Raw genomic sequence first — 72,089 nt, 5'->3', positions numbered from 1 at the left:
GTGTTTTACTTTTGACCGACCGATTCCATCGGTAACATTGGGCTAAATTTATAGGTTAGATAATACTTGGCCATGTTTTATGAAAATTTAAAAGCCGAGGCGTAGTCGAGGGTTTAAAAACACGACCAAGTATTGTAGATTAATTAAGTCTATTTCTTTGACAGTAAATCCTCCTGGTTAAAACAACTATATAGAAATATGAAGATGTGGTATGAGTGCCAATGAGACAACTCTATATCCAAGTTACAATGGTTTTTTAATCTTTTGTCCAAATATTTATGATAACATCATATAATAGTAATTTGGTTTTTTTCACACATGTTATATTTAATATTTGTTATTATTGCAATATACACTTCTCTGTAACTATTTGGTTTATAAAAAAGATCATTCATTCATTCAGCTCATTTTTGAAAATGTAATGAAGTTAACGGGGAGGGTTGAGATATAAAAAAACACGTTAAACCCTGTCGCATTTTTGCGCCTGCCCAAAGTCAGGGGGATCTATATCCTTTGTTAGGCTTGTATGATATTTGATTTTAGTTCATTGATATGTTTTGGAGATTAGTTTGACGTCCATTATCCTCGTACTAATACTTTTTGTTTAAGCGCAAGCTGTAGCACGACTCTGGGTGCGGGAATTTTTTTACCTGTTTTGAAGACCTCTTGGTGGCCTTCGGCTATTTTCTGCACTTTGGTCGGGTTGTTGTCTCTTTAACACATTTCCTATCTCCATTTTCATTTTCATAACTATAAAATAAGTCAAGAACAGCCTTTAGAATTATTTTTTTGATATGTCTTTTAACTTAAGATCATATATGCATTCATATGGTTATTATACATTTGATACGGTGCATGTAAAGTGATATTTCTTTAGAATGCATTAATGAAAATATATAGAGCATATAATTTTAAGTGGTTTTTCTTCTATCAATTTTATATAAAAATATGTGTAAATTCAAATAGTTTTTCACTTCAAACGATAACGTAAAGTTTCTTCGGAACTTATAAAGGATGTATAGTTCAGTGCCAGCAAAAAAAGAAGCCACGGTAAATGATTTTCTCTTCTACACCAATAATTATTCAATTGAATCTTCCGGAAATTGAAGGATCATCTGAAAACAGTTTTCAATAAGGCTCTCTTAATACAATACTAATAACATTAAAAAATAAACAATACAAATTTAATACTATAAATGATAAATGAAGATGCACTACAATTCAAATACAATAATACAACACAATACAATACAATACAATATCTTTATTTTCCAAATTAAAGGGCCCATTAAGAGCATAACATTAATTACAACATGACATAAACATTACAGAGTGATTAAAGAAACATAAAATAATAATTCAAATAAACAATCATTATATGACTTTACAGTACAACTATCATGGTAAATTCAAAAGCACATAGATTTGTAGTAATGTTTAAATTATAATACTGTGCTTAATTTTCTAATTGTAATAGGGAGAGCATTCCATACTCTTGGTCCATTGTATTTCGATAAGCTAACAGCATTCTTGCGTCATTCTGTTTTCGTGTCTTCATGATCCTATTAACAAATATGAAACCTCTCCATCAGAGCCTATGGAATTTTAAAACTACATACATAGATAAAAGTGAAAAATAAATGACATTTTCAGTGATAATTGGGGATCATTCTTATAAATGGTTATCTCAAAGATTTGATAAGAAGAGACAAAGAAGATAACACATTTATATGTAAACCAAATGTTTATCTAAGTTGTGTGTGATCTTCACATTATTATAAACAATAAAATTGAAAAAATGGATAAGACTAAACAGGAAGAGGTAGGCTAAGAAATGTAATTAAAAGATCGCAAACATTAGATATACCCGTATGTTTCTTATATAGTCATCTCATATCTATCATAACCTCATATAATTTTTGGTGTGACAAAATCTGTTTTAATATGTACCTGATTACTGTCTCTCTCTAATAATAAAATGTGCTCCAGCGAAGTTGTCTTTCATGTTTAGGGTTACGATTTATATGCACTTCAAATGTATATACTAACATTACCAATGTTTTTTTTTTATCAGACTTGTATTCTAGGGTCAATCCAAAATATTTTGATACAAATATCTCTGTACGCATTAATAGAGATGACAGAAATAACCCCAATATTTCGTATAACATTGGCAATAAATCGTGCATTATAAAGTTAAGATCCGAGGATGGTAGGTTTCCCGATTGGTTTATCACTAAACAAAACAGCGAAGGTCAGAATGGTGTCATTATATTTTGTTTACATTTACTGTTCAAAAATTGTAATAAATAACAGTAATAATTCTGACTATAAAAACAGTTCATTTAATTGTGTATCTGTAATATAAATTTATCAGACATCTTTTGCTTTTATGGGGTAATAATACGGTTGCCACTTTATTTATGTCTTATCGATAGGACGATTCTTGGATTTAATAAAAAAAATAAAAATATCTCAATTGGTTTTCAGTCACATGACTATTTTCATCCAATGTAATAAAATGTATAAAAAAATATGTTAACTTTGCGATTTAGATCTTGGAACATGATGTGGGGTATGAAGTTATACTTTCTATATATATATAAATGGTTGAGGTCAACTATATGTAATAGTATTTATTGAACCTACTTATATTGAACTTGTTCATAATGTTGAAATTAACACATAGATAAGAAACTTGTTGTACATACTGACTAACTGTTATAGGTACTTCTGCCTGTGTCATCGATAATGGTCGCCGATCAAAATGAAGACCGCCGCTATGGATGTGGGCCAATGAAATCTGGGTAATTGTATAATTTTAGATATAGGCAATAGTTGTATACCGCTGTTCAATAGTCAATCCGTCTAAGCAAAAACAAGTACGGATAAAAAACTAAAATTCAAGGAAACACATTTACTATCAGAGGAAAACATCGGAACAACAGAAATATAAACTACACTACAAAAGGCAAACGCTAACAAACATAGAAAAAGACTGTCGTATAACAACTGCCATATTCCTGACTTTGTACAGGACATTTTAAGGAAAAAAATGGTTGGTTGAATTTGACTTTATGGCTAGATTATGAGTAAGGCTAAAACTGATCAAATACTTGTATCCAAATAGTAACTTAGAGCGTAAACCATTTTTAGCATTTAGCAGGTTAGCACATTATCTATATTTTCTAAATAATAGACTTTTAAAGACCCCTTAAATGGCAAATTATATGTCAAGCGAAGAACAAAGGTCCTATTTATTATATAACAATAAAACGAAAACCAAATATGAAAAACTACTGATTTATAGGTTCGATCCTGTTTTGAGATCAAGACTCTATGTTCATTCACATTGTAATTATAATTATTCTGTCCAACGATGGGTGCTAGGCACTTTATAGTGTCTTGTATCTGATCGTTTACTTACAAAATGTTTATCTAAACCTCATTTTATAATTTTTGCTTATCTTACAGTTATCAATTATTTATATTTTGTTGAACACACTTGCAATCTGTTTACGCTTCCGGAACACCTGCCTGAGATCATCCTCGTTTTTGGTTGGTGTTTTCTATGTAGTGTTTAGTAGACTGTTGTATGTTTCGTTTAGGCCACGCTGTTGTCTGTTTTATTGTTTTTATCATTTTTTTTTATTGCAATTAGGGAATCTACTGCATTTTTTACTGTTTTCTTTTTTTCTGATTCAGTTGTATACAGAGACTGAATTCAATCCGATGGCACGTTTTCTGGCAATGCATTTTCAACTTTTTCGAGGGATTCATTGTAAATGGAGCCGTGAATGTCATAATACCAGTTCTAGAAAAACGGTATGAACTGTCTAGTTCCAAATCCGCCATTATTGCCAGTAGCAATGATTTTGGAGCTTTCGTACTATTACTCTTTATCGGATACTTTGGAGAAAGACGTCATAAACCTAAGCTGATGGGGGCTGGAATCTTATCAATGGCGTTTGGTTGTCTAGTATTTTCTCTTCCGCAGTTTATAGGAGAAAAATATGCTTACACAATATCAGGTATGAATAATTATCACGCTTCACTACATCTTATTTCTTAATTGTTTATACACAGAGCTTATATTAAACAGACCTCGAGACTTTTTGTAAACGCATCTTCCCGTATAGAAACGATAGGAACTTGAATGAATTTAGATAATATGACAGGGATCAAATGGTAATAAATCGCTAAAACATTTTTTTTTTTAAATCGTCTAGTTTTATTAAAGATCAATGAAGCAAATATATCGGAAAGTTCACTGAAAAGAGAAGTTAACAATCGACTAATTAAACAGCTGTTAAAGACCATGTTAATATGTAATTACGTGACCAAAGAAAATTTAAGATATGTTTCATTTCCACGACTTCGCCATGATAAGGTAATTAATATTGAAATGAGGGAGTTGCGATATTTAATTTTACATATTTCACTAGATTCGTCTAAGAATGGGAGTGAAAACCTTTGCAGCACAAGAAATACAACGTCTTCATGTTCCTCGGACGTTGATGACATCAAAGAATACTTCAAAGCTTATTATGCCTTGTTTATTGTTGGACAGATGTTGTTAGGAATAGGTGCTGTTCCAATGTTTACAATTGGGCTTAGTTATATAGACGAGAACTGTAAACAGAAATTAACATCATTTTATATCGGTAAGATAAATATTATTGTTTGATGAATAAATATATTTACGATCTGAAAAAATAATGAATATTAATGTGATGAATTTCCTTATCTTCGTTTTAAATCATAAAACAGATTGCTTACAAAGTGCGATTCATAAAAGTGCGAGGTTTGGCATGCCACAAAACCAGGTTCAACCCACCATTTTTTCCTTTAAAAATGCCCTGTACCAAGTCAGGAATATGGTCATTGTTATATTATAGTTCGTTTCTGTGTGTATTACATTATAACGTTGTGTCGTTTGTTTTCTCTTATTTTTGAGTGTAAATTCACATTGCGATAAGACGTGTCACGGTACTTGTCTATCCCAAATTCATGTATTTGGTTTTGATGTTATATATATATGTTATATTTGTTATTCTCGTGGGATTTTGTCTATATGTGTTACATTTTAGTGTTATGTCGTTGTTCTCCTCTTATATTTAATGCGTTTCCCTCGGTTTTAGTTTGTTATCCCGATTTTGTTTTTTGTCCATGGATTTATGAGTTTTGAACAGCGGTATACTACTGTTGCCTTTATTTACACAATTTACTTTTATGACTGAAATGGCTTTCTTGTTAAGTTATGTCAAATTGTACTTTAAAAAAGGTGTTAAGAAATAATTTTTAAAATTACCTTATCCGGAACACAAAGCTTTCTGTAACACATACCTTTTAATTAGATAGCGAGATACAATGGGAGATTCATAAAAATGACAATATTCTGTCCGTTTTTATTGCAGGTTTAACGTTTTGCTCAGCTGCAGTTGGAGTTGCCATAGGTTACATCGTAGGAGGTAATGTTCTGAACGTCTTTGTTGACGTAGACAAAATTGACATAGCAAAGTAAGTACATTTGCTATGCACAAAAGCGACTTCAGTAGACTAGTAGAACATGTTTGACTGACTGGTCAATTATTCAGTCGACAGAAAAATAATAAGAAGAAAAAACACAGAACCAATTTTTTACTGAGAGCTAGATATAGTCATATTTCAACCGATGAAGAAACCATTTCCCCTTTATATTTAACCTACGCTTCTGCAGTCTTTGTTTTATGAATGTTCTTCCAATTTATCTTCATAAGTTTTTATTCATGTTCCCAGTTAGTTTCTTCTGATTTTTAGTTTTTATTATTGTCAATAGTAACTTAGAAAAAAATTTATTTTTTCTTTAAGTATTTTCAAACTTATTTTGATACATGTTCCTGTTAGGTACCTTAAAATAGATATACGAAGATGTGGTATGAGTGCAAATGAGACAACTCCCAACATCGAAGTCACAATTTATAAATGTAAACCATTATAGACACCGAACAGTAAGCTCTAAAGGGCCCCCAAAAATTACAAGTGAAATATCATTAAAAAAAAACCGGTCTAATCTTAAAAAAAACCGAGAAACGAGAAACACTAATGTACCAAAACTTCTAAACGTTTTTCACATTATGTTCTATCTATCTTCTTCAACTTGTTTTGCACTCGTTCGTACAGGATATGTTTAAAATAGTTTGATTCGTAGGCAGGATCTTTGAAATATTTTGATTCACGTGCCTTCTCAGGATTTTTGAAATATTTGATTCACGTGGCTTCTCTATGACACAGTTTGACCTATGTGCCTTTGCATGTGTTTTAATCCCTCTACTTTCTGTTTAGCCTGGGTATCTTTAACCAATTTTTTAACCAAGTAAGCCATAAATTAAAACAGAGTAAAACTAATGTTCTATTGCTTTAGCTTACCACTGACATCATCAGATCCGCAATGGGTAGGAGCATGGTGGATTGGAATCATAATAGCTGTTCCAGCATTTATTCTAGTTGCTTTTCCAATACTTGGGTATCCTCGACGTCTTTCAGGTACATTGCTTTATTTTAGATTTATTGAGAGTATCTATAAACGTTATACATTACTCTAAAACATACCTACATACATTTAATACACCATCATACGTAACAAGTCATTTGTTAATTATATGATTTTGATACATTTGATACATTTCAATTTCAAAGAATAATGAAATTTTTCTCAAACTAAGGTTCCAATTCCATCAGTAAAAATTTACTCTACACAGCTTTGTTTAATATTTTTAGTAAAATTTTGCTTTATTCTCTTAATCTATTATTCTGGTTTTTCAAACTTTATTTCACAAGCGTAAATACTGCAAATGATTTCATATGCGTTGTTGTTATTTTTATTTGCACAAGTTAGTTAGACAAAACGTACCAAAGAATGAGCAAATTTGATAGGAAATACCAACCACACAAAAAAAATATCAAAAAATCAAAAGACTAGGTCAAACTTCACGGGCTTTTATAAATCAAATAAAAACAGATCGAAGAAGTTGAGGAAGACGATCAATCCGGAGCTTTCTTACCTAGAAGGAATACTGATATACAGTAGGAGATGAATTAGAAAAAAAAACATGGTATCACATGTCTTTCTGAATATTGAAGCATAAGCTCTAAACAAATGTTTTGTACATTTGCATTGGCTAGTGCAACTACGAAGAAGCCGATTAAGATAATCGTATAACAAAATATTGTAATGAATCACAATTTGTTTCTTCAATGACTGATATTGGGATTTTGAAATGCGATATGGCTACTGAAAAACAGCACATTGTGTTTATAAAAGGATGTTCAAAATCTCAAAATTGTCAGGTTTTGTTTTTAATATTGACAAGGTTATGAAGAGCTCCAAAAGCAAAGACAGTCTGAAGCGTACGATAATGATGCGGAAGAAATCACTGCACAAGCATCATTTGGTAAAAACTGGAAAGATTTTCCACGATCATTCCTGCTTTTAGTAAGATTTGAATTCATAATATTATTAAATAATTTTGGGGATATCAATGAAGAGTGAGGGGTACACTAGGAGGGTATTTTTTTTATATGCCAACATAATACTTAATGCCGTCCATGAATTTGTTTTTGAAATCTTAATGTGAAATAGTTTTTTACTTTGTCCTGCTACATATTGGGATAACGCGTGATTTTAACAAATAATAATATCAAACATAATGAAATTTTTGTTCACGTAAATGTCTTTCAAGTGGTTACAGTTGTTATTTTGGACCGGAGATATTTTAGCTATATAAGATGTGGCAACCAATCTGATATTTAAATCAATAATTAAAAAACCCCACCCCACATATACATCGAAATTGACTTTTATAGTTCCGCTGTTTGACTGTGTAATTTGTGTTGATTTGGTTTTTGTTTGTCAAACCATAAACTATAAAGTCTGTGTTAGCTACTATAACACTTACGAACCTGTGGAATGATTTGATAGTATTGTAATGCGTATTGTTACTCTACCATTTGGAAAGAGATTAATGATAAGTTGTAATAACTTGTTTCCGAATCCACTATAAATAAATATGTTTAAACTAAACTCTACCTATTAAAATATTTTTTTATGATCCTACAACCAAACAAGCTTAATTTATTTTCATTGTAAAAATTCAATTATATATTTTGAAATTCAAACATTTTATTGTTATCTGATTATTTATATTAATAAACATTATCTAGATATTATCAACGAATTCATTCAATAAAATGTTTCGTGAACGTTATTCTTTAGTGTTATATGTTGTGTCATGTGTACTATTGTTTGTCTGTTTGTCTGTTTGTCTTTATCATTTTTAGCAATGGCTTTGTCAGTTTATTTTCGATTTATGAGTTTGACTGTCCCTCTGGTCATTAGGGTTTTCCGACAATACATGATTTGAAGCATTTTTCCTTTTAACTAAAAAATAGAATTCAAATGAATTTTGAACAATTTTATATGAGCTTTTGATTTTGCCATTTGATAAGTGACTTTCCGTCTTGAGTTTTCCTTGGAGAACGGTTTTTTCTTCGATTACTTTAAATATAAAAATAAAATTATGATGACGCTTATTATAGTGTAATTGATAATTTCTCAACATGTACGATTTGTTTTACTAATTAGATATAGAAAGATGTGGTATGAGTACCAATGAGACAACTCTCCATCCAAGTCAAAATTTATAAAAATAAACCATTATAGGTCAAGGTACGGTCTTCAACACGCAACATGTTTTTCCTTCAAGAATCCCAATAAAAATATGATATTGGTTTAACCGAGGACCATTCTCTATTAAACACATTGACATATATCAGCAATTATATTCTTACTATGACCTAAAGATATGTTTTATTTTTCAATGATATTGTAACTGTCTTTCAGATCAAGAACCCAACATATGTTTTCATATGTTTGGGCAGTGTGTGCGAAACTTTGCTTATTGGTGGCACTGCAACTTTCGGAGCAAAAATAATAAAAGAATTTTTCAATGTTGACCTAGCTACTGCAGGAACTATTATGGGTAATTCCGAAATGAGAAAACACATAATGGAAAATAAATGTATACTTTTGAATGATCGAGTAAGCGCCTGTAAATAAACTGCAGGTATAAAGATAATAAAAGATATATCATAGTTTGTTCGGAGGGCAATTCCTTATTTATTTGAATATTGGTTAATTCTGTGTCTTACACAATGAAGTATTTAGTCAACAGAAAACGACCTTAAATTTCGATTTTGCATTACGATTGCTTAACATATACAGCTGAAAATATATGACTGCTAATTGCAAGATCTGAAAATTCCATCTTACAAAAGGTTCAACTAATTATCGCAAATTAATTGAGATACTTTAATGCAACACAGGTTTATTGTAAAATTAGTATTAGCAGACTGCTTGTGTTGCCCTACATATTGTTTTTATGTTAATGTATAAAAAACCGGACACACAGTAAATACGTTAATGAAACAAAAACCGAACAGCATAAACAAAATTAAAAAAATGTTGAGATTAACATAACGTCTCAAACAAAAACATTTTTTTTTTTTATTAATTCATTATTTGATTAAAGGTGCTATAACAATACCTGGATCTGGCGGTGGAATGATATTTGGTGGATATATGGTTAAAAGGCTAAATTTGAAGCTTCGTGGAATTATATACTTTTGTTGCATTAGTATTGGCCTCGCAGCTTTACTTGGACCATCATTCTTAGCAAGTTGTCCGAGTCAACCACTTGCTGGAGTGACAGAGGCCTACAAAGTGTGAGTAAGGGACTTTTGGTCCTCTATGCTCTTCAAGTTCGTACTTTATTTGACCTTTTTGATTTTTTTAATTCGAGCGATACTGATGAGTCTTTTGTAGGCGAAACGCACATCAGGTGCAACAAAATTTCAACCTGGTATCAATGATGAGATTATATTCATTATTTCCGACTTGTCATATAAATACTACTACTTTGAAAATATCTATGGAGATTATTAAATGGAAAAATGTGTAACGTTGACAAGTAATCGAGATATAAATTAATTAATTTAATAAGACGTAATTTCTCGGAAGTAAAGTTATAAATATTATCTTTCATACGAAGTCCAGAAACTTAAAGACAATATTATTTTCAGGCAAAGTGGCACTTCTTTGATTGCTGGCTGTAATAATGACTGTGGTTGCACAACAGCAGGGTTTGAACCAATTTGTGATCAAAACAAAACCGTTTACTTTTCACCGTGTCATGCAGGTTGTACAGAAGCTATTATCACAAATGGAACGAAAGTAGGATATTTTCATTTTCTTTAACAATAACTTTACGACCCAGAAATTACCTCTTGAGTTCTGTAAACAACATAATTTTTGCAAGCGATTAAACCAGAAGAAAAATAAACGTGAATATTCAACTTTTTCACACGTTAATAGTTGTAAAAAATTTAATATAATTTTCAATATAACTGATCGCTCAATGACACACACACACACACACACACACACACACACACACACACACACACACACACACACACACACACACACACACACACAGTTTGTAGATGACAGGTATCATCTGTGTTATCTAAAACAGATACAATATCATTTTTAGTCGAAAAAGCGAGACTAAGGGAATATTTTTATTGATTTGTTCCCTCATTTTTGTTGAGCATGCAATTTACAGCAAAAGTAGGCGAGGCACTTGGTTCCGCGGAACCCTTACGAATTTTTATAATAAGTTATAACTAATACAGGAATAAAACAAGAATGTTGAGGTTTAGCAAAGACCCAAATGTTGCAAAACACTAACTTCATGACTAATATGTTGTTGTCTCCGCAGAGAAAACCTCAAAACATCATCATTTTTGTATGTACATCGCATTGCAGAAACTGCTTAATAAATGAGGAAGGTATTGGCAATTCACTTGAAAACTCAAATACCAACCACGACATCTTTCGTTCCTCTTTTACTGAAGAGGATATCCTGCATAATTATAGGTTTGTTCAATGTTCCTTTGGAATTTCAACCAAAGATAAAGAACTGGATCTTTCATCACTGAATTGGATACATAAACTTCACCAGTATCATCACAAACAACGGTACACTGCTGGGTCTTCAAAGTGCTCCACGAAACCTCTTTCTAAATTATTAACATCAATTTTATCAAAAATCAAAGCTGTGCTTCAAAGTTATTGTGAACTACTTATTCTAAAGGTGGTGTGCATAAGATGTGGATACTAAAAAAATCAAAACATCTTTAAGAGTACAAACAGTGTAAGTCTCTTTCGCCTTTCTTCTTTCTTCAGTCGTATTAAAGCATATGACTTTTCTACACTTAACACAAATATTCCCCATTCCAAACTAAAAGACAAATGGGAATAGTTGGTTGTTCTTTTTTTCATAAAAAAATGGCCAACGTAAATACAATTTTGTTGTCTTCGGTAAGGAAAATCATACTTTGTAAAAAATCACTCTGATTTTAACAACAAACTTTCTGAAACTGACATTATCAAGATGCTCGATGTTTTTCAACAATTTATAAGCATTCCCAGGGGAACAAATTGTGTCCCTTTTCTTGTCGTCTTTTTCTTTTACTCCTATGTGGATGACTTCATACAGGAACTTTGAAGGAAGAAACCAAAGAAGTCCGCTGTTTACTCTAACTTTACTTCCGCTCTATGAACGATTTTCTCTCATATAACTCAAAATTTGGTTGACTATGTTGAACGCATATATTACATCGAATTTGAGATAAAGGATACATCAGATACAGTAATTGCACCTAATATCTTGACTTTCATCTAGAAATTGACAATGAAAGCAACTTGAAAACAAAATTTTACAACAAAAAAGATAATTTTAGATTCCGATTTTTGAAATTTCCCATTATATGTAGCAAAATTCCAGTGTCGCATGTAAATATGCCACCACAAGGAATTGTGGTTTTATTTAGATGAACTAGTTACTGAACACATGTAAATTTTGGCTGTAAAAAAACACAGCAAATTACAAAAAGACAATCTGGTATAAATCTAATTCAAATGAAATTATGTAACGGTCAGTTTCATATAATTTTTTTTCAATCAAACTAATACATGGATATAAATTCTATTTCAGTTGTATATGAATTGTGATTGTATAAGCTCAGCTCAAAACACCGTGTTGGCAGTGTCTGGTTCCTGTTCTGACAAATGCAACTGGTTTTTTGTGTTTTGTGTATTATTGTTCCTTATAATGTGGTTCACATTTTCAACTATGTCACCTATCGTCACAGCAATATTCAGGTATTATTTATTCTAATCAAACATGTCATTTGTATTTTGTATTTCTATTATCAAAGCAAGTAAGGTAATTTTTGCCGTAAAACATAAAAAACGAATTTAAAATAATTATTTAAAGTTAGGTTACTAAAATACCGAACTCCAAGGAAAATTCTGAACGAAAAGTCCTTTTTGAAATGCCAAAACCATATCACACACATTAAATGAATGGAAAAACAACTTTTACTTTTATATTCCTGACTTTGTAAATGCATTTCCTTATGTACAAAATGGTGGATTAAATTAGTTTTAAAGTTAGCTAAATCTGTCATTTGTATGACAGTCTCAAATAATTGTTTAGCCATGGCGTTGTCAGTTTATCTTTGATCTATGAGTTGGAATGTCACTCTGGTATATTTCGCCCCTTTTTCTGATTAACCATGTTTTAGAAGAAAGGCGTTCTTTGGCATTACCTTAGTTCATCTACTTTTGCTCAGATATTGGTGAATTGTTAGAAAGTAAGAGAAGCAGCTGCAAACTCTTGAATACCGAATAATTTATAAAATGAATATTCCATATTCTACGGAAGTTGCTTTATTGCTACTTAGCTGTGAAAATTGATAATTTCAAAATAAGAAACATCTCGTTTATAATAGATTCTAGTACTGAGATAATTGATTACGTCAAATTCGAGTTATAAGTCTAAACATGAGGCGGGGGAAGCTGTGGCTGTTGTTTCTCAAATATTTGGTTCTGGAGGATATATTAACAGTACCCCCAAAAAGAAGTTTGGATTATTAATGGAAAGAACATCATCAATTTATCTGTATGTGAAATTAAATGAACTAGCTCCTTTCATCATCTTTATTTAACAAGTGTCCGAAGGAACTCTGATTCGTATGAAAATGAAAAAGTGGTCGGCAATGACAGGTGCACTGTTATTTTCCATAGGAATGTCTTCAAATTGTTGAAATTCAACAAATAAGTCATCAATAAGAAACTCAAGCATAATCTTTTATCAAAATATGCCGTATTGTATCCCATTGTAAAAGTATAAGGCATATGCTACCATTTTTACATTGAAAAATATGTTGAATAACATCATTTAGACAATTATTAAATTTCTCATGGAGAAAGAAGGTATTTAGGGTTGAAATATCAAAAGTTTTGATAGAATTAAAACGATCTTAAAAAAAGATCGAGATTTAAAATTATCCAGAAATTGTTTAGGCTTCTTCTAGAATCCACATATGGTTAATACCGCTACGCGTGTAAACATTTTCACAGTATTTCTTTCACTGCGGAGATGATTTGTTTCGATTCAATAAACAATTTGCATGTAGAAGATGCAGATGAGATGGCAATGTACCGTTGTTTGTATGGAATTTTGTGAAGCTTGGGTGTTCAATAACAAAAAAGATCTAAAATATTTTTATATACTTGTTTTTTATCAGAACATTTTCTTCCGAACCTTTAACTAAAAGCTCTTTTGTGGAGATTAGTACTAAACACTTAATAGTTTAGTTTGTTGGTAAAAAAAATTCGTTATCCTAGTTCACATTTAAGTAAAAACAAGACAAATAATAATTGACCAATATCATCAATTTAGCAAACCAACATTAATGAGATTGACACAGAAGTGAAAGGGTAAAAAGTTCTTGTTCGTAAAGTCAAAAATGTGTTATCATGACCCGAAAAACAGAACACGTATGTAATAAGGTACGATACAAACATTTTATTTCTTCGTTCAATTTCTTCCATGTCAACAACATGAACGAAATTATTTGAATCGAATCATACTCCTTCTAAATAATAAGTTTTGTATATATGGATGGTTGTTTTCTTTTATACATTTTAATTTAATTATTCTATTTAATTATTCTTCCATTTTTTAGGTTTTTCCATATGCAATGTATCTACAAATTTCCTACTATTGAATTATATTTTGATTACACTTTAAACCAACACTTTTGTTTCATTTAATAATTTACAGAACATCGTAATATTTGTTTTTTCACAAGTTTTGTAGTTAACGAGAGTTTTAATTGTTGAATATGAGTATTAACGTGTTCTTATTCAACACTAGAATGTTATTCGATTGTGTTTCCATTCGTCAGTTCGTCCGTCTGTGCGTCCGTTCGGGTTAAAGTTTTTGGTCAAGGTAGTTTTCGATGAAGCTGAAGTCCAATCAACTTGAAACTTAGTACACTTGTTGCTTATGATATGATCTTTTTAATTTTAAAGCCAAATTAGATGTTTGACTCCAATATCACGGTCCACTAAACATCGAAAATGAAAGTGGGAGTTTCAGGTTAAAGTTTTTGGTCAAGGTAGTTTTTGATAAAATTGAATTCCAATTAACTTGAAACTTAGTACATATGTTCCCTATAGTATAATCTTTCTAATTTTAATGCCAAATTAGATTATTACCCAATTTCACGGTCCATGGAACATGGTAAAGGATAGTGCGAGTGGGGCATCCGCGTACTTTGGACACATTCTTGTTGAAATGCAATTTAAGTGTAATTGTCACATTATGTAAAAAGAAATCTGATCCAAATATCATATTTTTTATTTCTGTTTTAGAAATTCTTTAAAACTTTTATAATATATCTTTATTGGTGTGATGCGAGCAAAAATATTTACATGTTTTTACCAGACAAAAATGTCATGTTTGTTTTTTACTTTATCAATGCAGATGTGTTCCTCATGACCAAAGATCTTTTGCTATTGGTTTACAGCTGTTACTTGTTCGTTTGTTAGGTAATTATTACAATATCAATAGTAGAGGAATAATATTGAAAACAATCCTATTTCAATTAACTTAAAAAAGCAGGTAATTCTTACAATAGAATAGAAACAAGAAAGATTTCTAATTCTTATAAATGACATTGGGATGTGACAAACTAGGCATCGATTCTCTGATATATGTCATTTCAAAGAACCCTCTATCTCTTTTTTGGAATACACAGAACAATTTACTTGAATATCACTTTGTATAACTCTTGGTTCCTCATTTTATACACTCAAATCACTGTTATATTGCTTATGCTTACTTTGTGATGCATGCATAGCACCGACATTCAAATTGTAAGAAATTCATGCAATACATGTCATCATATACATAAACTTGTTCCGACTGACATCTGTACAATTTTCCCTTACAATAGAATAATGATAGAAATACAATTGATTTTGGTAAAACATCTTACAATTTATTGATTGATGCATTCCAGGTACCACTCCTGGTCCTATATTTTTGGGCGCAATTATTGACAGTTCGTGTGATGTTTGGCAGGATACATGTGGAGAGCAGGGATCGTGCTGGATTTATAATAAAACCGATCTAGGACTTCGTATCATGGTTTGGTGGATATGCTTAAAAGTGTTGGGATTTATATTCTTATTCTTAGCAGCTAAATTCTATAAACCTCGAAAAGAGAGTACAGACATACAGGTCTCACAACCAGAAAGTGTCGAAAAACCAAAACTATATGACAAAGAAAAAGAATTAACAAAGCTCTGATTCTTAATCGAGACGTTTTAAAAGTAAATCAACTGTCAATCATTATATGATAAATTTTGTGGACTGAATTGAGAAACCGATATATAAGGATAGAATTGTCTTTGAATAATAATGCAATGTTTATATTTTCCAATTATTTATCGGTTATAACGTAAATTTTGCAGTTGTCAATTAGCTAATTTACAATATAACCGATAGGGATTTTTCTTATTATCAAATAGTACATTTCCGCCTTTATTTTTAAAATCTTAACATTATGGTCCAAGTTATGACACAAGGTTTCGAAATTTTGTATCAACAATTCATCTCAAACGAGAGACAGGTTTTCAATTAAATCGTCACTTAATTTTGTAGTATCTCTTGGGTTGTGCAAATGTTATTTGATTTTTATATCCGAATGCATTTTTGGTATCAATATCAAAATACCAATACACAGATATATGATTATTAACAATTTTGTTGTTTTGACAACATACACGATACGTATATTCTGACCTCTTATTCAGTATACATTGCAAAATGAACAAATTTATTGAACTTATCCATCAAATTCGCTTTATTAAAATGATAAGTTGTTAACAAATTGTTCTCAGCGAATAAAAAAAAATACATTTCTACACACACTGCCTTGCTTCTATTCAGTTCTATGATATTCTCATAAAAAGACGTTTATGAAGTGTGGTATGAAAGAACAACGTCTTTTCTCATAAAATCTTATCACACGCTTTAAACATGTATGTATATATATTCATTATTCATTTATATTGTCACGATTGTTGTCCTTTGGGTCTCTATCATTTAAATACAAATGTCAACAAATTCATTTTTCACTCTTTATTACTTGATAGTTTTATATTAATGTTGGAGCAAAAATTCGATGAATAAACAATTTACGTCTGGACCATCACCCCTGGCGAAAGATGCCAGAGGGACATTCAAACTCATAGATTGAAAACAAACTGACAACGGCATGACAATAATAGAAATAGACATACAGACAAATAATACTACACTAGACACAACAAAGAAAACTTAAGACTAAGCTAACTTATGATATATCTACTATAAATATTCAATAAAAAGAAGTTAAGATGATGTTTAAACTCAACACAAAATGAAGTTGGCTCATATGAATAAAGTAAAATCACAAAATTACTGAGCTCCTAAATTCAAAACGGAAAGTCCCTAGTCAAATGACAACTGTCATATTCCTGACTTGGTACAGGCATTTTCCGATGTAGAAAATAGAGAATTAAACCTAGTTTTAAAGCTAGCTAAATCTCTCACTTGTATGACAATCGCGTCAAATTCCATTATATTGACAACGATGTGTGAACAAAACAAACACAAAAGGTAAAACATAATTTTGTTTTATTCATAACATTGAATGACGTAAAGTTTAGACTACAATAATTATTCTGTAAATCATCTGGCCATATATGGCCTTCAACAATAAAAAGTATTCTGGATAAAAGCTAACCGTACAAACTGAGTTAACGAAAAGGGCTTGGAGAGTATGATGAGTTTTTATATGTATGAAATCTGCTTTTGAATTCACGTGTATATATTTTTGCAAAAATTTACCGACCGAAAATTCGTGACAATAAGTACATTTACAGTATATAGAACAGTTTAGAAGGAATTTATCCAAGGTTTCCTTCTTTTTACATTAGCAAAAAATAATTAACAAAAATATCGAACTCGTAGGAAATTTAAAATAGAAAAGTGCGTTAACGAATGGCGAAATCAAAAGCAGAAACACACCAAACAAATGGAAAACAACGAAATAGGTCCAGTTCCTTATTTTTCTGATCTATCAAATACTACTCTCGGTACAAATAGGGCAAGATATATTTAACCTAGTCTACGGTCTATATAAGGACAACAGTAGTATATCGCTGTTCAATAGTCATCAATCGAATAAGAGAAAACAAATACGGATCACAAGTCAAAGCCGAGTAAAAATAATTAATATAACTGTAGTGCATAACAAGATATAGTGAGGTTTGACAAAATTGACCTTAAAACGATCATATTGACTTTTGATGTCCAAAAATATGCAGATCGGACATATTTTGACTTTATTTACTGATTACTTTAGATTTGTATAAATAGCAATTAATATGTTTTAATGAGACTGAAAAATGTTGTTTTAGTGTTAAGATAAACAATAATTTTACTTTGCGTGACTTAAGATGACTTGTTTAATGGAATACAACGTCTTATTTGTAAGCTTTCTTTTATAGCTGACAATGCGGTAAGGGCTTTGCTCATTGTTGAAGGCCGAACAGTGACCTATTTTTGAAAATTTCTGTGTCATTTTGGTGTCTTGTGGAGAGTTGTCTCATTGGCAATCATACCACATCTTCTAAATCTCCACAATAGGCTATCAAAAAAAATATGTTATCTACTGTGTATTTGGAATTTTTTTTCTAAAAATGTATGAAGTGGCAATGCTTTTCCTGCTACTAGCTGATCTCGCCTAGTTCATGCGTAACCCATATCAGACTTGTATTTAAATAGCCCATCCGAGCTCACCCATGAGCATGAATGTTAGGCCCGGTGTTTCTGCCGTGTTTGGGGAAAAGATCCCTGAGTCCGGCTTCATCAGTGGTCGACTCAATAAGTTGTATATTGGCGTATTATTTATGTTTTTTGTTTTATTTCGTATATTATATTGGACCATACACCGGTTGTCCTTGAATAACATATTAGTTAATTATGATTTATTTTTTGTGAGATCAGTATCATATTGTGTTGTGAAAGGTTGAGCAAACTATACCCACTAATGCTTTGATAATAGTTCTTGTAAATTTGTATGTCTTTTATAAGCTATAATAGGCTGGCGATTAAATATGTTCAAACAATTAGGGTTTAATGAAATAAGGTTCCAGTGTTTTGTAATTATATTTTTCAGTTTCTGTATAGATGGGTTGAATTTTGTTAACATAACTAGTGGTTGTTCCCGTTTCGTTTGGCGTTGTATAAGCAGGTTTTTCCTTTCTATATTTTGTGTTTGATTAAAAATTTCGTTGATTTCAGATATTTTATATCCTCGTTTGAGGAGACGTGTTTTAAAAGCTTCTAACTGTTTTTTAAGTTCAGTTTTGCTACTGGTGTTTCTGATGTATCTCAATACTTCACCCTTGATAAATCCTTTGAAAACACTTTTCGGGTGTGAGCTGTATCTGTGTAGATATTGAAATGTTTCAGTTGGTTTGAAATAGGTTTTAATGTCTAGTATGCCTTCGTTAAAGAATCTTTCTCCTTTATATATGACAGTGTCCAAGAATATTGTTTCATTACGGGAAAATTCGTAGGTGAACTTCAAGTGCGGGTGTGCAGTATTAGCTATTGTAAATAGTTCGTGTATTTCTTCTATAGGTCCGGAATATATAATCCAGCCATCATCCCTAAATCTGGAAGTCATTATCATTTTGTTTCTGTGCTGAAAGCGTTGTAAAACGTTTTCAAGAATGACGAACATTGTAAGATCTGCCAATTCAGCAGACGCCGATCCGCCCATCGGCACGCCCAAGGTTTCACGGTAAAGTTTATTGTTAAAAATAAATTCATTGTTTTCTAGAATAAGCCTTAATAGGCGAAGTATACTGTCCTTTGGTGGAACTTTGATTTCATACTCACTTGGATCAATATTGGTCAGTGCCGCGTTAGTGGCTTCTAGTATTTCATTAAATGTAAAGCAAGTGTACATGTTTTTTGCATCGAATGTTACTAGATAGCAGTCTCTTTGTGGTTTTATATTTTCAATCGAATTAATAAAACTTGACGTATCTTTTATATATGTATATTGTTTTTTAACAAGTGGAACAAGAAAATAATCGATATAGTGCCCAATATTGTGTAGGGGCGTACCACACAGTGATACAATTGGTCTGCCTGGAATTAAATTTTCTCGTCTAGCTGTTTCATTTCTCTCCATTTCTGATAGTATATTTTGGGATAGTTTATGTATTTTAGGCAACAGATAGAATTTTCCTACTTTAGTTGTATTGATGTTTTCTTTCAAATATTTGAATGTTATATTATCAATATAATTATCATTATGTAGGTCTCTGATTATACTAAATGCCGTTTCAGCTACCTCCTTTACGTTGGATTCAACAATTTCTTCGTAATGTATATTATGTAATTGTCTTAACCCTTCACGTAAATAGTTGTCTTTGTCAAGAATACATAGTGTTGAGTTTTTGTCTGCTTTACGTATTATAATGTTATTATTTTTCTTTAGATTCCGAATAGCTGACAATTCCTCGGCGGATATATTTCGGGTGTGTTTGTTTATTTTCATTCTACTAAGTTCTATTTTTGTTGAGAATATGTAATTTTCAATTGCTGGACAAGAATCCAGCGGTTTATATCCCGAATTTATGTAAAAAGGGTGTCTCTTGTAAATTCTACCATCATTATAGAGATATCGACATCTAAGTTTTCTTGAGAATTCGTCAAAGTCCTCCATAACGTTTCGTATGGCATTTTTGTTCGAAGGGTTAATTATGAACTTTACACCTTTTGCAAGTAATAAGGTTTCATGATCCGTCAAATTATGTCCCGACAAATTTTTTACAAATAATTTGGCATTTTTTACTAACTTGGTATGTAATTTACTCCTTTTATTGTTGTTATTTTCTACAAGTTTATGTCGTACTTTTTTGTTTTTAATAGTTCGTTTAAAGCGTCTGGCCATGTTGATTGTAAAGTAGTGAACTGATTCTGTGCACGTGCTATGTTAACCTCATTTCTCGTGTTACATAGCGATCACCTGCAGATAATGTTTGGGTCAGATTTGTGATAAAAATAGAATGACTTGCAGAAGGTTAATTGGCTGAATAGTTATGAATGGAATATATGACCTCCTAAGATCTTCCCATAGCGTAAATAATTGTAGTTTGTGGTTTTGTACAATGTTATTTTTTTATAAATATTTCATTTTTCTGCACATCCCTGAATATTAGATTATAATACAATTGATATCGTTGATTCTGTTACGTTGTATAGTGTATAGATATTTGATTGTTTTAATCGATACTGTTTATCTGTCTTAACTGGTATACTCTGCATTTAATTTAATGTGTGCCGGGTTGAGAGATATTATATCCTTATCGTTTCGTTTTAGGGGTAATAAATAAGGTTTAATTATAATATGTACAGTGGTAGTTAATATGGCCAATACTAATATAATTTTCATCATAAGTTTACTAACCAGTCATAGAAAATTTAAAATAGAAATAAATAAATACCAACATCTATCATAACATACAAGTTTAATGTTTTAATCTTAGGTAGACTTACATTTGTATAGTAATATAATTGTCCAAAAATTAAGTAGGAACAAATAGCGTAATATACTCAGATGCACAGTTTATCTTCTTCTATTTAATTTGCCAGTAGAATCGTGCCTGTTGTAATAAGGGCGATTTCGATCCCTCATGTCCCTATTAAACTTGTTGGTGTTTACCGATGTTGAGTTCATTCTGTTCACACTTGTTCTATATTCTTCCGTCCACTTGTTTTTAAGTTTAAGCAGTTCATCATTGAACTCACTTATAGCCTTGTTACCACTTTCGGAACCAGTGTTTAGTTCTTTGTATAAGTCCAATTTAAGTTTATCAGCATCGACTGTACATTTGGTAGTAAACTCCTTGCAGGATGCGGTTAGTTTTTCCAGGATACCCTGGTCAGATTCTTGACGTATACAAATTTACAAGAACTATTATCAAAGCATTAGTGGGTATAGTTTGCTCAACCTTTCACAACACAATATGATACTGATCTCACAAAAAATAAATCATAATTAACTAATATGTTATTCAAGGACAACCGGTGTATGGTCCAATATAATATACGAAATAAAACAAAAAACATAAATAATACGCCAATATACAACTTATTGAGTCGACCACTGATGAAGCCGGACTCAGGGATCTTTTCCCCAAACACGGCAGAAACACCGGGCCTAACATTCATGCTCATGGGTGAGCTCGGATGGGCTATTTAAATACTTTATCAAGGGTGAAGTATTGAGATACATCAGAAACACCAGTAGCAAAACTGAACTTAAAAAACAGTTAGAAGCTTTTAAAACACGTCTCCTCAAACGAGGATATAAAATATCTGAAATCAACGAAATTTTTAATCAAACACAAAATATAGAAAGGAAAAACCTGCTTATACAACGCCAAACGAAACGGGAACAACCACTAGTTATGTTAACAAAATTCAACCCATCTATACAGAAACTGAAAAATATAATTACAAAACACTGGAACCTTATTTCATTAAACCCTAATTGTTTGAACATATTTAATCGCCAGCCTATTATAGCTTATAAAAGACATACAAATTTACAAGAACTATTATCAAAGCATTAGTGGGTATAGTTTGCTCAACCTTTCACAACACAATATGATACTGATCTCACAAAAAATAAATCATAATTAACTAATATGTTATTCAAGGACAACCGGTGTATGGTCCAATATAATATACGAAATAAAACAAAAAACATAAATAATACGCCAATATACAACTTATTGAGTCGACCACTGATGAAGCCGGACTCAGGGATCTTTTCCCCAAACACGGCAGAAACACCGGGCCTAACATTCATGCTCATGGGTGAGCTCGGATGGGCTATTTAAATACTTTATCAAGGGTGAAGTATTGAGATACATCAGAAACACCAGTAGCAAAACTGAACTTAAAAAACAGTTAGAAGCTTTTAAAACACGTCTCCTCAAACGAGGATATAAAATATCTGAAATCAACGAAATTTTTAATCAAACACAAAATATAGAAAGGAAAAACCTGCTTATACAACGCCAAACGAAACGGGAACAACCACTAGTTATGTTAACAAAATTCAACCCATCTATACAGAAACTGAAAAATATAATTACAAAACACTGGAACCTTATTTCATTAAACCCTAATTGTTTGAACATATTTAATCGCCAGCCTATTATAGCTTATAAAAGACATACAAATTTACAAGAACTATTATCAAAGCATTAGTGGGTATAGTTTGCTCAACCTTTCACAACACAATATGATACTGATCTCACAAAAAATAAATCATAATTAACTAATATGTTATTCAAGGACAACCGGTGTATGGTCCAATATAATATACGAAATAAAACAAAAAACATAAATAATACGCCAATATACAACTTATTGAGTCGACCACTGATGAAGCCGGACTCAGGGATCTTTTCCCCAAACACGGCAGAAACACCGGGCCTAACATTCATGCTCATGGGTGAGCTCGGATGGGCTATTTAAATACAACCAGTTAAGACAGATAAACAGTATCGATTAAAACAATCAAATATCTATACACTATACAACGTAACAGAATCAACGATATCAATTGTATTATAATCTAATATTCAGGGATGTGCAGAAAAATGAAATATTTATAAAAAAATAACATTGTACAAAACCACAAACTACAATTATTTACGCTATGGGAAGATCTTAGGAGGTCATATATTCCATTCATAACTATTCAGCCAATTAACCTTCTGCAAGTCATTCTATTTTTATCACAAATCTGACCCAAACATTATCTGCAGGTGATCGCTATGTAACACGAGAAATGAGGTTAACATAGCACGTGCACAGAATCAGTTCACTACTTTACAATCAACATGGCCAGACGCTTTAAACGAACTATTAAAAACAAAAAAGTACGACATAAACTTGTAGAAAATAACAACAATAAAAGGAGTAAATTACATACCAAGTTAGTAAAAAATGCCAAATTATTTGTAAAAAATTTGTCGGGACATAATTTGACGGATCATGAAACCTTATTACTTGCAAAAGGTGTAAAGTTCATAATTAACCCTTCGAACAAAAATGCCATACGAAACGTTATGGAGGACTTTGACGAATTCTCAAGAAAACTTAGATGTCGATATCTCTATAATGATGGTAGAATTTACAAGAGACACCCTTTTTACATAAATTCGGGATATAAACCGCTGGATTCTTGTCCAGCAATTGAAAATTACATATTCTCAACAAAAATAGAACTTAGTAGAATGAAAATAAACAAACACACCCGAAATATATCCGCCGAGGAATTGTCAGCTATTCGGAATCTAAAGAAAAATAATAACATTATAATACGTAAAGCAGACAAAAACTCAACACTATGTATTCTTGACAAAGACAACTATTTACGTGAAGGGTTAAGACAATTACATAATATACATTACGAAGAAATTGTTGAATCCAACGTAAAGGAGGTAGCTGAAACGGCATTTAGTATAATCAGAGACCTACATAATGATAATTATATTGATAATATAACATTCAAATATTTGAAAGAAAACATCAATACAACTAAAGTAGGAAAATTCTATCTGTTGCCTAAAATACATAAACTATCCCAAAATATACTATCAGAAATGGAGAGAAATGAAACAGCTAGACGAGAAAATTTAATTCCAGGCAGACCAATTGTATCACTGTGTGGTACGCCCCTACACAATATTGGGCACTATATCGATTATTTTCTTGTTCCACTTGTTAAAAAACAATATACATATATAAAAGATACGTCAAGTTTTATTAATTCGATTGAAAATATAAAACCACAAAGAGACTGCTATCTAGTAACATTCGATGCAAAAAACATGTACACTTGCTTTACATTTAATGAAATACTAGAAGCCACTAACGCGGCACTGACCAATATTGATCCAAGTGAGTATGAAATCAAAGTTCCACCAAAGGACAGTATACTTCGCCTATTAAGGCTTATTCTAGAAAACAATGAATTTATTTTTAACAATAAACTTTACCGTGAAACCTTGGGCGTGCCGATGGGCGGATCGGCGTCTGCTGAATTGGCAGATCTTACAATGTTCGTCATTCTTGAAAACGTTTTACAACGCTTTCAGCACAGAAACAAAATGATAATGACTTCCAGATTTAGGGATGATGGCTGGATTATATATTCCGGACCTATAGGGGTAAATTCAGTAAAAAATCTCCCATTGACTTTAATGCTAATCTATGTATGGAATTAAATTTATACCTGATTTACCTTTAGAAATTGGAAACTTTCATATTACATTCATGAAAGTACAAATGTAGCCCTATCTTTTGCACTAATAAAAACATAGGGTCATGCGGCATTTTTGGGCATTCACATGGCCTTGTTTACAAACAATGAAGATTCGCACTGAATTCCTATACTGACCCCCATTACTTTTCAAACCTGTAGTAAAAAAAATTAGTACATTCAGCATTTATTTTTTATTTTTTTTCAACTCTAGTTTTGATCCATCTGCCAAAAAATATTTATTACAAACATAATCTACCAATCAGAAGAGCATATGACTTCAGTGTTATACAGAAAGCTCTCCCCTAAATGGGCGGTCCCTGATGACGTATATTTATTTACTGAATTTACCCCTATAAGGGACTTTTTTACTTCTTTTCCCACTTTTTTTGTAATAAACATGTAAGGTATCCAATTTTCAAGTTCCAGTTTCAATACAACATTCATAAATGCTGAGTTTGTAAAGATAGAGCAAAATTTATACTACAGCCCATACTGCGGCCAATGTATATTTGGTATATAAAGTTGCACATTGACTGTTTTTAAAAGAATGGTGTAAAATACTATGTTTTATAAATATGAATTGTTTTCTGTGTTTGCTTTGACCAGTATTGCAAGCACACCTAGAAACTAAAGACTTGGTGTACTCTTAGTTAAATTTTTCCTTATATGGAAGTTTTTGATTAAATACCCTGAAAAGAGCACACAAGGACTTTTTAAAGGCTTTTTTAAGCAGTTTGATACCAAATAAAACAACAATTATGTTTCATTATACTAAATCTGTGTTTTAATTACTTGTAAATTTCACAAAATGTCATTGACAATCACTCTGCAGAAATTCCTGTTACCCCAACATCAGGATGGATTCTTCGCCAAAACTAGACAGCCAAAACTGAAGTAGAAAAAAGTGCCAAATATGAATAAATAAGTCTAAATAGAACCAAACTTTGCATTTGGAAGATTAAAGTAACAATTTAGAATATTTAAAAGCAATTATTTAACAAAAAAATCCAATTACAAACATTTCAACACTAGTTTCCTAGATGAAGGACATGTAATCATGAAAAGTTGTCTAGTATAGTTTTTAAATAAAGAATCGCAATGCGTTATGTGAAAATAAATGAATATCTTCATGCGGTCAGATTATTTGAGTGTTAAAATACTAGAAAAGTGCTTTTTTACCACTTGTTCTACAACTTAACATGGGGAACACAGCTAAAAAAAAATCACTATGTCAAAGGGAGGTAATCCATTTTTTCATATGATTTTATATATATTATGAGGAGAAATATGTGCAAAATGTGATGTAAATGGGGAGGATATTTGTGCCTTTCATTGATATCATAACTCTAAAGTGTCATTTCTATTGTTTCTTTCAATCTGCACACAAAAACTGATTTTTAACATATACCCCATGCTTCCTCTCACAGTACACTCAGTGCATCCTGAATAGCCGCGGCTAAGATAGAAATTTGTGTAAAAAACAACTTTAAATGGTTCCAAAATCCTTCCATTACATTAAAATTTACAGGAAATGAGTTTGTGGATTATTGTGTGGCCTTGGACAAGTACAGTGAAAGAGTGCATATTTTCCTATAAGGGACTTTTTTACTTCTTTTCCCACTTTTTTTGTAATAAACATGTAAGGTATCCAATTTTCAAGTTCCAGTTTCAATACAACATTCATAAATGCTGAGTTTGTAAAGATAGAGCAAAATTTATACTACAGCCCATACTGCGGCCAATGTATATTTGGTATATAAAGTTGCACATTGACTGTTTTTAAAAGAATGGTGTAAAATACTATGTTTTATAAATATGAATTGTTTTCTGTGTTTGCTTTGACCAGTATTGCAAGCACACCTAGAAACTAAAGACTTGGTGTACTCTTAGTTAAATTTTTCCTTATATGGAAGTTTTTGATTAAATACCCTGAAAAGAGCACACAAGGACTTTTTAAAGGCTTTTTTAAGCAGTTTGATACCAAATAAAACAACAATTATGTTTCATTATACTAAATCTGTGTTTTAATTACTTGTAAATTTCACAAAATGTCATTGACAATCACTCTGCAGAAATTCCTGTTACCCCAACATCAGGATGGATTCTTCGCCAAAACTAGACAGCCAAAACTGAAGTAGAAAAAAGTGCCAAATATGAATAAATAAGTCTAAATAGAACCAAACTTTGCATTTGGAAGATTAAAGTAACAATTTAGAATATTTAAAAGCAATTATTTAACAAAAAAATCCAATTACAAACATTTCAACACTAGTTTCCTAGATGAAGGACATGTAATCATGAAAAGTTGTCTAGTATAGTTTTTAAATAAAGAATCGCAATGCGTTATGTGAAAATAAATGAATATCTTCATGCGGTCAGATTATTTGAGTGTTAAAATACTAGAAAAGTGCTTTTTTACCACTTGTTCTACAACTTAACATGGGGAACACAGCTAAAAAAAAATCACTATGTCAAAGGGAGGTAATCCATTTTTTCATATGATTTTATATATATTATGAGGAGAAATATGTGCAAAATGTGATGTAAATGGGGAGGATATTTGTGCCTTTCATTGATATCATAACTCTAAAGTGTCATTTCTATTGTTTCTTTCAATCTGCACACAAAAACTGATTTTTAACATATACCCCATGCTTCCTCTCACAGTACACTCAGTGCATCCTGAATAGCCGCGGCTAAGATAGAAATTTGTGTAAAAAACAACTTTAAATGGTTCCAAAATCCTTCCATTACATTAAAATTTACAGGAAATGAGTTTGTGGATTATTGTGTGGCCTTGGACAAGTACAGTGAAAGAGTGCATATTTTCCTATAAGGGACTTTTTTACTTCTTTTCCCACTTTTTTTGTAATAAACATGTAAGGTATCCAATTTTCAAGTTCCAGTTTCAATACAACATTCATAAATGCTGAGTTTGTAAAGATAGAGCAAAATTTATACTACAGCCCATACTGCGGCCAATGTATATTTGGTATATAAAGTTGCACATTGACTGTTTTTAAAAGAATGGTGTAAAATACTATGTTTTATAAATATGAATTGTTTTCTGTGTTTGCTTTGACCAGTATTGCAAGCACACCTAGAAACTAAAGACTTGGTGTACTCTTAGTTAAATTTTTCCTTATATGGAAGTTTTTGATTAAATACCCTGAAAAGAGCACACAAGGACTTTTGAAAGGCTTTTTTAAGCAGTTTGATACCAAATAAAACAACAATTATGTTTCATTATACTAAATCTGTGTTTTAATTACTTGTAAATTTCACAAAATGTCATTGACAATCACTCTGCAGAAATTCCTGTTACCCCAACATCAGGATGGATTCTTCGCCAAAACTAGACAGCCAAAACTGAAGTAGAAAAAAGTGCCAAATATGAATAAATAAGTCTAAATAGAACCAAACTTTGCATTTGGAAGATTAAAGTAACAATTTAGAATATTTAAAAGCAATTATTTAACAAAAAAATCCAATTACAAACATTTCAACACTAGTTTCCTAGATGAAGGACATGTAATCATGAAAAGTTGTCTAGTATAGTTTTTAAATAAAGAATCGCAATGCGTTATGTGAAAATAAATGAATATCTTCATGCGGTCAGATTATTTGAGTGTTAAAATACTAGAAAAGTGCTTTTTTACCACTTGTTCTACAACTTAACATGGGGAACACAGCTAAAAAAAAATCACTATGTCAAAGGGAGGTAATCCATTTTTTCATATGATTTTATATATATTATGAGGAGAAATATGTGCAAAATGTGATGTAAATGGGGAGGATATTTGTGCCTTTCATTGATATCATAACTCTAAAGTGTCATTTCTATTGTTTCTTTCAATCTGCACACAAAAACTGATTTTTAACATATACCCATGCTTCCTCTCACAGTACACTCAGTGCATCCTGAATAGCCGCGGCTAAGATAGAAATTTGTGTAAAAAACAACTTTAAATGGTTCCAAAATCCTTCCATTACATTAAAATTTACAGGAAATGAGTTTGTGGATTATTGTGTGGCCTTGGACAAGTACAGTGAAAGAGTGCATATTTTCCTATAAGGGACTTTTTTACTTCTTTTCCCACTTTTTTTGTAATAAACATGTAAGGTATCCAATTTTCAAGTTCCAGTTTCAATACAACATTCATAAATGCTGAGTTTGTAAAGATAGAGCAAAATTTATACTACAGCCCATACTGCGGCCAATGTATATTTGGTATATAAAGTTGCACATTGACTGTTTTTAAAAGAATGGTGTAAAATACTATGTTTTATAAATATGAATTGTTTTCTGTGTTTGCTTTGACCAGTATTGCAAGCACACCTAGAAACTAAAGACTTGGTGTACTCTTAGTTAAATTTTTCCTTATATGGAAGTTTTTGATTAAATACCCTGAAAAGAGCACACAAGGACTTTTTAAAGGCTTTTTTAAGCAGTTTGATACCAAATAAAACAACAATTATGTTTCATTATACTAAATCTGTGTTTTAATTACTTGTAAATTTCACAAAATGTCATTGACAATCACTCTGCAGAAATTCCTGTTACCCCAACATCAGGATGGATTCTTCGCCAAAACTAGACAGCCAAAACTGAAGTAGAAAAAAGTGCCAAATATGAATAAATAAGTCTAAATAGAACCAAACTTTGCATTTGGAAGATTAAAGTAACAATTTAGAATATTTAAAAGCAATTATTTAACAAAAAAATCCAATTACAAACATTTCAACACTAGTTTCCTAGATGAAGGACATGTAATCATGAAAAGTTGTCTAGTATAGTTTTTAAATAAAGAATCGCAATGCGTTATGTGAAAATAAATGAATATCTTCATGCGGTCAGATTATTTGAGTGTTAAAATACTAGAAAAGTGCTTTTTTACCACTTGTTCTACAACTTAACATGGGGAACACAGCTAAAAAAAAAATCACTATGTCAAAGGGAGGTAATCCATTTTTTCATATGATTTTATATATATTATGAGGAGAAATATGTGCAAAATGTGATGTAAATGGGGAGGATATTTGTGCCTTTCATTGATATCATAACTCTAAAGTGTCATTTCTATTGTTTCTTTCAATCTGCACACAAAAACTGATTTTTAACATATACCCCATGCTTCCTCTCACAGTACACTCAGTGCATCCTGAATAGCCGCGGCTAAGATAGAAATTTGTGTAAAAAACAACTTTAAATGGTTCCAAAATCCTTCCATTACATTAAAATTTACAGGAAATGAGTTTGTGGATTATTGTGTGGCCTTGGACAAGTACAGTGAAAGAGTGCATATTTTCCTATAGGGGTAAATTCAGTAAAAAATCTCCCATTGACTTTAATGCTAATCTATGTATGGAATTAAATTTATACCTGATTTACCTTTAGAAATTGGAAACTTTCATATTACATTCATGAAAGTACAAATGTAGCCCTATCTTTTGCACTAATAAAAACATAGGGTCATGCGGCATTTTTGGGCATTCACATGGCCTTGTTTACAAACAATGAAGATTCGCACTGAATTCCTATACTGACCCCCATTACTTTTCAAACCTGTAGTAAAAAAAATTAGTACATTCAGCATTTATTTTTTATTTTTTTTCAACTCTAGTTTTGATCCATCTGCCAAAAAATATTTATTACAAACATAATCTACCAATCAGAAGAGCATATGACTTCAGTGTTATACAGAAAGCTCTCCCCTAAATGGGCGGTCCCTGATGACGTATATTTATTTACTGAATTTACCCCTATAGAAGAAATACACGAACTATTTACAATAGCTAATACTGCACACCCGCACTTGAAGTTCACCTACGAATTTTCCCGTAATGAAACAATATTCTTGGACACTGTCATATATAAAGGAGAAAGATTCTTTAACGAAGGCATACTAGACATTAAAACCTATTTCAAACCAACTGAAACATCTCAATATCTACACAGATACAGCTCACACCCGAAAAGTGTTTTCAAAGGATTTATCAAGGGTGAAGTATTGAGATACATCAGAAACACCAGTAGCAAAACTGAACTTAAAAAACAGTTAGAAGCTTTTAAAACACGTCTCCTCAAACGAGGATATAAAATATCTGAAATCAACGAAATTTTTAATCAAACACAAAATATAGAAAGGAAAAACCTGCTTATACAACGCCAAACGAAACGGGAACAACCACTAGTTATGTTAACAAAATTCAACCCATCTATACAGAAACTGAAAAATATAATTACAAAACACTGGAACCTTATTTCATTAAACCCTAATTGTTTGAACATATTTAATCGCCAGCCTATTATAGCTTATAAAAGACATACAAATTTACAAGAACTATTATCAAAGCATTAGTGGGTATAGTTTGCTCAACCTTTCACAACACAATATGATACTGATCTCACAAAAAATAAATCATAATTAACTAATATGTTATTCAAGGACAACCGGTGTATGGTCCAATATAATATACGAAATAAAACAAAAAACATAAATAATACGCCAATATACAACTTATTGAGTCGACCACTGATGAAGCCGGACTCAGGGATCTTTTCCCCAAACACGGCAGAAACACCGGGCCTAACATTCATGCTCATGGGTGAGCTCGGATGGGCTATTTAAATACAAACGAAACGGGAACAACCACTAGTTATGTTAACAAAATTCAACCCATCTATACAGAAACTGAAAAATATAATTACAAAACACTGGAACCTTATTTCATTAAACCCTAATTGTTTGAACATATTTAATCGCCAGCCTATTATAGCTTATAAAAGACATACAAATTTACAAGAACTATTATCAAAGCATTAGTGGGTATAGTTTGCTCAACCTTTCACAACACAATATGATACTGATCTCACAAAAAATAAATCATAATTAACTAATATGTTATTCAAGGACAACCGGTGTATGGTCCAATATAATATACGAAATAAAACAAAAAACATAAATAATACGCCAATATACAACTTATTGAGTCGACCACTGATGAAGCCGGACTCAGGGATCTTTTCCCCAAACACGGCAGAAACACCGGGCCTAACATTCATGCTCATGGGTGAGCTCGGATGGGCTATTTAAATACATTATGACTGGTCCAATATAATATACGAAATAAAACAAAAAACATAAATAATACGCCAATATACAACTTATTGAGTCGACCACTGATGAAGCCGGACTCAGGGATCTTTTCCCCAAACACGGCAGAAACACCGGGCCTAACATTCATGCTCATGGGTGAGCTCGGATGGGCTATTTATCTCTTACCCCAGGAGTAGATTACCTTAGCCGTATTTGGCACAACTTTTTGGAATTTTGGATACTCAATGCTCTTCAACTTTGTATTTATTTGGCTTTTTAACTATTTTGATCTGAGCGTCACTGATGAGTCTTATGTAGACGAAACGCGCGTCTGGCGTATAAAATTATAATCCTGGTACTTTTGATAACTATTTACACCACTGGGTCGATGCCACTGCTGGTGGACGTTTCGTCCCCGAGGGTATCACCAGCCCAGTAGTCAGCACTTCGGTGTTGACATGAATATCAATTATATGGTCATTTTTATAAATTTTCTGTTTACAAAACTGAATTTTTCGAAAAACTAAGGATTTTCTTACCCCAGGAGTAGATTACCTTAGCCGTATTTGGCACAACTTTTTGGAATTTTGGATACTCAATGCTCTTCAACTTTGTATTTATTTGGCTTTTTAACTATTTTGATCTGAGCGTCACTGATGAGTCTTATGTAGACGAAACGCGCGTCTGGCGTATAAAATTATAATCCTGGTACTTTTGATAACTATTTACACCACTGGGTCGATGCCACTGCTGGTGGACGTTTCGTCCCCGAGGGTATCACCAGCCCAGTAGTCAGCACTTCGGTGTTGACATGAATATCAATTATATGGTCATTTTTATAAATTTTCTGTTTACAAAACTGAATTTTTCGAAAAACTAAGGATTTTCTTACCCCAGGAGTAGATTACCTTAGCCGTATTTGGCACAACTTTTTGGAATTTTGGATACTCAATGCTCTTCAACTTTGTATTTATTTGGCTTTTTAACTATTTTGATCTGAGCGTCACTGATGAGTCTTATGTAGACGAAACGCGCGTCTGGCGTATAAAATTATAATCCTGGTACTTTTGATAACTATATAAATACATTATGATTGGGCCTAGCCCGCTACTCATCCTACTCGCGAATCACTGCTTGCAGTGATCCTCATGGACTTCAATGTTAGTCCCGCCAACCTAACTCAACAATGTACTTAGAAATGAAATAACAACGTACATTTCAAACAAAAGATATAAGTATAACCATATATCCTAATTATTGGACCCCAAAACTGGTTGTCTTTTGATTATAACTGATATTTTACCAAATCACTTATTTACATCGTTCATACATAACTTTCTCAGGACACCACCCAAGTTGCTTCAAACTTCTCTTAGTAGATGACAGATGACAAACCACAGTTAACAATCTATACCGTAAATTTTTACAAATGATATTACAACGCTATAAAACTGCATTTAAACTGTCAAACTACAGAACTGGTACTTCTGTGATATCCTAATCATTGAATGACGTGTCTCGTATACAACCTTTTAACCTGAAAATTTCGAAGTTCGCTCACATTACTTCTTGGAATTATGTGGCGCTACAATAACAAACTCTCTCTCAACAAAACTAATTCAACTACGTACAATAGCCCGCTACAAAAACTAGAAAAGGAATATAACTTAACGACAACAGAATACGACGGGAACATTTATGTGTGTGAAAAACCGCCAACAGACAAAGAAACTGCAGTAGCAGTTAAAAATTTGGAGAAACTAAACATGGACCAATCTGACTTGAATTTTACATTAGAACATCTAACCCAGAGGGACATGTCTTTGCCAGAATCCCTCAGTATGGATACAACTAAGAATGACAACCCAGTAAATTTTTTCGACATCGACTTGACATCTCCAATTCCACAGGCAACACCTACAGTCGGAGCAACCATTAAAGCTATTAATACCATCCTTGAAAATAGACACCATATTCTCACACTAGAATATACCATGAGAAAAGAATCAACTAGAACACCCATATTTTTGAATACAAACATTGACTTTAGACCATTCTATGGATCAAATGAAGCCAAGGACTTCTTTGTGGGAAAATTAAAGATTATACGTCAAGAATCTGACCAGGGTATCCTGGAAAAACTAACCGCATCCTGCAAGGAGTTTACTACCAAATGTACAGTCGATGCTGATAAACTTAAATTGGACTTATACAAAGAACTAAACACTGGTTCCGAAAGTGGTAACAAGGCTATAAGTGAGTTCAATGATGAACTGCTTAAACTTAAAAACAAGTGGACGGAAGAATATAGAACAAGTGTGAACAGAATGAACTCAACATCGGTAAACACCAACAAGTTTAATAGGGACATGAGGGATCGAAATCGCCCTTATTACAACAGGCACGATTCTACTGGCAAATTAAATAGAAGAAGATAAACTGTGCATCTGAGTATATTACGCTATTTGTTCCTACTTAATTTTTGGACAATTATATTACTATACAAATGTAAGTCTACCTAAGATTAAAACATTAAACTTGTATGTTATGATAGATGTTGGTATTTATTTATTTCTATTTTAAATTTTCTATGACTGGTTAGTAAACTTATGATGAAAATTATATTAGTATTGGCCATATTAACTACCACTGTACATATTATAATTAAACCTTATTTATTACCCCTAAAACGAAACGATAAGGATATAATATCTCTCAACCCGGCACACATTAAATTAAATGCAGAGTATACCAGTTAAGACAGATAAACAGTATCGATTAAAACAATCAAATATCTATACACTATACAACGTAACAGAATCAACGATATCAATTGTATTATAATCTAATATTCAGGGATGTGCAGAAAAATGAAATATTTATAAAAAAATAACATTGTACAAAACCACAAACTACAATTATTTACGCTATGGGAAGATCTTAGGAGGTCATATATTCCATTCATAACTATTCAGCCAATTAACCTTCTGCAAGTCATTCTATTTTTATCACAAATCTGACCCAAACATTATCTGCAGGTGATCGCTATGTAACACGAGAAATGAGGTTAACATAGCACGTGCACAGAATCAGTTCACTACTTTACAATCAACATGGCCAGACGCTTTAAACGAACTATTAAAAACAAAAAAGTACGACATAAACTTGTAGAAAATAACAACAATAAAAGGAGTAAATTACATACCAAGTTAGTAAAAAATGCCAAATTATTTGTAAAAAATTTGTCGGGACATAATTTGACGGATCATGAAACCTTATTACTTGCAAAAGGTGTAAAGTTCATAATTAACCCTTCGAACAAAAATGCCATACGAAACGTTATGGAGGACTTTGACGAATTCTCAAGAAAACTTAGATGTCGATATCTCTATAATGATGGTAGAATTTACAAGAGACACCCTTTTTACATAAATTCGGGATATAAACCGCTGGATTCTTGTCCAGCAATTGAAAATTACATATTCTCAACAAAAATAGAACTTAGTAGAATGAAAATAAACAAACACACCCGAAATATATCCGCCGAGGAATTGTCAGCTATTCGGAATCTAAAGAAAAATAATAACATTATAATACGTAAAGCAGACAAAAACTCAACACTATGTATTCTTGACAAAGACAACTATTTACGTGAAGGGTTAAGACAATTACATAATATACATTACGAAGAAATTGTTGAATCCAACGTAAAGGAGGTAGCTGAAACGGCATTTAGTATAATCAGAGACCTACATAATGATAATTATATTGATAATATAACATTCAAATATTTGAAAGAAAACATCAATACAACTAAAGTAGGAAAATTCTATCTGTTGCCTAAAATACATAAACTATCCCAAAATATACTATCAGAAATGGAGAGAAATGAAACAGCTAGACGAGAAAATTTAATTCCAGGCAGACCAATTGTATCACTGTGTGGTACGCCCCTACACAATATTGGGCACTATATCGATTATTTTCTTGTTCCACTTGTTAAAAAACAATATACATATATAAAAGATACGTCAAGTTTTATTAATTCGATTGAAAATATAAAACCACAAAGAGACTGCTATCTAGTAACATTCGATGCAAAAAACATGTACACTTGCTTTACATTTAATGAAATACTAGAAGCCACTAACGCGGCACTGACCAATATTGATCCAAGTGAGTATGAAATCAAAGTTCCACCAAAGGACAGTATACTTCGCCTATTAAGGCTTATTCTAGAAAACAATGAATTTATTTTTAACAATAAACTTTACCGTGAAACCTTGGGCGTGCCGATGGGCGGATCGGCGTCTGCTGAATTGGCAGATCTTACAATGTTCGTCATTCTTGAAAACGTTTTACAACGCTTTCAGCACAGAAACAAAATGATAATGACTTCCAGATTTAGGGATGATGGCTGGATTATATATTCCGGACCTATAGAAGAAATACACGAACTATTTACAATAGCTAATACTGCACACCCGCACTTGAAGTTCACCTACGAATTTTCCCGTAATGAAACAATATTCTTGGACACTGTCATATATAAAGGAGAAAGATTCTTTAACGAAGGCATACTAGACATTAAAACCTATTTCAAACCAACTGAAACATTTCAATATCTACACAGATACAGCTCACACCCGAAAAGTGTTTTCAAAGGATTTATCAAGGGTGAAGTATTGAGATACATCAGAAACACCAGTAGCAAAACTGAACTTAAAAAACAGTTAGAAGCTTTTAAAACACGTCTCCTCAAACGAGGATATAAAATATCTGAAATCAACGAAATTTTTAATCAAACACAAAATATAGAAAGGAAAAACCTGCTTATACAACGCCAAACGAAACGGGAACAACCACTAGTTATGTTAACAAAATTCAACCCATCTATACAGAAACTGAAAAATATAATTACAAAACACTGGAACCTTATTTCATTAAACCCTAATTGTTTGAACATATTTAATCGCCAGCCTATTATAGCTTATAAAAGACATACAAATTTACAAGAACTATTATCAAAGCATTAGTGGGTATAGTTTGCTCAACCTTTCACAACACAATATGATACTGATCTCACAAAAAATAAATCATAATTAACTAATATGTTATTCAAGGACAACCGGTGTATGGTCCAATATAATATACGAAATAAAACAAAAAACATAAATAATACGCCAATATACAACTTATTGAGTCGACCACTGATGAAGCCGGACTCAGGGATCTTTTCCCCAAACACGGCAGAAACACCGGGCCTAACATTCATGCTCATGGGTGAGCTCGGATGGGCTATTTAAATACAGAGGTTTACTTGAAGTTTACACGTTGTAACGGCCAGAAATCGCCTTTAAATTGTAGCCAACAAAAGACACAAATCGACAATAAAATTTAACAAGACTCATTTTACAAAAGTTTACACAAATATTACTGTCATCTTAACTGTCAAATATGAGTCCAATCTTTTATATTTATCTGTATCCGGAAATCTTCTCGGAATCTAATCTGAATATTACGTTCCCTACTAATGTCACAATCCAGTATGATGTTATTTGTAGAACAACAGTGCCAATCCAAATGCTGTGAATACTAATGTCTATCGATGTCTTACTCTGAGATTTTGACTTTAGTGTCTGTATATATATAGTTATCACGGAAATTTCTAGAACACTCTAGAAATAGAACGTCCTAGAAAGTAACAACGGAAGTATCTAGTAAAATGTAGAAGTTAACATTACGCAACTTTTATTAGGATCATTCTGGAATCATTATGTAAGTCAAATGGAAAGTTCCAATCATTCTGTGATTGTTCCAGTGATTTCTAAACTGTACAGTTATAAGATTATTTTGTAAACAACTATCAGGCCACACAACATAAATCAGGCCAACATAAATAAATACAATAATTACAATATCAAATCACTTTTAGTTAATAGCCCAGTTCTGATTACTCAAGCCTTTGAAAAGCAATTTAAACTTGCTGTTGATGCAAGTGATGTAGGAATTGGAGCTGTTTTATATCAAGAGACAGATGATTATGTTGAGAAACCTATATCATATTTTTCTAAGAAATCAGATAAACATCAGAAAAACTATTCACCTATTGAAAAAGAATGTTTTGCAATCTTGTCTGCACTTCAACATTTTGATGTATATTTAAATCCCACTGTGCATCCTATACTTGTTTATTCTGATCATAATCCTCTCACCTTCATACATAAAATGAGAAACAAGAATCAGAGATTGACTAGGTGGAGTTTATTGTTACAGGAATATGATGTAATTGTAAAACATATTAAGGGTAAAGATAGTGTAATAGCAGATGATTTATCTAGAGCTTAATAAAACTCTTTGTATGTACTATTTATTTTTGTTCATATTATTCATGATAAGTTTTTGTTACACTAAAAACTTCTTTTAAGGTGGAGGTGTTATGATATTGTAATTATTGTATTTCCCAATTGATGCGATATTCCAGCGGTTGTATTTCCTATCATGATTTCCTTGATAGAGGGTGGCTGCTCAAAAGGAAGCTATTAAACCAAGAGTTTATATATGCATTTGCTTTGTAAATGAATGTTTTTACTTGGATATTTTAAAAGATTTTCCCATTTATTATATTTTATGATAAATTTTAGTTCAAAAGTCCGGATTATAGAGAAAATATATCATCCAACTAATAACACCATATTGAGTACACCATATCGTTTACAAAGAGAAGACTTTTGGATAAGAGAGCTGGGAACAGCCATTCCCTATGGATGCAATGACAAAATTGATGGTGTGGGTATTTTGTCAAGTCCCAGGTGTAGTACCGTCAATACATTACAATTGTTTAATACTTCTGCTCGACGAAATAGAAGTCATGGTCACAGAAAATATATACCACCTGCTGTACACACCGTGACAATTGATAGTCTGTTAACGTCTGTTCAAAAACCTTTAGGAATTCATCATATCATAACTAAATTAAACTCCATTCCATTGTTAAAACTTTCTTTACTATTTCAAGAAGCCCAAAATACTTCCGTTACTGATTCTCGTTCTGTTTTGTATAGACTAGTTGCAATATTCATGGACATTGCTAACCATAGACTATTCAAACCTGTATCGACTACATCAAATAATTAGGAAAAACGTTATTTTTTTAAGGTAGAATTCGCCAATAAAGGTTTAGATGCTGTAAATATTAGCAATATTTTCCATCAAAAATCTGTACAAAAAACCATACCTGATTACTTCAAAAATAAAGCTACAACTGTTATTTCTTATACTTACACCAAGTCTATTGCATCCAAGATTTTCAACCACAAGAGAGTTTTAGAGGCCTTTAACCTCAAAGATACGAAATCCAAGCCTCCGGATTGCTCATGTGCATCGTCACAATACAATTATAGTCCAGCTGGTCATGTTATTACTGGTGACCTTGGCATCGTTACCAATGAACAAATAAGAGAGTTGTTAGCCAAGGGACCAAAATATAGAATCCCCCAGCCCATCAACTTGAAAAAGAATTTCAAGTTACTGATGGATGCAGTTGAGGACTATGCAAGAAAATGGGTAAAGCGCGAACCAGACGAACCAGAACTGGACACTTTGTCTGAATGGATCCAAGCTATTCGATCATGCATTCAGAGGCGCATACAAAAACTACGATGTAATATGAGTACAAGAGTTACTAACCCTTTCAAGAATCCGGATGTTGTGGATGCTTTATCTTCTTTGCATGACAAATATGTCGTTGGTCCAGCAGATGACGCCTCCAATAAAATTGTCTTCATATGTAAAAAAAACATTATTTGCAATGTCTCACAATAGAGCTTGGAATAAATAAAACTACTGGTAACCCTAACTATTCTTTAACATCATTTACCATGGACGAAATTTTACAGAATCATAAATCTGTCCTTCTTTCTTTTGGTATCAACATCAAAGAAAACAAAGAAAATTTACCTTCATTATACTGGATACCTAATTACACAAAACTCCATATAAAGAACGATACATAGCTGGGTCTTCAAAATGATTGACTAAACATATTTCTAAAGTACTGACTATTATTCTTTCTACAGTTAAATACGGGCTTCAAAAATATTGTGATGAGATATATTCTACCAGTGGTGTTAACCAGATGCGGATTCTAAAAAATTCGAAAGTTCTACTGCATAATCTTCAATCACAATCTTTGCAATTTTGCAGCAACATAAAGACATTTGATTTTTCTACGCTATACACTGCTATTTCCCATGCTCAGTTGAAAGATCGACTTCACCATCTCATTAAACAGAGCTTTTTCTATAAAAATGGGAACCGTAGATACAAATTTTCTTGTTTTGGGTTACAATAATTCATATTTTGTGAAGAATCACACTGACTTTTTGATCGACAATATATTTGTTGAGTTTGGAGAATTTATATTTCCACAGACAGTCGGTATTCCAATGGGTACTAATTGTGCACCCCTGATGGCCGATTTGCTTTTGTACTCGTATGAAGCAGAATTCATTCAGAACCTTCTAAAAGACAAAAAGAAAAAGAACCTTGCGAAATCCTTTAATTTTACTTTCCGATATATTGATGATGTTTTATCATTTAATAACGCATATTTCAGCCAATAATTACATCTCATATATCCCAGCGAACTTGAAATTAAGGATACTACTGATACTAGAAGGACTGCTTCATACATTGATCTTTTCCTCAATATTGACGCAGATGGACGACTTCACACGAAAATCTATTATAAACGGGACGATTTCAACTTCCCAATTATCAATTTCCCATTTCTCAGCAGTAACATACCCTCTGCCCCTTCGTATGGTGTTAACATATCACAATTGTTACGTTGTTCTCGTGCTTGTTCACACTATACGGACTTCATATACAGGAATGTGCTCCTTACACAGAAACTGCTTCAACAAAGTTATAAGGAGGACAGATTAAAATTGACACTCCGTAAATTTTATGGACACCATCACGAATTAGTTGATCCATACGATGTGTCTTTGACCAAACTAGCCGAGGACATATTTACCACATGGTAGATTGTGGTTTGTCATTACGTCGTCTTATCTTTTAATTACCGAATGTGACTTATTTCCGATTGTGACTGTTTTGCTGAGTGTGAATTCGCATTACTATAAGACGTGTTACGGTACTTATCTATCCCAAATTCATGTATTTTGTTTGATGTTATATTTGTTATTCTCATCTGATTTTGTCAAATTTGATGACGTCTTTTCTATTATATCCATGTGTTATGGTAAAGAAAATTAATCACCGCCTTCATTTATTAGATTGATTTTGTTCAACGTTATCTGTACGATGTTTTACGTTTGAAGTTAGATTCAAAACAAACCGGACATATATATACTATTGTTAATTGCTATTAATACGTATTGTAATGTGCATTGTGTTTACATGTAATATCAGTATTTAGTTCTATTATAATCTTAAATCAATCCTAATTCTATCTTATTTTTGAGATATAGTTTTTCAAATGTGACGTTATTTTTGTGTTGTTTCAGAAATTCAAATGTGACGTAATTTTTGTGCCTTTTCACCACTTCGTATCTGACGTCATTTTTATGACTTTTTTTGTTGAGGCCTGGACTAAGTCGGTTGTGTCTATTTCCTGTGTTGGTCTGTGTATTATGTATCCGGGTTTTGTTTTCTGTAAATAGTTAATACTTCAGTTTAATCATGTATATCTTTTATATTCATTTAATAAAATTTGCTGTTTGCAATAGCATAAATTGTTCTGCATGGTAAGGATGTTCTTGTCCCAGGCAAAGAACCCTGGCCGTGTTTGGCACAACCTTTTTCAACTTTTGATCCTCAGTGCTGTACAACTTTGTACTTTTTTTTACTTTCGAACTTTTATATCTTGGAGTCACTGGCGCGTTTTTGGCGTATTGAATTTTAAACCTGATGCCTTTTGTTATCTATTATTCATGTGTTTCTCTGTCTTATACGTTCTCCTATTTATTTGTATTGTAGTCCTGTAATATTATGTTGTCATTTTAATGTTATATTTAACATTGCCATTAAAGTACGAGGATTGGCATGCCACAAAACCAGGTCCAACCCACCATTTTTTTTCTTTAAAAATGTCCTGTATCAAGTCAGAATATGGCCATTGTTAAATCATAGTTCGTTTTTGTGTGTGTAACATTTTAACGTTGTGTTTCCGTTGTGTCGTTTGTTTTCTCTTATATTTGAGTGTGAATTCACATAACTATAAGACGTGTCACGGTACTTTTCTATCCTAAATTCATGGATTTGGTTTTGATGTTATATTTGTTATTCTCATCGGATTTTGTCTATTGTTTAGTCCGTTTCTGTGTGTGTTACATTTTTATGTTGTGTCATTGTTCTCCTCTTATATTTAATGCGGTTCCCTCAGTTTTAGTTTGTTACCCCGATTTTGTTTTTTGTCCATAGATTTACGAGTTTTGAACAGCGGTATACTACTGTTGCCTTTATTTGTGTATCGTTTCTATTGTTGACTAGTATAGAAAACTAAAGATTAAGCAACATCAAAATAAGAATAGCTTGGAAATATCAAAGTCGGTCACATATATGCAAAAATAAGATGGGGGTATGACTGGCAATAAGAAAACTATCCACAATAGACCAAATGACACGGACATTAACAACTAAAGGTCACCGTATGGCCTTCAACAATGAAAAAAGTCCACATCGCATAGTCAGCTATAAACGGCCCCGAAATCACAAATATAAAACAACTCAAACGAGAAAACCAATGGTCTAATTAATGTACAAAGAAATAAATGAAAAACAAATATGTAACAAAGCAACAAACGACTCCTACTGAATTACAGGCTCTTATGTTTGGACAGGCGCATACATGCAGAATGTGGTAGGGTTAAACATGTTTGCGGGATCCCTGGGACAGTGGTGTAAAAGCACAACATAAGAACAAACTATAAAATTCAGTTGAAAAAGTCTTAACTCATCAGATGAATACAAAAATAAATATGTATAACAAACAAAAAACACGTGGACGCTATCGGGAACATGTACAAAAAAGCATTAAGTACAGATCTGAGAGTACTCGCAGTAACTGAGAGCTACTTTGAAGCCAATAAAAACTAATACTACATCTAAAACTTAAGTATCAATCCTTCCACAATCACCATATAAAAAGGAACCTCAGTGACCGAATGGTTTAAGTAGGTACTACTGTAATCACTAGCCAATCAACACTGAGCTCAAACCCCGCGCGTGCTGGAACACTCGACTTCAATCTTAATTGACTAGGATTTTCAGTTTTCCTATCAAAGGTCGGTGGTTTTCTCTTGACACGTCGGCTTCCTCCACCAATACAAACTGGTCGCCACGAAATAGCCTAAATACGGTGCTTAAAAGTGGCGTTAAAACAACAAAAATCATTCAATCCATCAACCCAACATCCAATTGGTTTAGTGTAAAGACGTCATTAATCATCAGAGAAAACATGATATATGGTTTCGGTCAAATATGTGTAATAGTATTTACCAAACCTAGATAAAAAGGACTTGTTGTACATACTAGCTAGTTGTTACAGGTACTTCTACCGGTGTCATCGCCGATCAAAATAAAAATATGATTTTTCAAGTTGTATATGTCGTATATGCAGATCACATGGATTACAAAATTTATGTCCTTTATGCAATAGATAGTTGAAATTGAATATAATAGAAGACATAGAAAACTATCTCAATAATAAACAACTGTAAAATATAAGTACATATACAACAAGTACGGGGCGCATTCTACTGCATCTTCACAGTACGAACAACAAAGCCTTCAACTTAATAAGAGTAAGAATGTGTAGTATAAATGTGAATCAGACAACTCTACACCCGAGCCAATAGAAGGACATTAATAAAATGTTGACCGTATAACAATAGCTCAATCAACATTGCCAAAATAAAATACAACTTTGTTTTTAATGCATCTTCCACTAACATGTAAATAAGACGAACATATGTTTCATGAAACATAAAATAATATGAAAAAAAAAAGAAAAAAGTTTTAAAAGAATTTAAAAAATCATAAATGCACCACTTAGTCTTGTGTTTTACCAGAATTTTATGAACAATAACATGCATAGATAATAGTGAAAAATAAATGACATTTTCAGTGATATGTAGGGTCCATTCTGATAAACGGTTATCTAAAAGATTTGAGATATGAAGCGACAAAGACTATTACACATTTATATGTAAACCGAATGTTTATCTAAGTTATGTTTGATCTTTATGTAATAAGAAACAATAAAGATGTAAAAACAAGGATAAGACAGAATAGAAAGAGGTAGGCTTAGAAACATAATTATAAAAAAACATTAAAATTAGATATTCCCAAATGTTATTCATTATTTTCCATTTTATATCTATCATAACCTCATATAAATGTTTATGTGACAGAATTGTTTTTATATGTACCTCATCACTGTCTATGTCCAAAAATTAAAATATGCATAAGCGGGATTGAATTGTCTTTGATAGGAACTAAACACATTTATCTAAAAACCAGTTGTTGTGCATGTCACGGGTTATGTTCTTCTCATATATGTTATGTTAGTATGATACTAAACCGCTAACGGGCGGGATCATGCCTGATATTCATATGATGAAGACATAATCTTTCAATCAGTTAAATTAAAGTCTGGAGCTGGCATGTCAGTTAACTGCTAGTAGTCTTTTGTTATTTATGTATTATTGTCATTTTGTTTATTTTCTTTTGTTACATCTTCTGACATCAGACTCGGACTTCTCTTGAACTGAATTTCAATGTCCTTATTGTTATGCGTTTACTTTTCTACATTTGCTAGAGGTATAGGGGGAGAGTTGAGATCTCATAAACAAATTTAACCCCGCCACATTTTTGCACCTGTCCCAAGTCAGGAGCCTCTGGCCTTCGTTAGTCTTGTATTATTTTTAATTTTAGTTTCTTGTGTAGAATTTGGAGTTTAGTATGGCGTTCATTTTCACTGAACTAGTATATATATTTGTTCAGAGGCCAGCTGAAGGACGCCTCCGGGTGCGGGAATTTCTCGCTGCATTGAATATTTATTGGTGACCTTCTGCTGTTGTCTGTTTTATGGTCGGGTTGTTGTCTCTTTGACACATTCCCCATGTCCATTCTCAATCTAATACCATACTTAACTTTACCGAGGTTTTGTTAGACTTGTATTGCAGGGTCAATCCAAACTTTTTTGGTACAAATAACTTCATACGCAATAAAAGAGATGCCAGAAATAACCCCAGTATTTCGTATAAAATTGGCAATAAGTCGTACATTGTAAAGTTAAGACAGTAGGAATAGTTGATCCGAGGATGGCATTTCCCCGATTGGTTTATCACTAAACAAAACAGCGAAGGTCGGAATGGTGTCATTATATTTTGTTTACATTTACTGTTAAACAATTGTAATTAATGACAATCTTTGACGGTGGTTCAAACAGTTCCTTAAATTGTCTACATGTAATATAGAATTATCAGATATCAGGTCTTTGATTATTGCTTTATGGGGTTATGATACAGTTATTACTTTCTTTATGCCGTATTTAAAGGATAATAAAACAAGTTTTTAAATTTCTGAATATAGTATGTATAGTGTGATAATAGGGTTGTCACTTTCTAAATACCATATCGGTAGGAAAATTCATGAATTTTTAAACTCGATGTTCTTGTATTGAAATTGTTCATAATGTTAAATTAGCTTATAGATAAAAAGGACTTGTTGTACATACTAGCTATTTGTTACAGGTTCTTTTTTCTGTGTAATCGAGAATGGTCGCCAATCAAAATGAAGATCGCCGCTATGGGTGTGGGCCAATAAAATTTAGGTAATCTTTTTTTATATACATAGTTTTCATTAAATAAAGGCAACAGTAATATACCGCAGTATTATAGTCATAATTTGTTTAAACAAAAAATAATCTGAATAACAAATTAAATCCGGTTACTAACAGATGGAAACAAATTAATTATAGGAGGAAAAGGTAAAATCACAAAAGTACTGAACTCCGAGGAAAACGTAAAATCACAAAAATATTGAACTCCGAAGAAAATTCAGAAAGGAAAGTCCCAAATGAAATGGCAGAATTAAAAAGTTCAAACACATCAAACGAATAGATAACAACTGTCATATTCCTGACTTGGTACAGGCATATTCTTATGTAAAAAATGGTGGATTAAACCTGGTTTTGTAGCTAGCTAAACCTCTCACTTGTATATCAATACCATTATAAGGACAACTATGTGTGAACAAAACAAACAGGCATAAAACACGGGAACAACAGAAACACAGAACTACAAGTGCAAGCGGACCATCTGATAACAACTGCCATATTCCTGACTTGGTGTAATGATAACTAATCATAGTTTTTTGGGTATGTTAAATAATTCAAAATATTAATTCTTATAAAAAAAAAGAAACGGCGTAGACAGGCTACAATGCGTCTTTCGATAAAAAGCAAAACCCTTATCATATAATAAGCTACAAACGGCTTCTAAATGACAAAATATATTTCAAGCGAAAAACAAAGGTCATATTTGTGATGAAAGAATAAAACGTACACTGAACTACAGGTTCCTGACTTGATGTTCTTTCACATTGTAATAATAATAAGTCTGTCTACTAATGGATGTTGGGCATCGTATTGTTCTATGTAGCGTTGTAAATCGTTGTTTGTCCTTTCGATGTTTTCTTTTAGGCCACGATGTTGTTTGTTTTTACTGTAATTATATTTTTATTTTTCATTAAGGTATCCTCTGGATTTTTACAAATTATACATGACTACGTTGTTTTTTTTATATTCAGTTGTACACAGAGACTGAATTCAATCCGATGGCACGTTTTCTGGCAATGCATTTTCACTTTTTTCGATGGATTCATTGTAAGTGGCGTGGTGAATGTAATCATTCCAGCTCTAGAAAAACGTTATGAACTATCCAGTTCAAAATCGGCCATCATTGTCAGTGCCAATGATTTTGGAGCTTTCGTTCTATTAATCTTTCTCGGTTACTTTGGAGAAAGACGACATAAACCTAAACTGATGGGGGCTGGAATCTTATTAATGGCGTTTGGTTGTCTTGTATTTTCTCTTCCGCAGTTTATAGGAGAAAAGTATGCTTACACAATATCAGGTATGAGTAATTCTCAAGTTTCATTAGATCTAACCTGGGTTATTTTATTTGTTTATATACAGTGCGTATGTAAAACATACCTCGATCAATTACACAATTTTAAAGAATGATTTTCATTATTATAAATTTGCAAAACAAACTGTTTTTTTTGTGTGGGGGGGGGGGGGTTAAAATCATGAGGTCTGTTTAAAAATCAATGAAATGGTAGCACATATACCCAAAGGTTCTCTGAAAACAGAAGTTAAGCAGTTGATTATTTAAACATAACCAACACGGCGGATGCCACATGTGGAGCAGAATCTGCTTACCCTACCGGAACACCTGAGTTTATCCCTAGTTTTTGGTGGGGTTCGTGTTGCTTATTCTTTAGTTTTCTATGTTGTGTCATGTGTACTATTGTTTGTCTGTTTGTCTTTTCCATTTTTAGCCATGGCGGTGTCAGTTTATTTTCGCTTTATGAGTTTGACTGACCCTCTGGTATCTTTCGTCCCTCTTTTTGAATACATGTAGTCAATACTAAATAAATTTCTGATTAAAGAAAATTTAAGATATGTTTCATTTCTACGACTTCGCCATGATAAGGGAATAATATTGAAATAAGGGAGTTGCGGTATTTAATTTTCCATATTTCACTAGATTCCTCTAAGAATGGAAGTGACAACCTTTGCAGCACAAGAAATAAAACGTCTTCATGTTCCTCGGACGTTGGTGAAATCAAAGAATACTACAAAGTTTATTATGCCTTGTTTATTGTTGGACAGATGTTATTAGGAATAGGTGCTGTACCCATGTTTACTATTGGGCTTAGTTATATAGACGAAAACTGTAAACAGAAATTAACATCATTTTATATAGGTGAGATGAATAGTGTTGCTATGAAGTTTCCTTTTATAAATCTCATCATTTTACGGTGTCAGACCATCAATTAAAAGTCCCTATCTGTTGAACCAAATTTTGCAATTTTCACAGCTTTCTAAATATTTTACGTTAAGGTTAACTTCATAGAAACCATGTATATCCTGAATTGTACATGTACCAGCTTTCTACATGCAAATTTTTAACATACGTTTAAAAATCACATAAGAAAGAAGAGGTCTCCCGAAAAAAGTACCACTAAAAATAACCCCTGGTTTTCTGGAAATCTTAAATTAGTATACTATGGAGTGCATTAATCCTCAATTCTGAATGCAAACTCATAGACAAGTAAATTTGGGCTCAAAATGGTCTTAATATATTTTCCTTTCACCAAAAGTTTCAATTCTACCAATTTGTTGGTTAGTTTAAGTAAACAATGACATCAAATGCAACTTTTTTTTGTCCGAGTAGGCCTACTTTCTCATACGTTCTAAATTGGAGGGAGTAATTGGTGGTCTGACACCTATAGACATAAAACAGATTGCTAATTCAAAGTTCTTGAAATTGCTTCCTTTTGTTTAAGTTATGTAAAATTGGACGTTAGAAATGATGATAAGAAATAATTTGAAAGTGACTTAAACCAGAGCGTTTTCTTACACATACAATTTAAAAAGGTAGCGAGATACAATGCAAGGTTCATAATTATTCGATATTCTCAACGTTTTTATTACAGGTTTAACTCTATGCTCAGATGCAGTTGGGGTTGCCACAGGTTATATCGTAGGAGGTAGTTTTCTGAATGTCTTTGTTGACGTAGACAAACTTGACGTGGCTAAGTAAGTACAATTGTTATGCACACAAACGTTTCCAGTAGACTAATGAAAATGGTCGACAAAGGATTAAGAACGATAAAAATAAACACAGAAACCAGTCTAAGAGTATTCGCGTTTAATGAGAGCTAGTTAATAATCATATTTCAACCGACGAAGAAACCATTTTCCCTTTAAGTTGTTCCTACGCATCTGCAGTCTTTGTTTTATTAATGTTCTTCCTTTGTTTTTATTTATGTTCCGATTAAGTACCTTCCATCTTTCAGCATTTATGTTTGTCAAACTATCCTAGAATGAATCTATGTTCTTCCAAAAGTATTTTCAATCTTTTTCGGTACATGTTCCTGTTTAGTACCTTCAAATTTTGACTATTCATGTTCTTTCTAGATAGATATTTTTGTGTTCTGTTAAGTTGTTCCTTTTAATAGTTATCAAAAGTACCAGGATTATAATTTTATACGCCAGACGCGCGTTTCGTCTACATAAGACTCATCAGTGACGCTCAAATCCAAATAGTTAAAAAGCCAAACAAATACAAAGTTGAAGAGCATTGAGGACCCAAAATTTAAAATTGTTACACGATGATAACTGCTTTACCCATATTTTGACTATTTTAATTCTTATGTCTGTTTAGTTCACGCATCATTGTAAATATAACGGAATTTGATGAGACTGTCACCAAAGTGAGAAGTTTAGTGGTATAAAACTAGGTTTAATCCACCATTTTCTACATTTGAAAAAGCCTGTACCAAGTCAGGAATATGACAGTTCTTGTCCATTCGTTATTGATGTGTTTTGTCATTTGATTTTGCTATGTAGTTATGGACTCTCCGATTAGATTTTCCTTTTTGTGATTTTCCTTTTTTCTATGGTCTCTAACTTATGTTGATACTCGTTCTTCACGGTGTTTTCAAAATGATTTGATTCATGCCTTTCCGGAATTTTTAAAATATTTTGATTCACGTGCCTTCTAAATATATTTTTAATTTCTTCTCGGTCTCTATGACATATTTTAACCCATGCGCTTTGTATGTATTTTAACCTTACTAATTCCTGTTTATCATGGTTATCTAACCAAGTTGATCATTAATAAAAGGAGAGCAGTATTAACGTTCTATTGCTTCAGCTTACCACTGACATCATCAGATCCACAATGGGTAGGAGCATGGTGGATTGGATTCATAATAGCTGTTCCAGCATTTATTCTAGTTGCTTTTCCAATACTTGGGTATCCTCGACGTCTTCCAGGTAAATGCTTATCTTTTTTTATAGCTTCAGATATATCGAGAGTATGATTAAAATAAAACTCTTCTGTCAATTCAATGATCAACATATAATAGATTTTTTCTTAAACTAAGGTTACAACTCCATCAGTAAAAAATCTTTTGCACACCTCTGTCTGTTATTTTCAGTAAAAATTGGCTTTATACTCTTAATTCATAATTCTGGTTTTCCAAACTTTATTTCAAAAGAATTCATATAATGATTGTAATTCCACCAAAAACGTGATGGTTCTTTTAATTCTGTTGACAGTTATGATTTTTCTACTCTCTACACTACACTTCCACACAATCTTGCCAAGGAAAAGTTTTCATATTTAATTAATTGGTGTTTTGAAAAATCTTATTGTAAATTTGTGTGCCGTTACTCGTTTGGCTAGCCACAAAACCAGGTTGTTTTTAACATTGACAAGGTTATGAAGAGCTCCAAAACCAAAGAAAGTCAGAAGCGTACGATAATGATGCAGAAGAAATCATCGCACAAGCATCATTTGGTAAAAACTTGAAAGATTTTCCTCGTTCGTTCCAGCTTTTGGTAAGATTTGAATTCATAATATTATTGATTAATCTTGATAATATCTATGAGGGGTACACACGAAGGTAAGTTGTTTGTGTTTCATATTCAGTCCTTGTTGTGGTGATAACCATATGCAAACATGGTACCCAATCCTGTCCATGTGTTTGATTTTAAAATCTTAATGTGGAATAGGTTTTTATTTTGATTTGCTACAATTTGATATAACACGTGACTTTAATAAATAGTTATATCCAACATAATGCTAAACTTTTGCCTTAATGTCTTTTAAGTGGTTTCAGTTATTAGTTTGGATTGGATATATTTGAGCTTGATAAGGTTTTGCAACCAAACTGATGTTTAAATCATTCATTCAAACAAACACAAATATACAACGAAATTGTTCGACATTTTCTTTTATAGTTGCACGATTTGACTGTGTATTTCGTGTTGATTTGGTTTTTGTTAGTCAAACAATAAACTATTCACCTTTTGTAAGCTACTATAACCTTTACGAACCTGTAGCATGATTTGATTTTGAAGTAAGGCATATTGTCACTGTTTATTTATTAATGGTCCAACAACCAAATAAGCTTTATTTATTTACATTGTAAAAATTAAAGTGTACATTTTGTTATTTAACTGTGTTCCTCATTTAAGTGTGCAACCCACGTTTTTTTCTTCTTAAAATGTCCTGTACCAAGTTAGGAAAATGGCCATTGTTATATTATAGTTCGTTTCTGTGTATGTTACATTTGAGTGTTGTGTTGCTGTTGTGTCGTAGTTCTCCTTCTATATTTGATGTGTTTCCCTCAGTTTTAGTTTGTAACCTGGATTTGTTTTTTTCTCAATCGACTTATGAATTTCAAAAAGCGGTATACTACTGTTGCCCTTTTTTTTAAATATATATATATATATATATATAAATATATTTATACAAATTAACAAGGTAAAGAATTTATTGAATAACTTTATCTGTGGACTTAACTCTCGTGTTAAGGTTTTATCGACAACACATCATTTGAAGCATGTTTCCTTTTGATTAAATAATGGAACTTAAATGAATTTGAACAAAGGTTTCAGATCTTTTGATTTTGTCTTTTAATAACGGATTTCCGTATTGAATTTTCATTGAAGTGCGGTGTTTTTGTTCTTGTAACTTTTTATTTAAAAATAAAACTATGATGACGCAATTTATAGTATTATTTATAATTTCGCAACATGTAGGATATATTTTGATGAACATATTTTTTCCCTAAAAAAAACAGTAAAAAGATGACATTGGTTTAACCGACGATCATTCCCAAACAGAAACACTAACATATATCAGAAATACGTATCCTTCTCTCACTTTGACCGAAAGATATATTTTATGTTTCAAGGATTTGAAAACTGTCTTTCAGATAAAGAACCCTACATATGTTTTCCTTTGTTTGGGCAGTGTGTGTGAAACTTTGCTTATTGGTGGCACTGCAACGTTTGTATCAAAAATAATACAAGAATTTTTCAATGTTGACCTAGCTACTGCAGGAACTATTATTGGTAATTCCAAAATGAGAAAACTAATTATGGGATAAACATGTATACTTTGAAACGATCGAGTAAGTTAGTGAATAACCGGCAGGTAAAAAGATAATAACAGATCGATCAGTTTTTTTTCCGGACGGCAATCATTTATGTGAATGTTATTTTGTTCTATGTGTAACACAATGAATTTCTTATTTATTAGAAAAAGACATTAAAATTCGATTGTAACATTACGATTGGTTAATATTAACAGCTGAAACTATCCGACTGTTAATTGCAAGGTCTGAATATTGCGTGTTTTTAAACTAGAATGGTTCAACTGATTATCGCAACAAAGGTTTATACTGATATAAGTACATGTATTACCAGGCTGCTTGAGTGGCCTTACATGATATTTGTATGTTAATGTAAAACATGGTATTTACGTCAATAAAGCAAAAACCCAACAACATCAAACAAAACAAAACAAAAAACGTGTTGAAATTAGCGTATCATCTCACACAAAAGTCTATCTTTTTATCATTTCATTATTTTGTGACAGGTGCAATAACAATACCTGGATCTGGAGGTGGAATGATATTTGGTGGATATATGGTAAAGAGACTAAATCTGAAGCTTCGTGGAATAATATACTTTTGTTGCATTAGTATTGGCCTAGCAGCATTACTTGGACCAATATTCTTATCAAGTTGTCCGAGTCAACCACTGGCTGGAGTGTCGACAGACTACAAAGTGTGAGTTATTATTTTTCCGACTTGTCATATAAATACTATTACTTTAATTGTCAAGGACATTACACCATGGAATTTTTTTTGGGAAAGTCAACAAAACAAAGCAATCAAGATAGACATTACGTAAATATATTAAGACATCATTTCCCTGAAGTCAAATTATAAGGATTATCTTTCATACTAAGTTCGGAAACTTAAAATATAATATTATTTTCAGAGAAATTGGAACTTCTTTGATTGCTGGCTGTAATAATGACTGTGGTTGCACAACAGCAGGATTTGAACCAATTTGTGATCAGAACAAAACAGTTTACTTTTCACCGTGTTATGCAGGTTGTACAAAAGCTATCATTACAAATGGAACGAAAGTACGATATTTTTCATTTTCTCAAACAATAACTTTACGACCAAGAAATCACCCCTAGAATTCTGTAAACAACATAATTTTTGCGATTGTATCAGAAGAAAAATAATGCAATTATATTTCAATCTTCACCCACTTTCATATGAATGGAAAAGAAAAATTAAAAGAGTTGGTCCAATTTTTTTAGTGAAAAAGGATGGCCAATATAAATACAAGTATCTTGTCTTACGGAAGGATATATCCTTTATCATAAAAAAATAATTCTGATTGAAACAACTGACATTATTAAGATGCTTGATTTCTTGATTGACAACATATTTGTTACGTTTAGAGGACGTGTTATCAAACAAAAAAAAAATGCATTTTCATGTGCACAAACTGTGCCTTTCTTCTAGTCAACTGATTTCTTTATTCATATACAGGTTTAATTTGGAAAGAAAGAAAAGAAGTCAACAGTATGCTCTTAATTTCTGCTAGATGATGTTCTCTAAATAAACGTTTCAAATTTGTTGATTATGTTAAAAGTATCATTATCAATAATCCAAATGAGAGGTTTAACAAGCTTTAAAACTAGGTTTTATCTACAACATTCTACGTAAGAAAATGCCTGTACCAAGACAAGGAATGTGACAGTTGTTATCCATTTGTTTGATGTGTTTGAGCTTTTGATTTTGTCATTTGATGAGGGACTTTCCGTTTTGAATTTTCCTCGGCTTTCAGTTTGGGGATTTTTATTTACCCATCGAAGTTGAGTGAAAGGATACAATAGATACATTTAAGTCCGCCTCATATCTTGAAATTTATCTAAATATTGTTAATGAGGGTCGGTAGAAAAACAAAACTTTACGACAAAAAAAAGTAATTTTCAGCTTTCCCATTATGGACTTTCTATTTCTATGTAGCAACATACCTGCATCGCCTGCATACGGAGTACATATATCGAAATTCCTGACCTCGCGGTCATAAAACTTTCGAGCATGATTTTTGTACTCAGACTCGAAAATCAACCAATCAAATTGCTGGATTTCATGTTTCGAGCATGATTTTTGGGCTCCGAGCACTGAGCAAAGTTTTATGCCTTTAAGGCCAGGGCTTGTATTTCCTTTCATGATTTCATTTATAGAGGTTTGATTCTCACAAAGACGCTATGAAAACAAAAGTTCTAATTTGTGAAGTTGAAATCAATCCTTCGTTATTTTTTTTAGAAGGCCGTCACAAGTTGGTTGACCGTTATGGAATATTCGTTTGAAAGATAACGTATTTGGTCCTAATGTTGTTATTACAATCCCGTCCCCTTTTTTCGAATGTGACCTTCAGAATTATTACTTGGTTTGTACTGATATAAGAAATACGACGGGTGCGATATGTGGAGCCGGATCTGCTTATCCGTCCGGAGCACTAGAGATCATCGATAGTTTTTGGTGGGGTTGGTGTTGCTCAGTCTTTAGTTTTTCATTGTTGTGTTTTATTGACTATTGTTTGTTTGTTTGTTTGTTGGTCTGTTTCTTTTTCGTTTTCGCCATGGTGTTGTCAGTTTATTTTCGACTTATGAGTTTGAATGTCCATCTGGTATCTATTGTCTCCTTTTTTGTAGAATGCTTTAAATTGTTTAAAGAATCAAATTAAATTATAACTGATAACTGAATATGTTATCCTCATTGTTATGGAACATACTAGTATGTGAATTCTGACATTTTGGCTGTAACAAAGTACAGCACATTACATGAAGAAAAGTTATAAATCTAAATCAAACGAAATAATGTCTGTCCTTTTCTTTTAAATTTTACAATCAAATTAATACATGAATATACTTTTTTATATATTTTAATCTATTTCAGTCGTATATGAATTGTGATTGTATAAGCTCAGCTCAAAACACCGCGTTGGCAGTGTCTGGTGCCTGTTCTGACAAATGCAACTGGTTTTATGTGTTTTGTGTATTATTCTTCCTAATAATGTGGTTCACATTTTCAACTATGTCACCAATCCTTACAGCAATTTTCAGGTATTATTTATTATTTTCATTTGTATTTTTATTATCAAAGCAAGTAAGGTTATGTTTGGCTTAAACACATACAAACGGATTTACAGATCCTATTTAAAATAATTATTAAAAACAAAATAACAAAAATACCGAGGAAAATTCAAAACGAAAAGACCCTTTTTGAATTACAAAATCCAAAGCTGAAGCGAATGGAAAACAACTATCATGTTCCTGACTTGGTATATTGTGTAGAACATGATCAATCAAACATGGTTGTATACCTCGTTAACATGCATGACTCATACACTTCCATTATATTGATAACAATCTGTGAACAAAAGCAACCGATATAATAGGTAACAAATCAAAAATAAGGGAACAGCAGGCAGCATTGTTGTTTTATTCTAATCACTAACAAAACAAACAAATATGTCTTCAAAGAAAAACAAAATAGCAAATGGTCAAGGCACGAATAAAAAAAAAATACAAAAGTTACCATAGCACAATCACACTATGGCGGGACGTATAGATACCGAGCCATGCCATACTGATTTTACCGAAAATGAACTAAGCAGTCGAGGTTAAAAAATCTAAAAAGACAAATAAATTTTACTATCTCGTTGATAACAAAGGAGCTCCGACTCATATGACAATAACAACCGGTCGGCAATGACCGGCGCACACTTAGTTTCAATAGGAATGCCTACAATTAGTTGAAATTCAGCAAGTATACTGTCAATAAGAAACTAAGCCATACTGATCACATGTTCCTTATGTAGCTTTTTTTTACCATTTTTTTTACTATGATCAAAATTTGCCGTTAGGCATCCCAAAGTAAAAAATTAAAAGCGTATACTTCCATTTGTATCTTGAAAAGCATTGTGGATTACGTGATTCTGTACTTATATATCCCTAATTGTGACCCTGTGACGTGACTTTGTAATTATGTATAGCTCATTGTGTGATCCTTCTAACAAAATTTGTATTGTTTCTTTCATTTTTGCTAATATGCTATGGCTATATGCCTTTTTATGTTTCTTTGATACATATGACGTGGCTCTGATTTTATACATCCCGTCATTATGTTTTGTGCTTTTGTAAATGTTAATATTCTTGTCTTTCATTTTTGCTAATGTGCTTTGTTTTAAATGCCCTTTTTTGCTACTTAGTTACATATTTGTTTGTTTTCATAGTGATTTAAGATTATAACACAATTTTGACTGCTATATTTCTATTGTTTGACATTTTTACCTGTTTAGTTCACACATCCTTGTCAATATAATGGAATTTGATACGACTGTCAGACAAGTGAAAGGCTTAGGTAGCTATAAATCCATGTTTAAGCCATCATTTTCTACATTACAAAATGCTTGTACCAAGTCAAGAATATGACAGTAGTTTGATCTTATGACTTTGCCATTTGAATATGGACTTTCCGTTTTGAATTTTACTCGGAGTTCAGTATTTTTGTATTTTTGTCATTAACTTTTTTTATCATTACAATTAACCAGAACATGTTCTATTGAACTTATAATTCAAACTCCTTTGTGGAGATACGTGACAAGGAATGAATAGTTTAGTTTGTTGGTAAGCAATTTTCATTATCCAAGTTCACATTGAAAGTAAACAACACAATTTTAATTAAAAGAATCGACAAATAGCATCAATTCACCCAACTAACATAACTGAGATTGACACATAAGTGGAAGGGTAAAAAGTTTTTGTTCTCTAAGTTTCTCATCATGAAATTGATTTAGTCAAACAGATGCTATTGTGGCCTCAACTAACGAAACAAAGATTTAGTTAGGTACGATACAAACATTTATATATATGCTTTTTTTCGATCGAAACTTAAAACAAAACCAAAACTTTAACATGTTATTCCTTTGTTCAATAACTTCAATGTAAGTAACACACCATATGAACGAAATCATTTCAATATAATCATACTCCCGCTAAGTTAAATAATATTTCTGCTTACAAGTTTGATAGCATATGAGTATTTACATGTTCTTTTTCAACAATAAAATTTTGTTATATTTGCTGCTATATTACAATATTGTTTTTTTCTAAAATGCAATTAAGTGTAGTCTGTTTCAAAAGAGGGGGAATTAAAGACTATACAACACGAACAAAAACTGGGTCTGATCTAAAAAAGTTAAATCGCAAAAATACTGAACTCCGAGGAAAAATTAAAACAGAAAGTCCCTAATCAAATGTCAAAATCAGAAGCTCAAACACATTAAACGAATGGATAACAACTGTCATATTCCTGACCAGGTACTGGAATTTTCTTATGTAGAAAATGGTAGATTGAACATGGATTTATAGCTAGCTAAACCTCACACTTGTATGACAGTCGCATCAAGAAGGTGTTCCGGATGGATAAGCAGATCTTGCTTCACATTTGGCACCCGTCGTGTTGCTCCTGTAATTACAAGCGGTACTTTTTATGTAGGTCCCATTTGTGGAAAGGGAATGGGATTGTAGTTACGACATTAAGAACATATCCGATATTACCTGTGAAACGGATATTCCGTAACAGTCAACCACTTTGTGATGGCGTTCATAAAAATTACGAAAGAATGATTTCAACTTCACAATTTGGAACTCTTGGATTAATAGCGTCTTTTAAAGCAGCAACCCTCTATCAAGGAAATCATGATAGGAATACAAGACCGTGAATATCGTATCAATTTGTAACAAGTAATCCTGTGTTAGGATGCTAACACAAAAGTCACCAAAACGGACCCAACATCATTGTTCTGCGTTATCCATGATGCCAGATAATGTGTGTGTAAAGTTTGATTAAATATGAAGACTTTTGATTTTTTTTTACATTTGAGCCATTTCCTTGGTAAAGGCGGCCATTTTGGAACTTTTTTGCTGTTTCCATGGCAACGGCGGCCATTTTAAAAATTCCAAACTCAACAGTCAAGTCTACATAAGCTAGGCAACATTTGTTATAATAGTCCGGCGGCTACAAGCATATTTCAGACGAATTGTGCACATCCTGCTACAAGCATGAAATTTGGCATAGACCTTCCTCAACTATTACTCTTTTATTTCAGATAGGGAGGCATTTGAAAAAAATAACTCTCTTCCGGTAAAATCAAAAATGGCGGACATCATACTTAAATCAGCCAATTATCGAAGGCTAGTGTGTGAAAAGGTGTTAATACCATGCTACTAACATAATATTTGGTACCAACCTTTGTTATATACTACTTTTGGATATATGATATAGATAAGATGTCTTCAAAAACCCTACTTCCGGTAAAATCCAACATGACGGACATAGTACTGGAATAAACTTATTTTTAGGGAGGGTAGTTGAAATGTGTTTTATTGTATTGCTACTATCATTACATTGTGCAGGAACCTTTCTTTTGTGCTTCACATGGATACAATGTATAAGACATATCTCTTTAAAAACCTTACTTCCGGTAATATCCAAAATGGCGGACATAGAAATATCAATTTTCTATTTTAATAGTCAACTTCTTTTCAAAATGTAAAGAAAATGTTTTTTGTTGTTTTTTTTTTTTGCTTGTCATTAAACTTTTGGCTTCTAGTTATCCTCAATACCACTAATTTTATTCTGTAGTAAATTTTTAAATTACACTTCCGGTAAAAAGAAAACCAATATGGCGTAAATTTCAAGAAATGAGTTCTCAATCAATATCTTTGATTAAAAGTTTTATATAGATTGATTAAAACAAACAAAATTACTAAAGTACTTAAACATTACTACTATTTGGCTTAAAATACATGTTTATTCACAGTCACCACCAAGTGCATACAAAGCAGTGCACGGGAGACCCGATTTTTCACATTTAAAACGACCGCGACATCTGTATCTGTATCTGTATCTGTATGCATACTTTGACGAAACCAATTCTGGCTTTAATATGACGGTTTGAGAGAGCGCCCCTAATTTATTGACAAGGCATTAGAGCAGATTTGACCCTCTCTATTCTTCGAACTTCTTGGCAGTTTTTCTTAGGACGTGCTTTTTTGAGAAATTCGTCTGGTTCAATAACGGGAATCAGCCCCTAAACCACTTTGTACATATATCAACTTCTAGCTTGTTCGTCTTGCAATTATCCTGAGTTCTTGCAGTTCCAGTTGGGCAAGCATATTGAAGACACACCCGTCCTCTTTTGACTTGTAATCTATGATGATAAATCTTGCCCCTTGACGTTGTATCCTTTGTAGCTTATTCATGTTTGTTACCGTGTAGGGGTCCCGTACTATGGCTCCATATTACATCGTTGATCTGACTGGCTAGATGTAAGCTGTTTTTTGCAATCTTGTGGGCAGTATTTCAAGTTTCTTCTTTGAAAGCCTAGTGTTGAATTTGCTTTCTTTGCCACGTTTAATATGTGGATGGTCCATTTGAGGTCTTCCGAAATTTGTAGGCCTAGGTACGGGTTATGCTTGACTTGTTTTAGTATGTGTCCATTAAAACTGTAGATTTTAGGGCTTTTGTTTCTGATGCTTAGGACGTAGCATTTTTTGGCATTTAACCGCATTCTCCAGTACATCCATAATGTACAAGCTTCTGACAAAATTGATGAGGCCTTAGAAAGAGTTATTTAAAAGTGATCCTCTTTGTCCCTTTGCCATCCATTAGCGCCTAAACCGGGTAGCAAAAGAGCCAATTCCAAGCTCGTCCCCCGAAACACTTGCCTTAGTATATTGCACGTTTTACATGCTGGAAAAGACGAGACCAAGGTGAGGGAATTCCCTCAATTAGTCTTTCCTTTATCGCAAATAGTTATTTTCTTGATTCGTTAACCATGTTAACCCCATCTGATAAGTTTGTGTGATCTTACAGTTAAACCTCGGTAATTTGGGCTGATCAATCATCATTCTTTATGTTAAAGTCACATCTTTAATTGCCATCAATGTTTCCTACGCAGTCTTTTTTTATTTTTCAAGCAATTAGAGAACCATGGATCACAATAGGTGTGTGTAATCACTCATAGCCAGGTGTATTGAAAGGTCTTTGATATAAATTTATCCAAAGCTTTTTGCCCTCCCAAACACAATCCATAGTTCGTCTACCCCTGTCACGGAATAGCGAAACAGTTATGACAGCATCATCAGTAACGACTATTCGAATCATGACTCGTGCAAGTTCGTGTTTCATTGCATCAGACAAATGCACCATGATTCTATTGTCAGCCTCTTAGTGTGAACATGATGAAATACATCACGAGGTTGATAAGATAGAATATCCTGAACATTTGTTATAAGAAGCAAGAGCTACATTTAGGAAAAAGGGAATACACAGACGAATCCAGAGTGAAAACAAAATCCTCAAAAATGGCAAAGTTTTCTGAGAAATGACGACAATAAGAAAGAACTGTTAAGTTTTCATTCGCAACAGCTTTTTCAATAGATTTTGAGGAAGAGGTAGTTGTAGTAACAGTTGCTCAGGATGTTAAGTGTTATCCACCACATGATGTTGTTTCAAGCTTAGCCCATAATCACATGAAGAGGCTGACACTTGAATCAAGATGCATGTGTCTGATGCAGTGAAACATAGACTTAACTGAGTCATGACTCGAACAGTCGATACTGATGTTACTGTCATTGCTGTTTCGCTATTCAGTGACATAGGGACAGACAATCTTTGGCTTGAATTTGGAAGTGGAAAAAGTTGCAGATATATATCTATCCATGACCTTTCAAATACACAACAGCTTGCTCAATATATTTTGAGGAAAAGGTAGTTGTAGTAACAGTTGCTCAGGATGTTCTGTGTTATCCACCACATGATGATGTTTTAAGCTTAGCACCATGTTCACATGAAGAGGCTGACACTTGAATCAAGATGCATGTGTCTGATGCAGTGAAACACAGACTTAACTGAGTCATGACTCGAACAGTCGATACTGATGTTACTGTCATTGCTGTTTCGCTATTCAGTGACATAGGGACAGACAATCTTTGGCTTGAATTTGGAAGTGGAAAAAGTTGCAGATATATATCTATCCATGACCTTTCAAATACACAACAGCTTGCTCAATATATTTTGAGGAAAAGGTAGTTGTAGTAACAGTTGCTCAGGATGTTCTGTGTTATCCACCACATGATGATGTTTTAAGCTTAGCACCATGTTCACATGAAGAGGCTGACACTTGAATCAAGATGCATGTGTCTGATGCAGTGAAACACAGACTTAACTGAGTCATGACTCGAACAGTCGATACTGATGTTACTGTCATTGCTGTTTCGCTATTAAGTGACATAGGTGCAGACAATCTTTGGTTTGAATTTGGAAGTGGAAAAAGCTTCAGATATATATCTATCCATGACCTTTCAAATACTGTGGATTCATTTATTTTCGTGGGTACCAATTATCGTGGATAGAGAAAAAGTTACATGTTCGTTTAAATTTAAATTCGTGGTTTTGGCAAAGTCTGCATACAAACCTATAGAAAATATGTTATTCGTTGAACATTTAATTTCGTGGTTCACCTGTACCCACGAAATCCACGAAAATTGGTATCCAACGAATAATAATGAATCCACAGTACACTAGGCATTGAGAGATTACACGTTTGCTGGGAAAGGAACTGCGTTGGTGACATGGATGGTGTTTGAAGATGTGACTCTATCATTCAGAATGATGATTGATCAGCCAACATCACCAGATATGGTTTTGACAATGTCATTGATAAAACGATACGTGGTTTTGTTGTAAGATCGAACAAACTTATCAGATGGGGTTAACGAAGCCAGAAAACATGTGTTTTTTAGAAGAGAAAATACTTATTGAGACTATTCCCACGACTCGGTCTAGTCTTTTTCAGCAAGTAAAACGTGCAATATACCATGGCGGGGGCGAATGAGTAACAAGCTTGGTATTGGTTCCTTTGCTAACTAGTCCAGACGCTTATAAATGGCGAAGGGAAAAATATGATCCATGGGAACCCTTTTGTTAAGCTAGTCTTTGTAAGGCCTCTTCATCTTATCAGGAGCTTGTACATTATAAATGTAAGAAACACTAGTTACCACGATCTTTGTAAATTTGGAAAATAAGCTCTCCGATTGTGAATAAACCTGTATTTGGGGCCATACATTAGTCATTCTTAAGATGTTTAAGAACTTTAGTGATTTTATTTTGTTTTAACCAATCTATCCAAAAACTCCACATCGAAGATATTGATTGAGGACTCATCTTTGTAATTTACGCCAAATTGGTTTTTTTTTACCGGAAGTGTCAACTTTGTATTTAAACATACAAAGCTGAATAGAATTAGTAGTTTTGAGGATGACTTAAAGCCAAAAGTTTAATGACCAGCTAAAAAAAACCCAACATTTTCTTTATATTTAGAAAAAAAGTTGAACATTAAAATGAAAAATTATCAATATTTCTATGTCCGCCATATTGAATATCACCGGAAGTAAGGGTTTTAAAGACATATTTTTTATACATTGTATCCATGAAAGCACCAAAGAAAGGTTCCTGCACAATATAATGATAGTAGCAATACTTTAAAACACATTTCAATTACCCTTCCTAAAAATAAGCTTATTTTAGTACAATGTCCACCATGTTGAATTTTACCGGAAGTAGTGTTTTTGAATACATCTAACCTATATCAATTATCCAAAAATAGTATAAAACAAAGGTTTGTACCAAATATTATGATAGAAGCATGTTAATAACACCTCTCACATACATTTTTTTCAAATGCCTCCCTATTTGAAATAAAAGAGAAATAGTTGAGGAAGGTCTATGCCAAGTTTCATGCTTGTAGCAGGATGTGCACAATTTTTCACGAAGCCGCCGTACTATAAGTTTCCTTTAATTGGAAGCATTTTGAAGTTTTTCATATTTTTGCTGTTCCCATGGTAACGGTGGCCATTTTAAATATTCCAAAGTCAAACAGCTGCTGCAATTTGTTCTCTCCATAATTATATGCCATCATATACCATTTAATGTCTCTAGAATAAATTTAACATTGATGTTCTGGAATGTTCTATGAAAATTCACCCCCCCTAAATTTATTCCAAGGAGACCCCCTACTGAAATAAAATAAGTTCCATATTGAAACAGACATGTGTCTTTAAATATTCATAATAGTTATTATAATTCCATCTACTCTACATACAGAAGCAAATTTAAGAAATGTAAAAAAAAATTGACCCCATCTTTGAGCCTCCCTAATTATGCCAAGATGACACCCTTGTATCATGGACATTGGGTTCTGCAACCCTAATGATTCAGACCCATACACAGAAAAAAATATAAAGTTTCCATCCTCTACTGCTTCCAAAAAATGGTAGGACAGTTTAAGGGGTCAGACAGAGAAGAATAAGAATAATAAGAAACTCCGTTTTGGTGACTTAAATATGTAGGACTCGGAGGTGCGATAGGGACGCTGAAGTGCGATGGTTCACACGTAAGTACGATGGTCCCTACGCTCAGGTGCGATGGTTTAGCATGACGTTTAAATATTGTGACGTTTTCAAATACAACATAGATTCGAAGCAGGATGATAGGTTTGTAGATGAAATTTTCATGTTAAATGAGGAAAGGAAGTTAAAAAGAAAGTAACGAACATTTCAAGTCCTGGAAAGTGTGTTGCATTGCACGTGGAGGCAAGTTATTGGAAGCAAAGCGCATGAAAGATAAACTTGACCAGCAAATGCGCGAACCAGTGTTTGTAATTATGCCACAAACGTTTTGCACTATGAATAAAGTAGATTTATTTTTTATATATTAATTCTGATTTATCTTTAAGTAAGCGCCACATGGACAACTTAATAAAAACAAAATAGTATTAGCAATGTTTTGTTATATCAAGTTAGTATAATGTTGTTTTGTTTTCGAGATAGATCCTGATTTGTAACAACACCGTCGACTGCTCTAGTCTTATATTTTTGTGGCTACTGTGATAATTGTCTACAAAATGACTGGTTCCAATGTCTACTTTTTAGCAATTTAGAATCCCTTTACTTATGCGTGCTAGTCGGAAAACATATTTGAAATTAGATTAAAAAACATTATATTTTTATTTGACCTGAACAGAACTTAAAAGATTTACCAAATACGTCATTATGTCGTCTAATCTTTTAATTACCAAACCTGACTTATTCCCGATTGTGACTGTTTTGCTGAGTGTGAATTCGCATTACTATAAGACGTGTTACGGTACTTGTTTATTCCAAATTCATGTATTTAGTTTAAATGTTTAATGTTATATTTGTAATTCTCATCGGATTTTGTCAACTGTGTTGATGTCTTTTCTATTATATTTATGTGTTATGGTAAATAATATTAATCACCGCATTCATTTATTAGATTTCATTTTGTTCAACGTAATCAGTACGATATTTTACGTTTGAAGTCAAATTCAAAACAAACCGGACATAGCTTTATAATATAGTTAATTGCTACCTTAGTTTGCTAATAATAAATATTAAAATGTGCATTGTTATTAAATGCAATATCAGTATTTAGTTCAAATATAATCTTAAATCGATCCTAATTCTATCTTATTCATTCAAATGACGTCATTTTTCAATTTTTGATGATCTGTTTTACAAATTCAAATGACGTCATCATTTTTTTGTCATTTTCTACAATTTCAAATATGACGTCACTTGGCGTTGGGGTTTGGGCTTGTTCGGATGTGTCTACATTTTGTGTTGCAAATGTCTGGTTATGTAATGTATTTCAGTTGTTTCCTGTAATTAGTTAATATTTCAGTTCTATCATGTACAGCTTCTGTTTAATAACTTTATAAATTTACTGTTTGCAAAAGTATAAATTATTCTAAATAATAAGGATGTTCTGGTAACTAACAGAAAACCCTGGCCGTTTTTGGCACAACTTTTTTTATCTTTTGGTCCTCGATGCTGTTCGACTTTGTGCTTGTTTCGGCTTTCAAACTTTTGTATCTGGGCGTCACTGGTGGATCTTGTGTGGATAAAATGCACTTCTGACGTATTAAATTTTTCAACTTGTTGCCTTTTGTTGGCTGTTGTTCGTGTGTTTCTTTGTCAATTGTATTCTCCAATTTATTTATATTGTAGTCCTATGGTGTTGAGTTGTCATTTTAATGTTATATTTCACATGGCTATGAAAGGGGGGTTTGGCATGCCACAAAACCAGGTTCAACCCCCCCCCCCCCATTTTTTTCTTTAAAAATGTCCTGTACCAAGTCAGGAATATGGCCATTGTTATATTATAGTTCGTTTCTGTGGATGTTACATTTTAACGTTGCGTCGTATGTTTTCTCTTAATTTTGAGTGTAAATTCACATTGCGATAAGACGTGTCACGGTACTCGTCTATCCCAAATTCATGTATTTCGTTTTGATGTTATATTTGTTTTTCTCGTGGGATTTTGTCTGATGCTTGGTCCGTTTCTGTGTGTTACATTGTAGTGTTGTGTCGTTGTTCTCCTCTTATATTTAATGCGTTTCCCTCAGTTTTAGTTTGTTACCCCGATTTTGTTTTTTGTCCATGGATTTATGAGTTTGAACAGCGGTATACTACTGTTGCCTTTATATGGCAAACTATGGTTGTCAAATCTAAGGGAACGACTGACAAAAACTATATTTTGAATACCTGAATTGTGTTATTTCTTAATAAAGTTCGAAAAACTCTACAAAAAAAGTTAGCGCTTTGCGTGAAAAACAAATTCTGACCAAAACAAATACCATACCCCCTTAAGAAGTTAAATGGTTGCTTATTTAATGATACTGTTTCATTTAAACATCTCATGTCTATTTAACTAGTATAATCAACGTCACAAACAGACCATCGCACGACAGTGTAACCACCTTCGCACTTCAGCGAAGCTATCAACAAAGCTAAAGTCAAAATGCCACCATCGCACATCAGCGCGTAAACCATCGCACTTCAGCGTGTAAACCATCGCACTAGAGCAAGGACCATCGCGGTTAGGAGTACCATCGCAGTTCCGAGTCCTACATATAATACCCCGTATGCAGGCGCTGCTGGAATATCATATTAAGGGAGCTCCAGGGTATAGATCCATTTGTTTAAATATAGGATTTTGCTAATATTTTTCTATAAATGAAATTTATCATATATGTAATAGAAAATTAAAATAAAAAATGGGGTTCATTTAAGCTCGCAATCTGCCTTTGAAAGTAGCATGCATAGGATTTTGCTAATATTTTTCTATAAATGAAATTTATCATATATGTAATAGAAAATTAAAATAAAAAATGGGGTTCATTTAAGCTCGCAATCTGCCTTTGAAAGTAGCATGCATTTTTGTTTCGGTACTTTTTTTTCTATTGAACTAATAGAGGTAATATTGAAGAAAAAAAAGCTTTAGTAGAGAAATCGCTTAAATCTAACAATTCTTTAGTTGAAGTACAACTTATTTGAAAAAAAATATAAAAAATATAGGTCACCGATGAGTTAAAAAAAATATATCAATTCTTAATAAAGAAAATGGCATTTTTCCACCAAAGGCAGCTTTTCAATTATGAAATCATTACAAAAGTCATCTGGGGCCAAAACAAAATTGTTGTAACCTTGAGCCTCCTTAAACTATTTTTTGGAAAATTCTTTAAAACTAATACAGTTTGTATTTAATAGTGTGAGATAAGAAACAATATTTCCAGGTTGTTATCAAACATGTAAAATGTAATGTTTTCTTTTGTTTAATCTATACAGATGCGTCCCGCATGATCAAAGATCTTTTGCTATTAGTTTACAGGTGCTTCTTGTTCGTTTGTTAGGTAATTATTATAATATCAATAACAGTGGACAAATGTTGAGAAAAACATAGAACAACTTACATACAAAAGTAAGGTAATTATTATAATATCAATAACAGTGGACAAATGTTGAGAAAAACATAGAACAACTTACATACAAAAGTTAGGTAATAATTATAATATCAATAGCAGTGAACAAATGTTGAGAAAAACATAGAACAATTTAGATACAAAAGATACAAGTAGAATAGAAGACAGATTTATAATGTTTATTGCCCCGCAACGAAGTTGTCGGTGCCATATAGTTTTACCCTTTCCGTCATTACGTAATTCCGTAATTCCGTCATTCCGTGATTCCGCAACAAACCATTATACGGAGTTTTTTTTGTAAACGCCTTCAGATATTGGACTGATTTTTGGTATGTGAGTTAACCATGATGAGTTATAACCGTTCATCCGTGCCCCCGTTCGTCCCGCTACAGGTTAAAGTTTTTGGTTAAGGTAGTTTTTGATGAAGTTGAAGTCCAATCAACTTGAAAATTAGTACACATATTCTACATGATATGATCTTTCTCATTTTAATGCCAAATTAAAGTTGTGACCCCAATTTCACGGGGGTCCACTGAACAAAGAAAAAGATAGTGCGAAGCTCAGGTTAAAGTTTTGGTTAAAGTTTTTGGTCAAGGTTGTTTTTGACGAAATTGAAGTCCAACCAATTTGAAACTTAGTACAGATGATCTTTCTTATTTTAATGCAAAATTAAAGTTTTGACCCCAATTTCAAGGTGCACTGAACATGTAAAATGATAGTACGAGTGGAGCATCCATGTTCTACGGACACATCTTTGTTTTTGTTTTGTTTTTACAGACCAATTTACTTGAATATCACTTTGGTTACTCTTAGTCTCATTTTATACACTTAAAAAGTAAAATCACAAAAAGACTGAACTCCGAGGAAAATTCAATCATAAATACCATATTCAAATGGCAAAATCAAATGACAAAACACTTCAAACGAATGGACAACAACTGTCATATTCCTGACTTGGTACAGGCATATTCAAATGTAGAAAATGGTGGATTGAACATGGTTTTATAGCACTAACCCTCTCGGTTATATGACAGTCGCATCAAATTCCGTTATATTTACAACGATGCGTGAACGAAACAGATATGCTAAATAAAAGTAAAAAAATGGGTACAGTAGTCATCACTGTTTTTCAAACTCAAAACAAACAATCATTTGCCAAAAAAGCACAAAAGCATCAATCAAGTTGAAAAATTACACTCATTGATTCGCGTGTCTGACGTCAGATAATGTAAAAGAGGGACGAAAGATACCAGAGGGACAGTTAAACTCATAAATCGAAAATAAACTGACAATGTCATGGCTAAAAATGAAAAAAAAACAAACAGACAAACAATAGTCCACATGACACAACATAGAAAAACAAAGGGTAAACGTCACAAGAAGAAATATTGTCTTTCAACGTTTATTCAAAAGAATTATAATTTCACATTGGGAATGGTGGTATACAGGGTTAAAAAATCAAAAGTTATGTTAGAATTAATTTCAGAAATAAACCGAGATTTAAAATTGTCAAGAAGTTCTTTAGAAATTCTAAGAATCCACATATGGTTAATACAATTACGCGAGTAAAATAATTTTGTCGTTCAAAGTATTTTCAAATTTGTTATAGAATAATAACATGATGACATATAATTGAACAATAACATAATGACGGGATCTTTTAAAATCACTTTTATATATCATATGCTTACTTTGTGATGCATGTGTGGCACCTAATCTTAAATTAAAAAAATCATGCAATAATTGTTTTTCCATATTCCTGAACAGACATCGGTACTTCTCTCCCTCATGTTTGTATAATGATAGAAATACAATTGATTTTGATAGAACATCTGTCAATTTATTGATTGATGCATTCCAGGTACAACTCCTGGCCCTATCTTTTTGGGCGCAATCATTGACAGTTCGTGTGATGTATGGCAGAATACATGTGGAAAGCGGGGATCTTGCTGGATTTATAATAAAACCGATTTAGGACTTCGTATAATGGTTTGGTGGATATGCTTAAAAGTGTTTGGATTGATATTCTTATTCTTAGCAGCTAAAGTTTATAAACCTCGAAGAGAGAGTACAGAATTAAAGGTCTCACAACCAGAAAGTGTCAAAGCCCAAAATAAACTTGACAGAGAAAAAGAATTTACAAAGCTTTGATTCCTATTTGAGGCATTTCATACAAAGCACTGTCAATCATATATGATAAAACATACATTTTCCTGACTTATGTAAGGACGCTTACGGAATAGACTTTGATGATTGATGCAATATTACATATATTTTTGACAATACTAAGTTTCATACTTATTTGTACATTTTCGGTTTATAGCTCTTCATCTTTTTTTGATAAGTCTGGATTTTCAAATGTTTTGGCCTTGATCATCACTGGAGAGACATTGATTGTCGAAATGCGCATCTGGGGCAGCAAAATTGGTCCTGTTTACATTGTTACGGTAAAGCCGATAGAAACATTCTAATTATAAAACTTTCATTTCCATTTTGACATTTTAACTTGACAGTTTCAGAAAAGTATAACAAAAATATTGAACTCCAAGGTAAATGCAAAAAGGGAAGTCCGTATAAACTGAAAAATCAATCGATATCAATCATATTTCTCAATTCGTACAAATATTTAAAAAACATAATTATTGTATTGAACCTGGTTTTAAAACTAGCTTAACAAACCACCATACAGGCAGTTGCTTAAAGTTTCTATGCTGTTAAATTGGACGGGAAACCAAAATAAAACTGAAAGTACAGGTCTGAATTTACTAATAGTCACTGACAGCTTTTTGAAAGCATAAAAGTTAGGTACCTAAGACTTAATACCAATCTGTATAAATTTAACATGCAATAAATTAAGTGTAAAGACGTCACAGAAAAGCATGACCTTGTACAAATTGTTAAAATATAGATATCGATAGATTGAAGAACAATAGAAAAATCACTGTACCAAGTCAGGAATATGACAGTTGTTATCTATTCAATTGATGTGTTTGAGCTTTTGATTTTGCCATATGATTAGGGACTTTCCTTTTAAACCTTTCCTCGGATTCCAGTATCTTTATGATTTTACTTTTTATGCATATTTGTATGACAATAATATATAGTATGGTTTTAATTTAATGATAAACGCACCACTATTTATTCTAATAAAAACAATATTCAAAGATGTAGTAACAGTGTTAAACAGATATCCTTTATTGATAATATAAAAAGCAGATGTTGTATGATTTCGAATGCGACAACTCTCAAAAATGACCAAAATTACACAGCAATTAACAGTCATAAGTCACCGTATGACCTTCAACAAAGAACAAAGCCCGTACCGTGTGTCAGCTACTAAAGGCCCTGAAATGACAAATGTAAAACAATTCAAACGAGAAAACTAACGGCCTAATTAATGTACGAAAAAGTACCAAAAAACAAGTACTAGTATGTAACACATAAACAAATGACAACCACTAAATTGCAGGCTCCTGAACTGCGACAGACACCTACATACAGAATGTGGCGGGGTTAAAATGTGAGTGGGAGCCCAAACCTGCGACCATATGTAACAGTTCAAAATAAAAACGAACTATGAAAATCAGTTAAAAAAGGCTTGACTCACCAGATGGATACACATAGAAATACATATAACAAAAACATGTGGACGTGACCGTGTACTTGAAAAATTCAAACAAAAGAAAAAGACACTTAGTACAGATCTGGGAGTACTCGCAGCTACTGACAGCTGGTTCAAAGCCATTAATAACTGATATAAAAAGTCATGCATCACAAACTAGATTATCAATCAGTTCACATCCAATGGATTTCGTGTAAAGACGTCATAAAATATTTCAAAAAACATGACCTTGTGCTAGGGTAAACTGAAATATCTAAATCTAGGAAAGGAGAATTATTACCTTTATATCTTTTATTCAATTAAATAAGTTCCTTCGGATGAATGTCGGTAGTATATTAAAAAAAATCTTGATTATTTAACCAAAAAATATCATCAAGATTACGGTAAGTGTTGTTGAATTTATCAATTAAATGCATTTTAGACAGGTACGTAATCTAAATCATCAAAATAATGGTTTACACTCCATAACGACATTTTTTGGTTTTATGTGTAGTTTAGGTAACCAAAACATAGTAGGCACCACAAAATCTTCAGATGAGGCCTTAAGCTAGGATGAGGCTATAATATGTTTTTTTTTACTATATGACTCTCTGTGAAGCGGACGGTCTTTAAAGAAGATGATTTAAAAATTTCATGTCCGTGTAGTATTTACGGCATACCACAACCACATTATTGGTTCCTTTGTCGAACGTTACAACCACAAACCGCCTTTGAAAGTTCTGGAGGTTAATTTTTTATTCTGGATATAGACATATTGTTTACTCTTTTATTTATTTTTTAATGTGATTAATCGAATATTCACAACATTCATATATTTATTGAAATACGAATCAAGAGATTTTTTTATCAGATTTTTCCCGTTTACACTAATTTTTATAATACGAGGAAAGTACGTCTTTTATTACCTGACGACACTTTTCACAATTCATTTTAGGCGGAGGATGATATTTGTGTCTTTTTAAACAGTGTTATACCTGTCTGTCTTGGACGATATTGAGGTCTCCTATTATAACATGGCCATACGAATTATATCTTAACTTCGACGATTCACAGTTTCAAGTTAAAGGAGTAATAATTTTTCATTGACGTCTGATGATACTGAAGTATAATCAAAAATTAAACTTCTGGTGGTTTTTTTTTTATGCGTACGAAGTAATAGGTGGTAATGTGATATAACAATAGGGAGGTTTACAGTTTTGAATGGTAGAGTCATTAAATAAACTAGATGAATTGATAAAATCAGTACCTCTGTTAATATATTTAATTTTCAGAAAGTACCGTTTATGATCTTTAGGTGTATCGATACGCGGGAACAGCTTTTGGTGACAAACAGCTGTGATTATACGCAAATATTCAAAGAGTGGTCTGAAAAAGGATATTGTGTCAGACTCCTTGAAAATTTCATTTAATTTACTGATTGATATTTGACCCAGTTTAC

General features: G+C 32.4%; 2 protein-coding genes and 1 long non-coding RNA gene across 4 annotated transcripts in view; 2 read left to right on the top strand and 1 right to left on the bottom strand.

Moving 5' to 3' along the window:
- Window positions 1-16,586, top strand: part of LOC143066970 (solute carrier organic anion transporter family member 4A1-like) — a 20,810-nt gene extending 4,224 nt beyond the window's left edge. Inside the window, exons 2-13 of the mRNA XM_076239856.1 lie at window positions 2,728-2,807; window positions 3,706-4,031; window positions 4,446-4,664; window positions 5,418-5,520; window positions 6,404-6,525; window positions 7,353-7,474; window positions 8,882-9,020; window positions 9,570-9,762; window positions 10,120-10,270; window positions 12,099-12,265; window positions 14,940-15,004; window positions 15,478-16,586. Coding sequence (XP_076095971.1) covers window positions 2,752-2,807; window positions 3,706-4,031; window positions 4,446-4,664; window positions 5,418-5,520; window positions 6,404-6,525; window positions 7,353-7,474; window positions 8,882-9,020; window positions 9,570-9,762; window positions 10,120-10,270; window positions 12,099-12,265; window positions 14,940-15,004; window positions 15,478-15,767 — 1,953 coding nt within the window. The 5' untranslated portion in view covers window positions 2,728-2,751 and the 3' untranslated portion in view covers window positions 15,768-16,586. The remainder of the gene's footprint in view (window positions 1-2,727; window positions 2,808-3,705; window positions 4,032-4,445; window positions 4,665-5,417; window positions 5,521-6,403; window positions 6,526-7,352; window positions 7,475-8,881; window positions 9,021-9,569; window positions 9,763-10,119; window positions 10,271-12,098; window positions 12,266-14,939; window positions 15,005-15,477) is intronic.
- Window positions 16,587-24,777: 8,191 nt separating this feature from the next.
- LOC143066969 (uncharacterized) lies at window positions 24,778-30,629 on the bottom strand. The gene is made up of 5 exons (XR_012975820.1): window positions 30,260-30,629; window positions 29,379-29,475; window positions 28,140-28,236; window positions 26,900-26,996; window positions 24,778-25,756 (listed from the first exon to the last, which is right to left on the bottom strand). It is a non-coding gene; the product is annotated as an uncharacterized LOC143066969 (long non-coding RNA).
- Window positions 30,630-44,173: 13,544 nt separating this feature from the next.
- On the top strand, window positions 44,174-70,199 carry LOC143066971 (solute carrier organic anion transporter family member 4A1-like). 2 transcript variants are annotated; one of them, XM_076239857.1, is made up of 13 exons: window positions 44,174-44,294; window positions 45,752-45,831; window positions 46,809-47,134; window positions 47,771-47,989; window positions 48,723-48,825; window positions 49,946-50,067; window positions 50,513-50,634; window positions 52,017-52,155; window positions 52,682-52,874; window positions 53,089-53,239; window positions 55,074-55,240; window positions 66,896-66,960; window positions 68,891-70,199. In XM_076239857.1, the coding sequence occupies exons 2-13, from the start codon at window positions 45,776-45,778 to the stop codon at window positions 69,178-69,180; spliced, it is 1,953 nt and encodes a 650-aa protein (XP_076095972.1). In that variant the 5' UTR covers window positions 44,174-44,294; window positions 45,752-45,775; the 3' UTR covers window positions 69,181-70,199. The 2 variants fall into 2 exon arrangements, with proteins under 2 accessions (XP_076095972.1, XP_076095973.1); XM_076239858.1 differs by lacking the exon at window positions 47,771-47,989.
- The last annotated feature ends 1,890 nt before the right edge of the window (window positions 70,200-72,089 follow it).

The sequence above is a fragment of the Mytilus galloprovincialis genome, chromosome 3 (genome assembly GCF_965363235.1).
Source record: "Mytilus galloprovincialis chromosome 3, xbMytGall1.hap1.1, whole genome shotgun sequence".
Taxonomy (NCBI): Eukaryota; Metazoa; Mollusca; class Bivalvia; order Mytilida; family Mytilidae; genus Mytilus; species Mytilus galloprovincialis.
Note: the sequence above shows the minus strand (reverse complement) of the source record. Positions and strands in the feature narration are given on the sequence as shown.

What these genes read in the sequence shown, in the direction of transcription:
- LOC143066971 (XM_076239857.1), top strand. Translation starts at nt 45,776, where the DNA reads ATGGTCGCCAATCAAAATGAAGATCGCCGCTATGGGTGTGGGCCAATA. An exon ending in GTGTCGACAGACTACAAAGT is followed by an intron (nt 52,875 to 53,088) that starts GTGAGTTATTAT and finishes TATTATTTTCAG; the next exon opens with AGAAATTGGAACTTCTTTGA. An exon ending in ATCCTTACAGCAATTTTCAG is followed by an intron (nt 55,241 to 66,895) that starts GTATTATTTATT and finishes TAATCTATACAG; the next exon opens with ATGCGTCCCGCATGATCAAA.